At 34.1% G+C, this 72,089-nt stretch overlaps 3 protein-coding genes, 1 long non-coding RNA gene and 1 other non-coding gene across 5 annotated transcripts; all 5 read right to left on the reverse strand.

Moving 5' to 3' along the window:
* Positions 1–26,678: 26,678 nt before the first annotated feature.
* Positions 26,679–28,640, reverse strand: LOC106436687 (GDSL esterase/lipase ESM1). The gene is made up of 5 exons (XM_013877638.3): positions 28,318–28,640; positions 28,086–28,204; positions 27,669–27,869; positions 27,336–27,591; positions 26,679–27,178 (listed from the first exon to the last, which is right to left on the reverse strand). The coding sequence occupies exons 1-5, from the start codon at positions 28,577–28,579 to the stop codon at positions 26,853–26,855; spliced, it is 1,164 nt and encodes a 387-aa protein (XP_013733092.1). The 5' UTR covers positions 28,580–28,640; the 3' UTR covers positions 26,679–26,852.
* A 10,502-nt stretch (positions 28,641–39,142) lies between these two features.
* On the reverse strand, positions 39,143–47,946 carry LOC106403892. The gene is made up of 10 exons (XM_048757591.1): positions 47,840–47,946; positions 47,626–47,749; positions 47,466–47,541; positions 45,292–45,369; positions 45,082–45,162; positions 44,293–44,734; positions 43,259–44,190; positions 42,597–43,146; positions 41,455–42,110; positions 39,143–41,380 (listed from the first exon to the last, which is right to left on the reverse strand). The coding sequence occupies exons 1-10, from the start codon at positions 47,944–47,946 to the stop codon at positions 39,633–39,635; spliced, it is 4,794 nt and encodes a 1,597-aa protein (XP_048613548.1). The 3' UTR covers positions 39,143–39,632.
* Positions 47,947–55,719: 7,773 nt separating this feature from the next.
* On the reverse strand, positions 55,720–57,706 carry LOC106404363 (replication protein A 70 kDa DNA-binding subunit B-like). Its single transcript, XM_048759176.1, has 8 exons — positions 57,592–57,706; positions 57,382–57,506; positions 57,223–57,307; positions 56,958–57,093; positions 56,682–56,860; positions 56,482–56,593; positions 56,223–56,405; positions 55,720–56,143 (listed from the first exon to the last, which is right to left on the reverse strand). Exons 1-8 carry the CDS (start codon positions 57,621–57,623, stop codon positions 55,982–55,984), a joined length of 1,014 nt encoding a protein of 337 aa, XP_048615133.1. The 5' UTR covers positions 57,624–57,706; the 3' UTR covers positions 55,720–55,981.
* Positions 57,707–64,185: 6,479 nt separating this feature from the next.
* Positions 64,186–64,292, reverse strand: LOC125588038. The gene has a single exon (XR_007324434.1). It is a non-coding gene; the product is annotated as a small nucleolar RNA R71 (small nucleolar RNA).
* Positions 64,293–69,525: 5,233 nt separating this feature from the next.
* On the reverse strand, positions 69,526–70,798 carry LOC106404362. Its single transcript, XR_007323980.1, has 2 exons — positions 69,876–70,798; positions 69,526–69,798 (listed from the first exon to the last, which is right to left on the reverse strand). It is a non-coding gene; the product is annotated as an uncharacterized LOC106404362 (long non-coding RNA).
* Between the last annotated feature and the right edge of the window lie 1,291 nt (positions 70,799–72,089).

Here is a 72,089-nt window from a genome sequence, read left to right on the forward strand (position 1 = left end):
GATTTTACGACGAAAACAAGTAGGACTCTTCTTGGCTTGCTTCCACTCGCTATGTAGCGACCTGTCAGACCTTCACTCGCTACATATCGACCTGTCAGGACTCAGAAAGGTCCTCCTTTAGGTTCTCTTTTGAATCCTCATCGAAACGCTTTTCGTTTCGTCTCAATCGGAGTTTCCGTTGATATTTTACGACGAAAACAAGTAAGACTCGTCTAAACTCCTTTGCTTGCTCCTACTCGCCCTTACCTCCATCTTTGTGTTCTTCTTCAAATCTCGATCGAAACGTCTCTTGTTTCGTCTTGATTGGAGTTACCACTGAAACTTTACGATAAAAAAAAACCCCCGCAAAGAGGATTCAGATTAATCGTATAAGACGGCAACGGTTAACTTAACACCTTAGCCGCCTCAACTATACGATTACGTTGAACCTTTTTATAAAAATTGACGTCGTATCTAAGGAGAAGATAACAGCCAAGTTCGGAAGATAAATGTCAAGTTTAAAGGATAAAGACAAATATCGAAAATGGCGAACATACACGAGAAGAGGAAGGGGAAATAAGCAAGCAAAACTGAGAAGAGACAAAACTGCGTCTTCGAGAGAATTAAGGTATTTCCGACTTGAAATTTTTGAAATCAGACTTGGAATTTTCGTAGGAAATTACTAAGAAATAAAAACGCATTTGAGACTGCCATAAAACTTTAGGGAACGTAAAACCTAGGTGGATAGTCTAGCGAACTAAGTCTTAGGCGATTTTTCTTGTCTTGATATATCGTTCCATAACTGTTCAGCCAGATCTTGCAAACCGATCTAAACTCTCCGAAAATCGAGAAACGATCGCCACGCATATCAAGCTCGCTTCCTAAAGAGAGAAAAAACTGGAGACATGAACGTCGTCTTAAAACCGATTCGTTTCTAGCAATTTTCTCGGAACCGACATATTCCAAGTCGTCAAAGTGGAAACAAACCAAATCACAGTCCAAGCGTCGTTTTTAAATCGTCCAGGATTATTTATTATTCCAAACCTTAGAAGAAGAAACATACAGAACCCTTCAAAGTATCGGTTCAACTGTTTTCTTTCGTAAAATAAAAGGGGAGTAGGTACGTATACTATACTCGTATACTCCCAAACTTCAAAAACTTTTGCAAATCGTCAAGAAAACGATTTTGTCAAAGCAAATCGTCTCAAATAGGCAAACGACAATCTAAAATTCGTCTAAACGCTAGCAACATATCCAGACGATCATGAACATAATCTCAAAGACTATACATCATTTCTTGTCGCAATCATACGTACAGAAAACATATACCAATATCAAACTGAAACTCGACGATTAACCAAAGTATTGAAGCCCTTTCCAGTTTTAGAAAGCCAGTTTCGTTTAAAAATTTCTACGAGAAATCTTCAATCACCAAAGCATTTCTTTCAGTTTCCGTTGTACCAAGTGAGTCACGGAAAAGCATCGAAAACATTTGTGACGAAGAAAACTCGAGAATAGATGTAGCATTGTGCACAAAGAGACGCTTTCCTCCCGATGGTGGCTAGAACCACCTCTGGTTGACCAATTCGTTCCAGAAACGAATGTGTCATGAGAATTCTTTCATAAAACCTATGAAAAACGTTATGGGACTAGATCGTAATGAAATAAAACTTCGGTAACACTCCATGAGTAACTCCAAGCAACTTTCACCTAGGATCGAAATCACAGCAGAAACGTTTCTCGTGAAACCCACAGAAACAACGCTACTTTATCATATGTTTACATATCACCGATCTACAACCTTCGTAAAACCGGTCCCCGTTACTTACACGAAAAATCCTTCGTACAATCAGACCAAGTCTTATGAAGAAACTTTCTAAAGTTAACATAACAGGCTTTATGAAGAACCATGCTGCTCGCTGGCTTCTGCTTTTCTTTTCCCTCGGTCACATCCGATAAGGCAGTCGTCCCGCCATTGACTCCACACTGGTTATGTAGCAAACCTCTTGGGCATCGTCTTCCTCAGGCAAAAAAGATTCGATTTTCATAATACTATAGGTCACATTATACGAAATATTCGTCGTATAACTGAAACCTAGAGCGGAGAATCATTTTTTACGACTATCGGCCATATTAGCATGGATAACCCCAGCAAACTTGTCCTATCAATCTCGACAAGCGCTCTTTGGCCCCCGGTCAATTACGCCTTCCACTTAAGGTCCAAACCAATATTTGCCATCTCCTTTAAGGACGATCGTAAACTAACATGAACTTAAATGTTAAAGTACCATGGTCTAATCCTTGACCTACAACATCCTTAGCTATCTGAGTGAACACATCCCTCACGCCAAGCCAAACTATTTGAGAAACCATAGCTCCATCACTTAACGGCTAAACGACAATCTACGATTTGTCTAAAAACGTCGTGTGACTATTAAGAGAATAATTATCCTATAGCCTACAGTCAGAAGTCATATGATAAATTCTTCGTAAAGAAACTCAGTCCTAACAACCAAATGGTTAAAGGAAGATCTAAACTTTTCGAAAATTGACCGAGTTCAATACGCTCCACAATTCACTTTAAGCCCGCAACGTTTTACCCATAATACGCGGCATGTAAGGAAAAATTCGTAACAAAGCTTCTAGAGCTATACGAAACATCCTCAAAAATGCACAAAATAGATATCGGAAAGCCAACACTTCACAAAGCACTATGAAGGAAAACGCTTCTTCCTATGGAAAAATTTACGCGACACCTCAGTGCTAATTCCTTGATCGCAAATCAAATTATTAGCATCAAAACAGGAACAACAATTTTGGCTGCGAACATCCGTAGTCAAACAAGAACGTTTCTCAAACGCAGGGCTAAGACTAAACCCTTGCAACATCGCAAAACATCTTCAAGCCCGCGAACATTTCAAGCACGAAACGCGGCATACGAAAGAATAACAAATCTTCAGCCTCGCGAGACGTCGCAGACGCCTGAAGATTTGTTCTTCGACGAAATTTCCTTCCTCGATAAAAACACTTTCTTGGAAGACCAAACAGTCATACGCACTAACATCTTCTCAAAACATATCCTTCGCGAAGACTCGAAACGGTATTTTTTACCATTAAGTTTGTTGCTGATCACAACGAACTCTTAACGTCCTAAACAGACTTAGCCATCTCGTGGAGATGACTCTCGTACATCCGACACAAGGATAATAGCGCTATAAAAGAAACCCAAAATTTTTGGTCAGCACTTCCAGGAGGCTTAAAAATTATCCTTGGAGAGATGCTCGGTTCCAAACATACAAGTCGTATAAGCCGAGAACCTATCGCGGACTTTAAATCGGTATGGAATCAGGATGAAATTGAAACGGGATACGTAAGTCGAATTAATCATCGCACCCTCTAAAACCAGGAGTAAACCTAGGTCTTGCCCTAAACCCAACGCACTGGTCTCTAACATCTCTAGGCATAGTATCAAAAACCTTGATACGAGATCCCAAAATTTGCCTCTTTGCCAATATTCGAGTGTCTTCAGAAATCCCGAAAGTTTACACATTGCGGAAAACTCTCGAAACAGATCACGGATATAGCAGTTCACACAGAGTTAGATTACGAGATGACAACTCGTAGTCTTCCTACTACACCCATATAAAATGCCATCGGCAGCAACACGCCTGATAACCTCTACATAAAAAAGAGGAAAACAAGTCATAAGAACCTCAACTCCAAGACGAACTACGGAAGGCTTGATACCTTCAACAAGGGTACGTAGGCAGCCGTCATTAGGCGCAGCCCCAATTTTATCGCGTTCTACTTTTAGAAGAGCGAGAAGACCACTTACCACGGAGTTTTTCGACCATTAATTCCGCTAACTCACCTAACTTGCCTAAATTGCCAAGCCACTCGCTAGAACCTCACGCTATAAGCCCATGGTTCTAACGAGCTGGGGGGCTAACTGTTGAGGTCAAAATCGGTCACGGCAGAATCAATGTCTCAAAGTCCGTAAAAATCAGCATGAACGTTTTTACGAAAAATAAATCTTCGAAAAAGATTTATTTTTACGAAGAATCTTGCGGAGAAAACACATTCACGAAAAATCGGAGAAAGACTCGAACAAGGTTGCCACGTAGCAACCAGCGCACAAGCTGGTCGCTACGTAGCGACCGAGCACGTGCACGGCTCGGTCGCTATGTTGGGGTGGTCAAAAACGGTTACGACGAAGTTAATATCCAAATCTCCGCAAAATACGAGTATGTCTTTCCGCAACAAATCATGCTCGGTCAAGAGAACGTCGCAACGTATGTTCCCGAGATAAAGCTTCGTTCGAATTCTATTTAGATCAAACATAAGCCATCGGAAACATACCCAGACCAGTTACGGATAGGTCCGAGTATGACGATCGGAACACGGACGAACCAAGCTCGGTCATTATGCAACTACCGCACATGCACGCTGTCCGGTCGCTACGTAGCGACCGAGCATCCGTCCTGCTCGGTTGCTACGTAGCGACCGAGCTCGAGCCAAGCTCGGTCGCTACAACGTCCATCCCGCTCGGTCGCTACGTAGCGACCGAGCTCTTCCGAAACGTCGATACGACATTAGTCCATGCATTCTCGTCTACCCTTCGATGCTATCTCCCGAAGACCGTAGTGAACCCATTTCATGTTTCCCGCCATTCTAAGTCATCGATCAAACTTTACCGTAAAAACCGCGGAAAGTTCGTTCTTTATCAAAAGAAGCCGTGATCAACGCTTCGAGTCAGAAGACGGCCCAAAGGGACCTAAGACATGACTCGAGGCCCAACTTACGATTTCTTAACCAACAGCCCGTAAGCCGCCTGACGGTTTACGCTTGGTTCGCAAGGAAAGATAAATGTCAAGTTTCTGCGGATAAATACGAAATTTTGAAGATAATTACGAAGATCGGAAAAAATGGAATATCTCCATTTTTACGCTATGGCGGCTTAAGGGCAGAAGAGGAAAAGCGCAAACCAACCTAGGAGCCAGTATATAAGGAGTCCTAGGGTAGAAGCATGGGGGAGGACTTTTCTCAGAGCAAACTTAGCACTTAGGGGAATTAGGAAACTTTCCGTTTTCGTTATTCGAGCTGTGACTCAATTAGGTTTACCCGTCTTAGGGTTGTTAGAACTAGGAATATCGCCGACAGCTCTCGAGCCCAGGCTTATACCTTGTTGTAAACGCTCATACGCAAATTCGGAATAAGACTTCTCTTGACTCTCTTTTTACGATTTCATATAATTTATCGTTGTTATCTCGTGTTCTGATTGCTTAGCATGTGGTATTAGCAGATATTCGGGACCTCTGGGAAACTAGGGTTCTCCTACTTTCCTAATTTAAACGGAAATCGACAGTGCGAATTTCGGTTCCCACAGTTAGATTTAGGTTTCTCAATAGGTTGATAAATGTATTACTGACAACAACAATTGTTAGGGTGTTTCGAAATATAATTATTTCATCTTGTTATGCTTAAAGCTAAATTTAAGATTGATCACCCTTTAAATTTAGATCTTAGGATTAATTGGGATCAAGCCATTGCTTGACTCAATACCTAAAAATAACTAGCATGATCTAACTGACTAGATACAGACGAGAGTTGGTCTAGTGAGTTAGAGAATTTAGATCAAACCTGTTTGTAAAGCTCTCTGGAAGAAGTATCGATGGACGCAGTGATAGCCCTGTCGATCAATATTTCGAAAGGTCTATCGATCGATATTCATAACGAATAATCGATCGACACTTTCTTGTGATTAACATACGAGAGTTGAAATCCGAGATCTAGACTAGATAATCAGATTGATTATATCTATAGTTTGAATTCAAGAACATAAATAAATCCCTAAAAACCCAAATTAAGTTTTACTTATCACACCTGAGAATATAACTGAATCTAGCTATTTCTCCCAACTGTTAACAACCCCAAAACAAATCAATCAAGCAATACACTTGCTCACCACTCCATTTACAGCTTTAAAACTTATAAACTATTTAATCAATATTTATTCCAAAACCATAATCTATTGTGTAATCCTAGAGTCTCTGTGGATTCGATCCTTAAGTACTACATTTGAACCTCTTATTTGAGAAAGTAATTCACTTCTTAGGGTAATTTGAGTGATATCAATTCTCCATGATGATGGATATGATGCTTAGTGCTTTCTCATCAAAGGTTGGACCAAGATCGTCGTCCAAGTGATCGTCTTCCTCATCAAAGATGAGACATAGATCAGCGTCCATGGGTCTCATGGTGCCAAAAAGCGGTCCTTGATGTGGGTAGTCAAATGGATCTTCCTCAGAATCCTGTGAAGACAAAATAAAACTACTTGGATGCTCCGGTTCAAAACAGGTTAGTCCATTAGTTTCTTCATCATCAAACACAAGATCAGATTCTGAAAAAGCAAGTTCACAACTATCCTCACAAATCATCAAACTTTCAATCAGCTCTTCATCATACTCATCAAAAATTGGTAAAGAATCTGAAAAAAAAAATTTAGATCTTCAAGGTTGTTTTCAGATTTACATTTGGGTTTTTCATTGATGAATAAGGATGGCTTAGCTACAGGTGCATGTGTGGTTGTGCTCTTCTTTTGGATCTTACTGACGTCCTTGAGGGCTTTCACCATACCTTCCACAAGGTTGTCACAAAACTCCCGGACTTCAAACTGACTAAAAAGTCTTCTTTGATCAGCTTCAAACATCTTAACCAGAAAATTCTCAGCACAAAAAGTTAACAGATAAAAATAATCCTCACACTCTCAAGTGTTTATCCTCACCCACACACGTGTTTCTCTCGGATTTTAGTGGTCACACAAGAGTTTCCTCTCAAAGTTCTAAGAGAAGAAATCAAGTAACCCAATGGAATCTCCAAGCAAACAAGAGATGAACACAAGATAGGATGATAAGAGAATTGGTTTTGAAATCCGTATTAACCACTCCAAAGCTGGATTTCTCCTCAGCTAACAGGATTTCTCTTCCACCACCTAGCCAAAATCAAACTTTTTTTCACTTTTTTTGGATAGATCTTTGTTTTTTTTTTATTATAGAAGAATTACGATAGGTAAGGTAGTGGCCTGGATTTGAGATAGAAAGAAGAAGAAGAAACGTTTAGAAATGGAAGATGAGAAAAGAGGATATATAGTACCGATTGAGTGGCTCTGATACCACTTGATATGTCCTAAATTAGGGAAATGATCCCTCAATCGGACTAAGGGGATATGAACTCGCCAAAAGGGAGAACTGGTGGATTGAACGGTGACACAAGAGGTGCGGAAAGTCTTTTGATACTACCAGACTTCAGTTGTTGCTTGATATGACGCACAAATCCAACAAAAGAAGGGTTTCTACACGTTGCTTGATATGACGCAAAAGTCTAACGAAATAGAGATTTGTTTATTCGGAGATAACCTCACCAAGAAACGAAAAGTGTTCTACAAAAAACAAAGAGATAAACTCAAATAAAAGGGAAAAATGAATGCTTTATTTCGTGGCTCATAGGCTCTATTTATAGGATTACAAGTTGTAGAAATCCAAAGAAGAATGTGCTAAAAACAAGGCATTGAAAATATAAACAAAGACTTGACTAAATAAAGTCTTTGACTGAAACTTGGACTGCCTCTTGATATAGCCACGACCAGGAATTTGAAAAGTGAAGAATATGCTCCTGATCTGGGCTAAGACATGTCTCTTTAAGGCCTGGTCAAAATCCATCTTTTTCATTAGCCAATTTTTATCGGTTTCTCCATTTGGCCCAAACAAATCTGTTTTTATTCTTTTTTGTAAACCATCAGGCCCAAGACTTTCTTGGACATTTAGAACATGAATATTCACCTTTGGCATGATTGAAATGGTCGTTGGTTCATCAGAAAGAAGGTTAGCCATTTCCAGCTTCTCGGGTGGTCTGAATTCACGAGCACTGAAGATCTCCTGATTTGTAAATGGCATAACTGTCACATATAAACTCCGTTTGATCTGATTCTTCTTCGAGGAGCTCCGTAATTGAGTTGAGAACATTCTCCAAGTGATTTCATGCATATAAGCCTCGTGGTTTGGAAGATATGAGTCAAACAATGAACATATATCTTTACTGATTCCCATGACCAAGCCATGCATGTCTCTGTTTTGCCCGGTGCGCTACCCCACATTAGTACTTGTATTATTTCGATGCAAACTCCATGTAATCTTTACGAGGATTTTACAACACTGCCCATGTAAGCTCCACGTAAACCTTACGACGATGTTACGAGGATTTCGCTATAAAATCCATGTAAAGTTTACAACGAATTTACATCGTTTCTTACCATTTAATATTAAATTAAAATTAAAATATTATTTAATATTCAAAATTTTAAATATAAAATGAAATATGAAAATCAAAACATATATTCTAAAACTATTTAAAAGTCATAACATAATATTTAAATTTATAATACAAAAGGAAACAAATAAAAAAGCTACTACATATTATCGAAGTAGTCGGTGGTGGTGCTCGGTTGAGAACGGTCTGGATCGGCATCTTCGGGATTACGTATTGGCATCCCGAGAGCTACTCGCCTCTCATTTAATGCTCTCTGCATAGTCGGGTTTCCCACCGCCATTACGTCCAGCAGATCTTCAAGAGAGTCTAAACGATCCTGCTGGCTATCCATCCGAGCTCTCAAATGAGAGTTCTCTTCATCCCGTCTCGAAGCGTATGACGAAGTTGCTAAGGCAACTTCGTTAACAAAACCTTTGCCCACTATTCGTCCCTTCTATCTAGGAGCCACCTATAAAAACATATTAATATAGTTAAAATTTATTAAATAGTTAAATTTATTTAAATAAAATTATAAAGTTTTACCTCTTCGAAGATCCTGTCGACCTCTTCGGTCGTCAGTTTGACGGGTAATCCATCGGGAAACTGCTGGGTTAATTGCGTCTCCCGCTCTTCAACCCGAGAAGCCACTGCGTTGAAGAGTTTCTCGGATGCCGGATCCCCAAAAATCCCGTCTGATGTAGCGTGAGTCATCTTGAATAGATCAGACAGAGATGGTAAGACTCACGTCTTCTCATACTACAAAAAAAAAATATATATATTAAAATTAAAATTAATTAAAGAATTCAAAATAAATATGAGAAACAAACTTACAGATTCTAGACGGATTCCGGCGTGAGGCTTTTGTCCGGTTCTGTGAACCATGGGCAAATGACCATCTTTGTCCCTCATTCTTCGGGAAGTAGAGCACGAGTTCACCTTACGGATCGAAGAGGGTAGCTTCCAAAAGACGATGAGATCATCCCATACATCCTTTGTGAGCTCGGTGGGCTTTCCCTCATAATCGTAGATCTCTCACTTGTCCTTCAAATTAGAGACAGTGTTGCAAAGGCGGGTCTTTGCCTTTGCAATGAATTCCCTCTTCACCCTCTCGGTGATTCCCAAGGACCAGTGCCAACTTTGCTGAAACAAATAAAATTTTAAAGAATTAAAATAACTATTTAATTAGATATAAATATTTAACTAGATGTTTAAAAAAAAATTCCTGGAAAACATTTAAACCAAGTCGTCTTAACGTGGTCTGGAATCTTGCTCCAGTTCGGGTAGGCTCCGTCGTAGTAGCCCTTGATCGTCTCCAACACGCTCCGGCCAACACTGTTGTTGGCCATAAACCTAAAAAGAGAACCTAATTGTTAGAAAAAAAATTAAAAATTTAATGTACTCAAAAATAATAAGTTACCAATAAGTTCCCGGTGGTCTATCGGGAACCAGAACATCCAAGCCCTCACGTACAGGCTGGACGAGCAAATCCTCCACTGTATATCTCTCGTATGGAGCAGATGGAGGCCCACGCAAATCTGGATGAACTGCACCTACTGGGACAGGCTGAGGTGCAGCGGCTGGAGGAGGAGGAGGTGGAGACATATGAGGTGGAGGCATATGAGGTGCAGGAAGGAGGAGGACTCCAAGAAACTCTATGGGATGTCTAAGAGTCCGGAACTGCCTCGGAAGATGATGGACCGGAAGAAGATGTCCCGACACCATCATGAAACATCTGAGAGTAAGTAAGTGTTGCTGGCTTTCTTCTATGACTCATCTAAATTTTATAAAAAATTACAGTTAGTTTTATCAATAACGACATAATTAAAAAATATTATTCTGATACCTAACTAATCACCTAAACTAATTACATATACTAACCACTTAAACTAATTACCTATACTAACCACTTAAGCTAATTACCTATACTAACCACCTAAAACTAAACAATGTTTTTTTTAAAAAAAATTAGAGAGAGGGAGAGGTTACCTTAAGGGGAGTGGAGAGGGATTTGGGAGGAATGAACGAGCAAAGCTCGTTCTGAGGCATCGCCAATATATAAGAAAAGGCATTCCTCGTAAAGTCGTCGTAAAGTTACAACGAAGTTACCAGGCCCGCGTTTTTCATTTACGACGAAATTACCAGGCCCGTTTTTTTCATTAAAGACGAATTTACCAGGCCCGTATTTTAAAGGTTACGGTGAATTTACGTGGACCATCTTTACGACGAATTTACGTTGACATGGTTACGACAAATTTACCAGGCCCGTGTTTTTGTTTAGGACGACTTTATGAGTCTTATCCCTAAACCCCGAAACCAGAAAACCTAAACCCCAAAGTTACTTATCTTATAACATCATCTCTTCTTCTTTACATCTTCTTCCTCTTTATCCAACTTAAACCCTAAACTCCAAATTATTTTTTTTTGTTTTTTTTAAAACATATTATATAAAAAAACTTTTTGATACACATACATTAAAATGAGAAAATGAAAAAGAAAAACAACATTTGTTACATAGATTACATCATTCTGAATCGTTTTCGTTCTCATCAATATCAGTACAATGATCATCGTCGCTTCCATCGAACTCGTCTTCACGTGCTTCATATGTCACATCTTCGGGAAGATCTTCATATTGTTGGTTTTCTGGATCGATCAGAAGGATTTCATTAAGTTGTTGATCAGGTACATCAACTTGATTGATAGCGTCTTCTTCTTGCAAAAATGGTTCTTCTCCAGAAACAATTCGTCCACGAGGTGTAATTTTTATAACAGCTAACCAGTTTATCCCAGAACTGCGAAGGAAAGGGTATGGAAGGAAGCTAACTTGCTCGGCTTGAGAAGCTAGGATGAAAGGCTTGAACTTGTTGTATCTTCTCCCAGGATTGACATCCACAACACCAAATTTGTTAACCCGAACACCTCGGTTCACAACGGGGTCGAACCATTCACATTTGAAGAGGACACATTTTAGCTTCAATAACCCCAGAAATTTGACTTCAATAATCTCCTGCAAGATCCCATCAAAGTCTGTTTCGCCTTTCACACATATTCTGTAGTTACTTGTTGCCCGATGTCTCCCATACTCGTATGTGTGAAAGGTAAAACCTCGTGTGAAATACATAGGTGATGTGGTGACCTTTGCTACTGGACCTTGGACCAAATCGTGAAACCATACGGGGTAATATGGATCGTCATACTTAACTTACAAAAAGCATCACCGTTAAAATTATCTCATAGCATCAATGCTAAATGAGATATATATATACCTGTGATTTTAACCACTTGACAAAGTGCTTATCTTTCCGTGCGTCAACCTCAGTTGAGGATTTTCCTGGTATTGCTTATTCAACTTGAGATACAAACATGCTGCAAATAAAATGAATGCATTAGAGCATATATAATTAACATTTTTCATATAATTAACATTCACAGGAATATTTACCTCTCAAAGGAACGGATTATTGCATCCTCGCAGTTGAGCAAAATATAAGTGTGGGCACTATGTTTATCTTCTTCACATGACCACCATACTTCTTTCAGTTTACCACCAAACCGTCCAATTTGACAGAAAATATCAGGAACACCATCAACTGCATATGATGTCGGTACTCCTCCATCATCATATCTTCTAGGAACTCTTTTTCTCATATGAACAGTTGGAGCAAAGTAGTATGATGTGAAGTTAGATGTTTCTGCTGTCAAACTCCAGCAACTATTGAACCTTCGACCTTTACAAGATTTCTTGCTTTTCCCTTCAAATGTTTCACGGAACGCTCAAACGGATACATCCATCCGTTGTGAACAGGTCCACGAAGCAATACTTCATACGGGAGGTGGACAACTAGATGCTCCATGACGTCGAAAAATGATGGTGAAAATATCTTCTCCAGATTGCACAATATGATCGAAATGTTCTCATGAAGTTGTTTGATGACTTCTTCCTTGAACGTACGTGTGCTAAGATCTCTGAAGAATGTTCAGATGGCTGTATATTGCAAAAGTAACCCAATTAATAACATTTCATAACATATGTACATATATTATAAATAAATTACCTGCAGTTGCTTCATGTACATTTGTTGGAAGGAGCTCGGCAAAAGAAAATGGAAGTAGTCGTTGCATAAACACATGACAATCATGACTCTTCATTCCTGAGAACTTTTGGCCTCGTTCAACACATCTTGACATATTAGAAACATAACCATCAGGGAACTTAACTTCTGATGCAACCCAGTCAAGCAAAGTTGTTTTGGCTTCTAATTACAACCGAAAGATAGGAACAGGAACGTTGTCATTGCTCTTGATATGTAACTCACTTCTTGAGCAAGTATCCGGTAAGTCCATCCTTGACTTCTTGTTATCTTTTGTCTTCCCAGGGACGTTCAGTATTGTATTTATGATGTTGTCAAAAAAGTTCTTCTCTATATGCATCACATCCAGATTGTGATGTAAAAGAAAATCCTTCTAGTAAGGCAGCTCCCAAAATATACTCTTCTTATGTCAATTGTGCGCCACACCATACCCATCAGGCATACTTCCAGGAACATGCCAGTTTCTTCCACACCTAACTGTTTCCTGAGCTCCGTAATAATCAATGTCTTCTTCGATCTGTTGGCCGGTAAGATATGGAGGAGGACTGTCTCTGAAAACTCTTTTATACCTAAACAATGTCTTATTTCTTCTGTACGGATGAGGAATGGGGAAAAGCGACGATGACAATCAAACCAACAAATCTTCCTACCATTCTTCAGTTGAAAAGCATCCGTCGATCCAACACAATATGGACAAGATAATCTTCCATGTGTTGTCCAACCAGACAACATCCCATAAGCAGGAAAGTCACTTATCGTCCACAGCAGAACTGCTCGCATCGTAAAAAAAAAATTCAATGAACAATCATATGCCCTCACCCCGTCTGACCACAACTCCTTTAGCTCTTGTATCAATGGTTGAAGAAAAACATCTAACCACCATTTTGGATGCTTCGGCCCAGGGATTAATATGGTTAAGAATAGAACTTCTTGTTCCATGCACATTTCCGGCGGCAGATTGTACGGCGTAAGAATGACTGGCCACAAAGAATATTGTCTCCCAGACATTCCGAATGGACTAAATCCATCGGTGCATAACCAAAGATAGACATTCCGAATATTTCTACTGAAATATGGGTGTACCTTGTTGAAATGTTTCCATGCTCTTGCATCTGATGGATGAGCGACCTCGCCATCCCTCTGGACATGTTCGGCATGCCACCTCATCGATGCAGCAGTCCTCCCAGATTGATATAACCTTTTCAACATGTCTGTAATTGGTAGGTACCACATCCTTTGGTACAATACCCTATTCCTCCCACGTCCTTGCGGTTTGAATCGTAGTTTCTTGAAGAATCGACACTCTTCTAGCTTCTCATCATCTTTCCAGTAGATCATGCAGTTGTCGATGCAAACATCTATCATCTCCGAAGGCAACCCAAGACTATAAACCAATTTCTGAATCTCATAATAAGATTCAGCAGACACGTTGTCTTCTGGCAAATACTCTTTAAACAACTCCGCCCATGCATCCATGCAATTTTCAGGTAAATTATGATCCGTTTTAATATTCATCATCCTAGCTGCTAGAGACAATTTAGAGAGACTTTCTCTACAACCAATGTAGATTGGTTGATTTGCAGCATCTAGCATTTCATAAAACCTTTTTGCATCCAAATTAGGTTCTTCTACATTTCTAGTTCCATCAGTTATTGTTGTAGTAGTTTCTAAAAATGCATCAGTAATTATGTCTTGAACCCTATCATGATCTACCATCAGCTCCTCTTGATGGTAATTATATTCATTATGCAAATGATTTGGTTCTTCATTATTACGAGCATCCCCAAAATTATTATTACTACTACTAACTTCATTTCCACCATAACTCTCTCCGTGTTGATACCAAATATAATATTGTGGTGTAAATCCCCGGTTTACTAAATGCTTCCATACAGTTTCACTACATGCAAATTTTGAATTCTTGCATTTTCGACAAGGGCAGAACATCATACCGCTTTCCTGCGTGAGCGGTGTAGAGCCCGCCTGGTATTACCGCTCAGAAATGCATTCGTCACTCTCCCTTCCGAATCTTTATGGGAATACATCTAACTCCGTAACTCGTAAATATTACCGCCATCCGCCATTTTTTTAAAAAAAAATTGGGAATTTTTAGGGGAAATTTTTTTTGTAGAATTTTTTTGGAAATTGTTTTTGGAAATTTTTTTTTCCTGAGATTTTTTTTCTTTGTTTTCGTTTGTGAGTTGTGAGAGAGTGAGTTGTGAGAAATGACATATATGTAGAAAACTTTTTGAGTTTGGTAGGTGAAGTATAACAAAGATTTTACTAGGAATATTTTACTAGGGTTTTAATCTCTCTTACATCTGTTTTACAACGAGTTTACAAAGAAATTATGCAATTCAAAGCGCATTCAATACACGTTTTCACCAATAAATAACGGTAACATGTGTCGTCGTAATATCCTCGTAAATTTACGACGAATATTGTTTGCCACATACTTTTGTCGTATCGTCTTAAATTTATAAGATATTTACGACGAAACGTTTTAATTGTAATTTTACGTCGTCGTTACGACGAATTTCAGTTTCGTTGTAACATCCTCGTAAACTACTTGTAAGTTTACGAGGAAAGATTTTCCTCGTAATGTTTCGTCGTTATTCTTGTAGTGTAACTTTTAAGTTACTTTAGGTTTTACTAAAATATGACCAATGAAACATAGTGTTCTTATGTTTATTTTAATTACTGTTTTAATTGAGAAAAATACACTTATTTTTACTCTTTTGCTAGAATACCTCCATTTACTCTATTTTTCTTTTCTTTTCTTCTTTTCTATTATTTTCTTTTCATCTACTTTTCTTTAACAAAACTAATCACACTTATACTATTGTACAATTTCTCAAGTAGTGTTGCATATAAGGTAATGAATGGTGAAATTTTTCTGTGCGGTTCTGTGAAAAACGCAGTCAAAGCACCAATCATAATTTTTTTGTTATATTTCGCGTTTTTCAGAAAGAGAGAAAATCACTGTTGGCGTTTTTCTAAGATAGTGTATTTGCTTAGTGGACCGCACACTTTTATTCAAGAAGAAAAACCCAGCGGTTTTAGGCTAAATCCGCAACAGTACAATATTTAAAATTTTAAAAATACTCTAACAACAACACGCATCTAATGCAAATGCAGAAAGTAATGTGCATAGTCAATTATATAACGAGTATAATTTAAGACAAGCTTGGATAAACTGCTTTACGTGTAATAAGAACTAGAGAATGATCCGCCCGGGTGTATTTTTCAAAAATATGTTTCTATTTATTTTTCATGTCAATAATATAAAAGCTAGGCAAAATACTTGAATCTGAAGAACCGAACCGATCCTGATCCAAAAAAAGTAGTACCAAACCCAAACCAAAATTGATTAAATATCTGAATTATTCATAATTTTAGTTTTTGGAAAACCGAAACTAAATCCGATCCAAACCGAAGTATTTTGGGTACCAGAATGTATCCGAAATAGATTTATATTCTTATATATATATTAATTATTTTATATATATATATATATTAAATCTAGAATATATATGGTATTTTTAACCTGGTTTAAATACTTGAAAATATATACAAAATAATAAATAGTAAATATATAAAATAGTAAAGGTATACTTAAAATACCAAAAATACTTAAAATAATTATTGATTCCCTATCCAAATATTTGAATTAAACTAATTTATATGTTAAATTTAGGTATTCTGGCATATGTTATTCAAATTTATATTTAATATACTATTTTGTTTATAGTTTTTGAGAAATTTAAAATATATAATCAGGGTCGGCTCAACACTGTTAGGCGTCATAGGGCAAAAAACACATTTTTACCCTATAAATTTTATATGCAGATAATGTTTAAAATATTTTTAAAATTTAATTAGTTAATATGTTGTATATAGTGTAATGAAAATAAAACTATATACATATCAAATAATTTTGGGCTCTTTTCAATATGATTTATTATATTTATAATTTATATAAATATAGATTTATAAAAAAAATTGGGCTCATTAATTATTATTATACAGGGGGACACGGGTTTGGGCCCATGGCGGCCGCACCGCTTGTCCCCCCTAGTGAGCCGGCCCTTTATATAATGAATTTTAAAATTCTAAAAGTAATTTATATGGGTTATCCGAACTCGAACCGAACCCGAATTGAAATTTAGAAATATTAGAATGAGGCTGAAATCTTTGACTCCGAAAACCCGAAACCCAAACAGACCTGAACCGAACCCGATTAGGTACCAGATAGATAGTATCTCATAATATAATGAACTTCCATTTTTTCTTAAAAATATAGGTGGTTATTGGTTCGACTGTAGCTGTGAAAATTTAGCTGTAGGAGTTTAGTTGTAGGTAAGTCGATTGTAGCTGTAAAGTTGTTACTATAGATTTTTGTGCAGAGACTTTGATGTAGTTAAATTTGTTGTAGCTGTAAGATATAGACTGTAGATATTTTAAAATAAAATATTTGAACCATGTGATTTATATATGAAAAAATTATTTTTATCATTTAAATAATTTATATTAATATTATTTTTCTAATTTATCAATGTTTACTATTATTTAAAATGTGATATGCAAATAATATTTCTGTTATTTAAAATATTATAAAATTTTAAAAACACCCAGAGTTAAATTAAAATAGTTATATATGTTTTTATTTATAATTATCTAATTTATTTGATATTATAGATAGTTTTTCATTTTTCAGATTCTACGGCCTATAAAAATATGATGTAGGTTTTTTGCTTAAAATACATTAAAAAAAATAATTCTTTATTTTTTTTTGCTGTAGATTTAAAAATAAACTTAAAGCATGATTGGTAAAAATTAATAGAAATTTGATGTAAGGTTTAACTTTTAAAAATAAAGGTACAACATGATTGATAAAGTTTAGGGATTAAAAAGGAAATAAAACTAAAATATAGAGATAAAACCCAATCAATCATCCCAATAAGCCCATTACTTTTTTTTTCTTAATATACCGTATTCATGTTTCCAAACAAACCTCTTTTTTAAAACTCTAATCCATATTTTCAAACAAACTTTTTTTTAAACTACAGTCTATGTTTCCAAACAAACTTATAAAAAAAATTACTATACATGTTTCCAAACAAACCTAATTTGTACTTGAGTTTTAATAAGATAGATAACAAGTGTTAATGCTTTTATAATTTCGAATATTGTTAAATTTATAATTTAAAATTATTTTAATAATAAGTAGTATTACGTAACATTTATTTTCACAAATGAAATATTATTCTATATTATTAATATTATTTAAATAATATGTACTTTGTAACATTTGTTATGACTTAACTATTTTTGTTATTTAATGGTTTAATATAATTTTATTATTTTATTTTCAAAAAAGCTAGTTAGTTTCATTTAAAAATTAAAATAAAACTATACTATAGGTATTCGGTTCTCGGTTCGGTTCAGCTTTTTCGGTTCTTCGGTTTTATAGTTCTAGAAGTTTAGGATCCATTCGGTATTTAGAAAGTTCGGTTCTGTTTTTGGTTTGGTTCGGATAACAAAGTTGGGAACCGGCTTATTTTCAAAGTAATTTTGGATCTCATGCGGTTCTGGTTTTTTGGTTTATTCAGGTTAAAAAGTAAAAAAAAAATCGGGTTTTCGGGTTATTATCATATTTTGTGGATTTTCAGATAGAATTCAGATAATTAATTTTAAATATTTTGAATAAAAAATATTTTAATAATTCAGTTTTATTATGTTAATAAATTATTTGGATTATTTTAATATATTATATATTTCATATTTTGTATTATTGTTATTTTATTTATTAAATAATCATTCAATACCTCAAATATATATTGTTACCAATCAAACAATATTCCACATTTCTTTTTAGTTAAAACCGCAGTTGCACCGTCCCGCACTTCAATTCTGTAGTTGCACCGTCTCGCACTTTAATTCCGCACGAACCGCAGTTGCACCTTCTCGCATTTTAATTTTGTACCGCTTTTATTACTAATCCGCCGTTACCATTCGGAGCCTAAGTATATAGTCTGTCCTATCTCTGCGTGTACTGATTATTTTACACCAACTTTATTTGTTCTGTACCAGACACCACTCCATGCGAAAGGCATAGCTATCAAATAAAAGATGCACGAGTTTCAATAGTGTCGCACTCGTGATTCACGCTACTTCTAGAAATATCAGTAAATTATTGAAGGTCCCATTGTCCATAATCTACTTAATTTTCCCAAGAAATCAAGCGATCCTTTTTTTCTTTTTTTTTTGATAAACTCTATCGGCTAATCCAATCGGTATCGGAAAGAACACACTTAGTGCTACAAAGTAGATTGGTTACCACACTGCCTGATCCGAGTTTGAAATACCTTCCGACTAATGTCAAGAGGTGAACCGATCATCTGTTACGATCCACCATGTAAACCACTTGGGCCAAAACCCAGACCCAAACTGGCCAAGTGATGATAAGGGGAATCAAACCTATGACTGATATAGATACACACCGAACCCCAAGATATTGCCACTAGAATATATTGATAGTTTTATTGTATATGTAAGTTTGTAACAAATCTTCATATACGGTATATATGGTGTCATATTGAGGTGCAAGATTGTTTCGATCAATAGAATATTCGATTCATAAAGTCTGTTAACTCTTGATGGAACAACAAGAGGTTAACTATCTACTGGCGTATGCGATTAATGAGTAAAACTACATTTTCTTGATATTTTTCAGCGTTATTGTACCGTTGTAGGAAGTTCTATAGGTTTTACGACGGAATATGTGTAGACTAGGCCGGTCCTGGATAAAACCAAATGAAATATTAGTTTTAAGTATCTACAATTTTTAAAAAGAAATTACATTGACATAGAATTTCAAAAAAAATAATAATAATTTAGGCTTCAAAATTTGTAAAAAATTTTTTTTTGTTAAAATGTTTAATAAATCATCTATGTCTTCCTATATCTTTGGTCCTACTTGTAGAGTAGTATTTTAAACATAGATGTTAGTTTTATCATGTTCCTAGTTAAAATCTCGGTAGAATAAGTATTTATGTCATGTTTCTAGTACTCGTGAATAGGGCTAGGCATTTTTTCTATTAAATTTTATTTGATCCGTTATTTGCTTCGATTCGATCCAAAAAATCCGGATATCCGTAAATTATTGGAGCAAAACAAATACTAAAAATCAATATTCGTTAAAAACAAAGCAAATCACAAATACTAAAATTTTAAAAAGCGGATATCCACTCCGCTCCGACAGATATATATATTGATTAGAGTTTTAAATATATGAGTTTATATAATTGTTATTTTAACAGATGATTTAATAAATTTTATTTACATTATTACTTATAAAACTATTAAATCAAAAAGAGAAAAAAAAATTTATGATATCTATACATTTTTCTTAAGCTTGTCTTTCATATAACTAATTTTAAAATTTACAAACATATAGTTTCACTGCTTCTTTTTTTTTATATATATATCATGTAAAAATATTTTAATGAACAAATCCGCAAATATCTACATATCTTCCGGATATCCGTATGTTTTGAAGCAAAACAGATAATTTTTTTTGATATCCGTAACATACGAAGCAAATTACAAGTACATCCAAAAATCCAGATATCACCAACATTAACAATCTAATCTTCTTCAAAATAAGGTACACTCTCTTCGTCCTCCATCACCGGCATTTTGTTTTTTTTTTTACTTTCTCGCCTTTGCGGAAGCGTGAAAAAACCATCAAGCTACTTAAACTTATTCAAACTTGAATTTGTTTTTCTTGATTTGTGTATATTTTCTTCACGAGAAGGCCATGTTATTTTTTTTTCTGTAATTCCTGTCTTATCAGATTCTTTCAAAAATATAAATTTATTTACTGTCTCAAAAATGGTCCAAATTTTAAAGTCCTAGGAAAGAATAAAAATTTGATTGGATAAAAAATTATGATTTTTTTAACGGGTCCATTGACATTGAGTCGGTTATGAAGATAAACGCTATTCAAGCTAAAAAAAGAATTTTGTTGATAGTTTTGTTGTATATGTAAGTTTGTAACGAATTTTCATATACGGTATATATGGTGTCATACTCAGGTGCAAGATTGTTTGGATCAATAGAATATTCGATTCATAAAGTCTATTGACTCTTGATGCAACAACAAGAGGTTAACTATCTACTATGCGACTAATGAGTAAAACTACGTTTTCTTGATATTTTTCAGCGTCACTATACTATCGTAGGAAGTTCTAATAGGTTTTATGACAGAATACATGTGTAGACAGAATATATGTGTAGACTAGGCCGGTCGTGGACAAAACCAAATGAAACATTAAGTTTAAATACCCAAAAAAATTGAAAAAAATTACATTGACATAGAATTTCAAAAAAAAAAAAAAGTTTAGGCCTCAAAACTTGTAAAAAAAAAAATTCGCTAAAATGTTTAATAAATCATCTACATCTTCCTATATCTCCGGTCCTACTTGAAGTGTAGTATTTTAAACATAGATGTTAGTTTTATCATGTTCCTATTTACAATCTCGGTAGAATAAGTATTTTATGTCATATTTCTGGTACTTGTGAACAGGGCTAGGCATTTTTCCGTTAAATTTGATTGGATCCGTAAAATTTGCTTTGCTTCGATCCAAAAAATCCGGATATCCGTATCCGTAAATTATCGGAGCAAATCAAATACTAAATCAATATCCGTTAAAGACAAAGCAAATCACAAATACTAAAATTTTAAAAAGCGGATATCCACTCCGCTCCGACAGATATATAAATATATATATATTATATTGATTAGAGTTTTAAATATATGAGTTTATATATTTGTTATTTTAACAGTTGATTTAATAAATTCTATTTACATTATTACTTATAAAACTATTAAATCAAAAAAAAATTATGATATCTATACATTTTTCTTGGGTTTGTATTTTTTATAACTAATTTTAAAATTTACAAACATAAATTTTCACTGCTTCTTTTATTTTTTGTTATTTTATATATCATGTAAAATTATTTTAAAAAAACAAAATTATCAAATATCCGCAAATATCTACATATCTTCTGGATATCTGGTTTTCCGGATACCCATATTTTTTGAAGCAAAGCTGATAATATTTTTTATATCCGTAACGTACGAAGCAAATTACAAATACATCCAAAAATCTAGATATCCGATACGCGCCAGCCTTACTCGTAAAGATAGATTTTGAACGAAAAATAAGTTAATTAAGATATAAAGGCCTAAATCCTAATTAAAATATTAATAAATTACTAGAAATTGTTTTAGGTTATGTTCTATTCCTTAAATTAATATTAATTATTTTTCTTTTATAGCTAGAAAACTCTGGTAACCTATTAAAACTCCCAACACCAATAGCTGTATTTACGATCTTGTCCAATCAATTCTGGCCTCTGGAGCAGAAGGGCCAAACCACAAAGCTACTTAATTAATTAGGGGCATGTTGCTTTAATTTTATCTAGACCACATATCTATTGTTCGTTCTCTAGAGATATATTTTCTTTTTTTTTTTTCTTTTTTTTTTAAACAGCTTACTTAGATTAAAATAAAGACCTAAAATGTTTTACAAATCTGTTGGCTATAGTTACAAAGCTCATCTTTTTTTTTGTCAACCAAACAATTATATTAAAATGAAAAGGTCTAAGCGATTACATCCAGAATTATGCTCAACAGTAATCAGATAATAGCCAGAGGGATCCTCTACTGTTTGATAAACAGCATAATACAGAAACAAAACAGCATAACTAGAGATAACAAGCTACAAAGCCAATCTTGAATCACATAAATAGCCTGATTGAGCAGTAAATAATCAAAAGACCCAGAAGGCTCATTGTTGTTTAGGGCATCTCCAACCCATACCTATTTTTTTCTCTATAATTCCCACAAAAATAGAGTAACTCTATTATAAAGTAAGTTTTGTTCCAATGGTTTACTCTATAATAGAGTTACTCTATTTTCTCCTTTATAATAAAGTAACTCTATTATAAAGTAAACCATTGGAGCAAAACTTACCCTATGATAGAGTTATTCTATTTTTGTGGAAATTATAGGGGAAAAAATAGGTATGGGTTGGAGATGGTCTTAGTAGAGGAGATTAGGAGACGTAGAATACGAAGGAGAAGAAGCGACCAAGTGAGGGAATCAGACAAGTCAGCTAGGCATGGACGTTCGGTGGACCGTTCGGTTTCGGTCCGGATCATGGACGTTCGGTGGACCGTTCGGTTTCGGTCCGGATGATTTGGATTTTCGGATTTTCGGTGTTATGCTCATAAGTACTATTCGGGTTTTACTAATTATCGGATCAGTTTCGGTTCGGTTCCTTCCGGATTCGATTCGAATCGAATATAACCAATGTTTAAAATCGTCCAAAAATATATTTTTTAAACCTCAAAAATTGACAAAAAAAAATTTCAAAATATATAATTTTTTTACAAATCTAATTAAAATTAATTAAACTATCTAAATTAACTAAAAAGTATTCAAAATAACAATTAAAACAAACTAAAAAAATATTTTGAATATTCTAAAATATCTAAATCATCTGAAAATATATAAAAATATTAACATATTTAACTAATTTCATATATCTTCGAATCTTAGTTCGGATTTCGGTTCGGGTTATAACCAAACACCAAAGTACTAAGCTTCAGCCTCAAGGTATATGTCGGAACCGTACACCTCCTTGTGAGTAGCCTTCTCCCAAACGCCGCCGTTAAAGTTCTGTCGCCCTTCAGATCAGTTGTCCCTCTGGAAAGTTCCACGGTGTTCTTAACACCACCGCCATGGGACTAACAAATTTGGTCTGGTTGTTGAAGCGAAGGGAAACTGGTGAGTGGGTGAATTTGAAGTGGTCGTTACTTCGTGTGAAGTTGAATATGCTTAGTTACAGATGGCACCTTCCTTCAGCAGGTGCTTTGAAGTTTTTAATCAATGAGCCCCTGTAGAATCTTGGACCAAGGTGGACTGTAAAAATTAGGAAAATTCCTTGAAGAACTTACTTTAGCGCCCTCGCAGCTGTGGCTGGAATACATAATGAATCCAAACAGGTAGAAACTTGGTTCACCCTGTCGAACACAAAAAAAAAAAGAAGAAGAGATACAAGGGTCGAGTCAATGCAGAAACAAAAGCCTTGAGTGAAATCAAATAAATCCAGGAGTATAACTAACTCGGTACACATGCAAGAAAAATTGCTCTTATAGGTAAAAGTATTGCACAATATATAATGTTAATATTTGCGAAGTGGTTTAGGTAAAGTACGGAACTTCATAGAACTCATTGTGATGAGAACAGCTCCAAAGGTTTTCAAAGGTAAAATGCAAGTATCTGTACATATGACTGAAATCTGCAAGACTCAATCTTCTTTCTATTGATCAAACCAAATCAATTCTATTGAATCTCATCAAAAACAAAAACTCTAACTCTATTTTGTTAAAATTCTATGTCTCTAATTCACCTATTTTGCCAAATACAAATTTTTGTATACTGGAAACATATAAGAAAACATTGTTCTTCACGATTGGATGGTCATACCTGGGATTTTAACGACAATCAAAGATCTGGATTTTGCCACCGTATGTGGAAGAAGACGACGCCGGTGATGCTCTCCGACTCCTCTATTTCCCTTGAGATGAATTTCTCCATTCAAAAAAGCTATGTAACTTCTCTTGAGAACCTTGACGCCATATATATACAGTAGCTTCGGTTAATGGGGGAGGCGGGAAATCTTCATTGATGAGGAGAAAGTTGATGAATTGATTGCATACCATCACTCGGACCGTTTCAGCTAGCGAGATGAAGCGCATAGGTCATCAAGTCGCCGTCGCACGCAGAGGAGAGACGAACTTCGTTTCTTCGATTATGCCGTTCCATTGGGCCGGATGCAGAGTCAAAAATTTCAGCCCACACACGTTAAACGATCAAGCCCATAATTCTAAGATTAAATGATACGGTGCGTTGAAGATGTCGGACACGTGTCAATCCCTCATGCAACGAATTTCTTAGGTGGAATCCCATGTGGCGTAAAGAAGAGTGAAAGAACCCTCTTTTATATATAAAGAAGACTAGATGGGTGTCCGCGCTTCCCGCGGAATATTGTTTTATTGTTGTTAAAAGTATGATTTTTTGGATAATCTAATTAGATGATCACTTTTATTTGTTAAGAACGTTATTTGGTGTTTTTATTGTGTTATGTAGTAGTAATAGTGATATGTTAATATATTTTGTCTTTGTTTTTTCAATAATGTGTTTTTTCTGTATAGTAGTGAAGTGAGTCTCTAATATAAAAATATATTGAATTTCAATAACTTAAATTTGCATTTATGCATTTGTTGATTCTAAGATTAACAGTTTCAGCGTCAAAATTATCTTTTATTTTTTTCATATTTTTGAACATTATAACTTTCAAGATGTTTTTGTCTTTTTCCCATATTTTGAAATTGAGCCTTCAACATCTATGTATTTTGTTTACCTTTCTGATATGCAGTGTTTCTCATCATCACCGAAAAGACTTACCTCATGCTCTTGTTCTTTATCGCCTTCTTCACTTTGAGATTTCTGGTATTTGTTGTAAATCGGGTTTAGGAGTTCCCAGTTGTGCAGTTCTTTCTAGCGTCGTTTTAGGCTGCTCCATTCAATATTGGATGCTCCTCTTCTTCCTTAGATTTTAGCTGATGTTATGAACTGCATCTCTTTGGGTTGGGTCAGAGTTTAGTCGTCTTTAAAGTTATTTCCCTCGTCGTTGGCTTACCATTGATACTCCCTTCTCGTCTTGGTTTTCAAGATATGGTTTTTGGTGATTTGACTTCTATAGCTCGAGGACGGCTCCACGATTTGATGATTTCGTTTTGTCTACCCTTCCATTTATGTTCCCTCATCTCGTTGCAGCTTTCATCGCTGCTTGTGTCTCTGTGACTTTCTCTTTCGCCATGTTTGTCACTCCAGGTTTGGATAATGTTCTCCTCCGAGTATGCTCTGTAGATTTGGAAGATTGTTTCTGGTCTCAAGTCTGGGCTCATGTTTCTCGGGGGTTGGCTTATGTTCTCCCTCACTCATGTTGTTCTCTTCTTCCTTTGCTCCCCTTAGTATAAGTGTGCAGTATTAGTCTCTTGGAGATTTGGTCCCTTCTATCCCGAGCTTTGTGGTTCTTCACCGGCATAGGCGTCTTGTTTGTGCTTGTTTAGTTTGTGAGGTGCTTCTTACCTCTTAGCTGGTAGTTGTACTTATCGTTCGTTATGTATGTCTCTTCCTGCTTTGTGGTGATTTTGGCCTTCTGTTGATTATTCTTCCTCTAACCCGCTTTCTTGATTCTTTGCATTGGTCTTTGATCACGCTCATTTGTGTTTGAGGGATTGTTTTATCTCAAGATTATATTTCTACATTTTACTGACTTTTGATTGTTCTGGCCAAGACACTTTATGATAAAGTGGGGTAAGTTAGTTTTCGTTCTTGATCGCCTTTGAGTTCTGGACCTTTATTGAGTTAGTATTACTTTGACATTTTTTTTCTCTGTGATTATGGAAGTTTTATATTTAGATTATGTGTTATATTAAGATAAATATATAGTTGTAAATGAAATAATAGAAAATAGTAAAAAATAATAAAATCGCGAAAGTTTATGCTATTTTTAGCTGTGAATAAATTAAATATTTAAAATACATTTATATTTTTTTACTTATTTCGTTATTCTTTTTGTAATTTTTTGAACAATAAAATAGATTAAAATAGATTATCAAACTTCAAATGATGATGGTTAGTGTGAGAAGGATTATATAGTGTATAATTAGAAAATAGTGAACCAAATTGCAATAATCTAAAAGAAGAAGGATCTAAAATGTAAAAAGACAAAAAAGTGGACACATGTCAACAAACCCCTCTTCCACATGTCATAAGAAGAGAGAAAAGTCTATTTTATATATAAAGATATAAAGATTGTAGTATTGTGTGTTGTATAATGTATTAAATATATGTTTATATGTATTTGTGAATTTTTTTCAAAATGATATTATTAAGTAGTTGTATGGAGAGAACTTCAGTTTACTAATACAAATGTTAAAAATGCAAGAACTAAAAATGAGCTGATTAAAAAAAATTAGTATGAACACATTAAATTATATGCGGTAGAATTAAGAAAAAAAAATAGCATGTGAACGCATTAATTGTTAAATGATTGTGAAACCGACACTTTAGCATACTCAAATTGAAATCAATGTGAGACTGCCACGTATCCAATGTAGCTTGAAAGCATGACAATGTTTTTATTTTAATATATAGCGGATTCAATACCCTTCCATTATAATTTGAACGTTCTTATAATTTCCATAGATTACGAAACATAATATGGACCACGCAATTTATTCGACAACACAAACATAACTACTACGCGATACAGGATACAATAGTTGTAGGCGCACACATAAGATTGATTGGTTCAGCTCAATGTCATCCAGCTAATAATAAGCTGATAAATCGAGGTAATCACGAGATGACCGTCGACGACGAATAGACGGCTTGTTGGGTTCCCACAACTCACGCATGTTCTCCTTAGCCGGAAAAACGATTAGCTCACGTACGGTCATCGGGTGGATCACGTTTGTATTGGCTCCATAGAGAAGATGAGCTATTTCCTCCTGAGCTTTCTCAGTGTTGTGACGTCCGTCAAAGAAGAAGTAAGATCTTTGGTACTCACATAGCTTCGAGTGCACGTTAGCCATTCCACAACCATACGCATTGTGAGTCCCTACCCCGCAGCAAGATGAGTTGGCCACATAAAACCCTATAGAGAATCATTGAAGTTCATTATATCTTCACGTACGGTTTATGTATAGTTTGCTATCTCTTATCGTTTCTTTTAATAATAACAAAATACCTGCAATTTTCTCAAATGTATTAAACAATGTCTACAACAATTACTATTAGTGGTGTTGACTTACGGTAGTTATAACTCCTTGTTGTCCGACGGATAACAGCATTGTAGAAATCTAAGACGGTGAACTGAAAACCGCCGTTGGGTTTTTTAGCATACTCGTTCAATATCGGACCGATCTTCTCGTTGTGTTGTTTGGCCAAATCGTTGAGTGGCTCGTAACAGTCGTTGCCGGTTTTGTATTCTTGTCTCACGATCGGTAAGCAACCCAATGGTGCTAGCATTGGAACTGCGAATTTACTAGCTCCCAAGGAGTATAACAACTGTAAAATAAATTAACGTATACTATATAGTGAGATATATAGCACCGCATATAAATTTGTTTGTATAGACAACTTACGCCGATATCGGTTTTTAGTTTGTTCGTGACGGAGGTGACAAAAGCTTGTTGAGCAGAAGCAGTAGCAGTGGGATTGGTCTTGGTGAAGTTCAAATAATCTTCCGTACCGATGTATATCATGAACAATGATTTCTCGATGTAGTCGTCGGACCATGTTGATATCATACTTCTGAACTTGTTCACTTGTTGATTCAGTGTCATCTGGATATAATTAACAATATATAAATCGAATGCAACTTTTCTTTTCAATTAGCTCTTAACAAATACAACATATATTTTCGACATTATTAAAAACTAAAGCTGCATACTTCAGATGTTATATAAAAACAAAAAAAGACAAAACCTAAAAGGTATATTATATATCTCTTATATATAAATAAATCCAAATTAGTGTATTTTTAGTGAAAGCGAACTTACAGATTCCGCCGGAGCCCCAAGAATAGAAGCGTCGGCGACGGCAAAGCTAGCTCCACGTGAAAGATTAGCACCAGGTTTAAGCGCCGGCGGGATTCCGTTTGGAATGGACATGAATTCAGCTATATAATCACCATGATTTTAAAAATAAAATAAAACAAATTTAGCATGTTTATATCGTTATATACGCGGATATTAAAACAAATCATCTTAAGAGTATTAATAAAGAACGTACCGATAAAGTCGGGGACAATGTAGCCGTCTGAAAACTTGCCGTTGGGGTCGTCGCGGGACTTGCCGTAAGGCCACAGGGTCTGTGGAGGGTTTTTGTTTTTGCTTAGAAACGCCTTGTTTCCAGCGTCGTAGTAAGAGTCTCCAAAAGTGAACAATGCTACCTCCGGAACACCTTGGCCGGCGTCGACGATGATCGGATCATGGAATATGGTTAACACCAATAGTGCTCCCATGACACTCACAAAACTAAACTTGCCTGCCATCTCCAATATATTAGGTATTCGAGCTAGAGAGGGAAGTGGTGGTGGTGAACTTCATAGTCCGTGGGTCTATTTATATTGCCAAAATATTATCTGTGAGATAACAAACTAAGTTACACATTGGACAATTAGACAAAGAGTGTCTAATATATAAAAAAATGTTCAACTCTAATAGTACGAGACCTTTTGGGAAGAAAACCAAAAGTAAATCCATGCGGGCTTGCCAATTAGGTCCAAAGTGGACAATATCGTACTAATCGGATAATATAGAGTTGGACATAGCTTTAACAATCCCAACAATGGGTATCAGAGCGGTTGACGAGAAATCTGCAAAAAACCAATATACCCTTCGAGAGATGAATGGTATCCTATGAATTAGGAATGAGAGGTGTGTAGCAGAGATCAAGTCAAAAGATTCTGGAAGCCAGTTGTGGAACACGAGATGAATGTGATCCTTAGTTTGAGGGAGAGAATGTGAGATAACAAACTAAGTCTCACATTGGAGAATTAGACAAAGAGTATCTAATATATAAAGAAATGTTCAACTCTAATAGTACGAGACTTTTTGGAAATGAAAACAAAAGTAAATTCATGCGGGCTTGCCAATTAGACCCAAAATGGACAATATGTACTAATCGGATAATATAGAATTGGACATGGAATTTGACAATCCCAATATTATTAAAATATATAATTTGCAAGAAATAAATAATAATATATCTTATCTTATCTTATCTTTTCTAGTTTGGCCAGAAGTGAAAAATAAATAAAATGTTTACTAATCTACAAAATTTTAAAATAAAATAGTAAAACTACATTGCATGCTAATGTTAGGATCAGAAATGGTCGAAATTTTTTATTTGTATAAAATTCTTATCATCATCATTCTTTTCTTTTTTTTTTTAACATTTCTTATCATTCTTGAACCAGGCAAATGTACATTTATAAGGGCCCATACCAATTCCTTTTCCTCTTGTGATTTTGAGATTTTTGTAAGCGCTCAAACCTTTTAGGATATCTAATTTTCATCGAACATCTCATCTCGTTGGATTATAGATCCCATTAGTTTTGTGATTCGGACCTTCCAACTGCAACACCCATATAATTGCCATGAATTCCCATAACAACGGAGATTAATGCACAAGAAAACATAAAATTGAGACCTAAAATCAAAATACTTTTTGGTAAAATAAAACCAAAGTATACTTGTGGACACACTTTTACCAAAATCTCTCGATTTATAATATTTGTTATAACATTCCAAAAATAAAAATAATCTTATCTTGTAAGATTTTATTTTATGGGAAAAGTCAAAATAAATTATCTAATCTACAAAATAAAAAAGAAAAGATTAAATTATTCACTGAATGTTAATGTTTGGATCAGAAATATTGAATGCTCGAGATTTTGTATTGTATAAAATTCTTATCATCATTCTTGAACCGGACAATATATATTACTAGAGTTCAACCAAGTCCTCTTCCTCTTGTGATTTGAGATTTTCCTAGCATTGAAACATTTTATAGGGTTAAAACTGTGGGCAAATTCTTTAATAGCAAAAGTATTATCGCAAAATAGCATACAAGATTAAAAAAAAGTCATAAAACATTCACTAAACAATAAAATTAATTAAATCATTAAAATAATATATTTAGTATAAATAAATATTTTTAGAAAAGAATATTTATGTTTAAACCTGAACTTTTTAAACTCTAAAGTTCTTTTGACAAAAAAAACTCTAAATTTCTGAATAATAAATACTAATCGCTACGCTAAAACCTAACCCTAATTGTTCTTTCCGTTGTTTTGGGAATTCATAAGTGTACTAGGTTAAGATTCGCGCCTTGCGCGGGATCAACATTATATATATAAATTATTTTATGTATTAAATATTTTTACATATTATGAAATAATAAATATATATTAAATAATTAAAAGTTAGTAACTATTAAAAATATAATTAAATTGGTGCAAACATATAAATCAATTTTATTAATCCAAAAAATATTTTTTTTTATTTGATAGGATATGTTATTAAATTTAAATGATACTAACATAGATAATATATTTTAATATATTTTTAATATTAATGTCTATTAAATGATGATTTCTACTCATATAGTTTATTTGATCATTTGTAACTTTTATAGAAAAAAATTTAAATTACTAATAACAAAATTTTGATTGTGGGATTAATATTTTTAATAATTTATAATTTAAAAAAAATAAGTTGTCAATGATCGTTCAAAACTTTTATCAAAAAAATTGTTCAAAGTAAATTTTGAAACTAAAATATTGTATTTTATATGGTTTATAGTTTAATTTAAAATGATATATATATATATATTAATCTTAATAATTAATTAAATTAGACTTTTTACTTATATAATTTTTGTAATCATTTGTATTTTGTCATAACAAAAATTTTAAACCATGAATCATAAAATTTGAATGTGAGACTTTTAACAGTTTTAGTAATTTATAGCCGTTTGTAAAAATTCAAAATATAACATATACATAAAAATCTAAATTTTTTATTATATGGTTATTGTGGTTGTTTAATTTATTTAATAACTTAAAATTAAACAAATATGATAGAAGATGCACTATTTTTTATCAAATTTTTATTATTCAAAATCATTAATTGCCATATATACTTTAATCACATTAGGCAATTCCGTAAATTTTATTTAAGGAAATAATAAATTACATTAATGATGAATTTATTGTTAGTTTAATAAAAATCTTATTATATAATTAGATGGACCTACATATTTCTCTAATGATTCTAAGAATCATTCTAGTGATGACATGTGGCTACAAAAAGAAGTTGTAATGCTTCTCAAATAATATATAGGGGATAACATCCCAAAATCAAAGCACCTAAAAACATATATGCTTAGCAAAAACTATGGGTATGACCGGTGACCATCCGAAAAACAAGAGGAACGAATAGAAAATGAATGTACGGGAATAAAATAGAGGGAATGAAATGGGATGATTGTTCATTCTCAAATTTAACAAGGAATAATTTTGTTCTTTAATTCTCTACAAAAAAAAATGAGAAGGAACGAGAAATTATTATTCTTTATGAATGGTAATTTTTAATATGAACGTCAGGGAATGCATTATTTCTCGTCGTTCATTGGTCACCATTCATACCTATAGTGTTTCCTTTTTCTAGTAGTCCAAACAGGACCCTTCGATTAACTTAAGAGGGTGCCAGTCTTTACGAACTTAATAAAAAGACATTAAATCTGTTTAATCTGGATATTGGTTCGGTTTTAAGTTTTTTTTTTTGGTTTTTAATCTTGTAAAATATAACTATTATTTTAAATTAATACTCATTTTAGTTTATTCGGTTAAAATGTTTGATTTTTTGGTTTTTTCTGGTAAAAACCAAAAATTAATATTATTTATTTATTTTGATGTTATGAATTTTAGATAGTTATCTTGTCGAACCAATAGTTTAATATTATAGTTTCTATATAGATAATAGTTTAAGAAAAAGAAAAAAAAATTAGTATTTCACTACAATTTGGTCGGGTAGTGAAAGAAGCATTAAGAAAAAATATTTCAACTTTCAAAAAAATTAGATACTTCAGTTTTGGTGAATACTTAGTTACAAGGTGCTCACATCAAGGTGCACATGTATGTGTATGCAAAAAGTATATAAAAATAGTTGACAAATATATAAATATATTGTTAATTAATATTAAATAACATTTTGGTTCAAAATAATACATGAAAGATAAAATTAAAATTAATTTAAAATAAAAAAGACCTTGACATTAGTCATTTTTTACACATAAAGAAAATAAAATTGTATCCATAAATAGGGGTGGACACAGATCGAATATCTGGATATTTGGAAGCATTCGTGTCGATTCGATCTTTAGCCACCTAGATATTCGGTGACTTAGATATCCGAAATGTTTTAGAATCTTACATAATATCCGATTTGATCCGTAAATAGAATAAAATTTTAAAAATAATTGAAAATTTTAATAATAACATTTTATTACAAAAATAAAACATTATTTAACCTTTTAATTTCTAGTACCTAATATAATAAACTTAATTCATAAAAATATTGTAAAACTGATATAAAGTATAATATATATAACATATATATATATAATTCTTTACATATATGTATATATATATGTGCATATAGCAGATCGAATTAGATATATGTTCCTAAAAATATTGGTATTTGTTATTTGCTTCTTTTTTGGATATTGTATTTTAGTATTTGGTTTGTTTCGTAGAGTTACGGATATCCAGATTTTTTGGTTCAAATCAAAATGGATAACGAATCGAATCAAAATTTATGAATATTTTGCTCAACTTTATCCGTAAACAATAAAAATAATATATATATATAGTTTGGCTTTTGATTCGTTATCTATTTTTATTTGAACCGAAAAATCCAGAGTTTTATTGGAACCATGTATGTGAGTTTATATTAAAAAAATACAAAGTACATAGTGTAAACACATTTATGAATATAGTGTGAACACATTAGCATATTTACTGTCAAATCATTATGAGGCTGTCACGTGTATGTTATATTGTGAATGCATTTATTACGATGCTTCTCTTTTAATATATAAGGGATGTCATGTTTTTGTAAGAGTCAAGCATTTCAACCAAAATTTTGTGGTGTTTTAGAGAATTGTAAGTTAACATTTTAGTTTATAGAACCAAGCATATTCCTAACAACAAAAGCTTTATGTTTAGAAAGACTTCAAAATTGATGCAAAATGTTATCAAATTATCATCACTTGTTAACTGCAGTTTCTTTTAGAAAAAAAAATAAAGAGAAAATTGTTTCTGCTTTCAAAATTGTTCAAAATATCTTGAGAAAATGACTATGATAGCAATAAAAAAGTTTTTGTCACAAATATAGTCTCTAAGAATAAAAATGACCAAAATAGCACTTAATGTTTTATCAAAAGAGATAAATATACACTTATACCCCAATGGTAAATTAATTTAGACATTAGGATTTAGAGTTAAGGGGTGGGGTTTAGGATTTAGGGTTTAGAGGTGGAGTTTAGGGTTTAGGGTTTAGAGTTAAGGGGTGGAGTTTAGGATTTAGGGTTTAGAGTTTAGAATTTAGGGTTTAGAGTTTAGGGGTGGGATTTAGAGTTTAGGGTTTAGAGTTAAGGGGTGGAGTTTAGGATTTAGGGTTTAGGGTTTAGGATTTAGGGTTTAGAGTTTAGGGTTTAGAGTTTAGGTTTTAGAGTTTACGTTTTAGGATTTAGAATTGGGAAGTGGGGTTTTGGGATAAGATTTCAAATTTTGAAAAATAAAAAAATTTAAATTTTTCAAAAGATAAAATGCTATTTTGGTCATTTTAGTTCATGAAAACTATTTTTGTGACATAAATTTAGAAATGTGTTATTTCGGAGATTTGTCCAAATATCTTTCACACACAGTTTCGATCAGTGTGAAATTCTAAAGTTTCTTCTGGATAATAATTGATTAACATTTTTCATCAGCCTTCTGTGACTATTCGTCAATAAAACTGTTCATTTTTATTTTTTTATGAGAAGTATAAACATGTTTGTTTTTTTTTTTTTTTTTTTTTTTTGTCATCAGCATTACAGACTCATGTTGACTCTGTGAACCAAACCGGGTGAGCCGAATCCATGTGAACGACAAAAGACGATTGCTTCCTAGCACTGCGTGCCAGACTATCCGCCTTTGAATTTTGTGTCCGTGGTACATAGATAATGTCTGCTCTTATGAAGCTCTCCTTCAGGATCGTGATGTCTTCTAAATAATTTGCAAAAGCTGGCCATTCTTCTGGTTCCGAAACCATCTTCACCAATTGAGAACAATCCGTTGCAAACGTAACCTGAAATTGACGTAAATTCCTCATGCATTCCATTGCCCAGAGTAACGCTTCTATTTCCGCATGAAGAGGCGAAAGACTAGCCCTGACATTTCTCGCCCCCAACAAACCATCAAACCCTTCCAAAGTACTAAGCCAACCTTGTCCTGAGAAACTAACACCCTCTTTCCATGAGCCATCTGTAAAACACCATCTACCTGGTATCGACGGTAATATCGGATCTATTATTGATGTTATCATCCTCTGATCGATTGCTATTTGTGCTTCCGCCCACAGTATCGATTCTGTTTCAGCCAGTTTAAGCGTATCCATAGGGTCCATATCCAAATTACTAAAAACTTTATTATTCCTAGCTTTCCAAATGTACCAAAGTATCCATGCAAACTGATGATCTTCCATCGACGGGAGAATTCTCCAGAATAGATAATCCATGTTTGTAAAGAGGGAATTTGTTGGAAAAATAGTTGGATTTGATGGTATCTTCGAAAGAGCCCAAACCTGAAGAGCTGGCGGACATTCAAAAAAAACATGATTTATCGATTCCTCCACAGCTCCACATCTTACACAACATATATCTCCTTTAATCCCCCTTGCTTGTAAATTCTTCCGCACTGCAATGCATCCTGTCATTAATTGCCATAGAAAATGTTTTAATTTCGGTGGGCACCGTATTTTCCAGCAGTGAGCCTTTAAAACATCCACTGTAGGACCAATCAGTAACGGTGGTCTATCTCTATCTGGGTAGATACGTTCTACCTGATATCCTGATTTAACCGAAAATTTTCCATTTTTTGTAAAGTGCCATCCATCTCTATCTACCCGTTGAGTCCTGCCCAGTGGTATACTTTCTATAAGTTTTGCATCCTGAGGATCCACCAACGCACGAATTACCTCTAAATTCCAAGTACGCGATGTAGAATCAATGAGGGATTCTACAGTAAGTTCCGGATATAAATTGTGTTGATTTTTATTAGCTGGTCTCGGGCGAGTGGTTGGGGGCAAATGGGAAGACAACTTATTAAATGTTGCTTTAAATTTTATTGGACCACATAATTTGGTGGCCAATTGTACTCCACGCATAATTTTCTTGGCTACTCTTTTCTTTTCTCTTTTTCTCCACAAATAATGGAAAAACAAAAGTTGCTTCATCAGTCAACGTAAAAGTTGCTTCATCAGGCAACTTATAAAAGTTTTATTTTAAAAACATAAGAGCATGATTCACGGAGATTCTTATGGTGGAGTTATTAGCGGAATATAAAAAATTGTCTCTTAGTTTTTAACTAAAAAAATAAAGAATTAATTCTTAAATAGAGACTCGTTCATAGATAGTTCTCAATATCAAGGAAACTTAAAATAGTTATCAAAAATAAATAGTTCTCAACATCAAAGCAGCTACACTCACGTAGCGAAACTTTATGATCAATATATAGAAGTACGATATGTAAGATGTCATAATTATGCACATGCAAGAATGACTCATCTTATATATTAAAACAAAAGTCACAATTTCGATTCATGCGTGATTTTTTTTAAAAAAAAGGACCTAATGGACATATTCTTAGAAAGTCATGTTACGTTTAATCTCTAATCTTATCATTTAAATTTTGGACTTGCCATAAATTTTTATTGGGCTATCAATAATTAAATTTAAACAATAGATGATTCATTGGATTTATATATAGTATAAATTAAATATATCTAATTTAATGTTGTAATACTATACCTCCATATGTTAATTATTTAAATACTAGGTAGTGACCCGTGCTCTGCACGGGATGAGATGGTTATTAAAATGTGTAAATTACATGATTTAGATTATGTATATCATAATGCATTTGGATGTATTACCATATTTCAGAATAATTAAGAGGTTGATTGTTCACCGTTTTTTAAATAGTTTATGGTTTTTTATTTTATAAAAGCTATTTTTTTTACCAATAGAGATTTTTTTCAAAATAGATTCTCCCGAATTTAGAGAATCCCATTTAAAATAACAATCTACTTCTTAACAAAAACTAAAAACTATGTTTTCTTGGTTTTCTTTGGCAATAGTACGCAGACTTTTCTTTGATAAAAAAAGTACGTGACTTTTCTAAAATTTATGAAAGAACAAAACTCGATATCTATTAGAGACAACTACATTTTCTGGTTCTTCTAAACATTGCTATTGCCAGAACACTCATTTTCAATTAATTCAACACCCCTTACGCTAACCAAAACTACATAGACATCTTACCCAAATTACCAAAACATTTCAACATCAGTAGATTAATAAAACATAATAACACATTTTCACTGAATCATGTTCGTATTTCGCTTTATGTATAGAAACATAAAACACTCCCTTAACATACCAGTTGGCCCGATCGGTTTTCTTAGTGATGTGATTTTAGGATGTTGGTTCTTTTTTGCTTGAGATAGTTGTGATTTCTGTCGTATATATATAGTACTAAGCGGACAAAGATTTGCGTTATATTAGCCAATATACGCAATTTTAATTTAGGAGGGTTTTCGGTAATCATTTGATAATTAGACATAACAAATTAGGAAACTATATGGGGTTTGTTTTCAATACATTGCCAAAATTTTGTTTGCAACTAATAATATCCCGTTTATTAAGAGAATCGATGCTATATTTCTCTTATAATTTGAATCAATTTGAAATCTCAGTCAATATACCATGTAATTACATATTACCTTCTGATTGTCCATATTCACGCAATTGAAGTTATGGAAACTCGACGCTAATGTCGTATTTCTTGGTGCGTACACTACGTTGAAGGCAATTATTAAGAAAATTGGCATTTTAGGAAATCATTAGTGGGTTTCATTTTTTATATTGCATTGTGTCTTTTTATTCTTTTAAACAATCCTTTATGTAGCATCGTTTAGAATAATCTTGAAATGTGAACAATGTGTTCATATATTTGAAAATGGTTCGTTCGAATGCAAAGCACCATTTTAATAAAAATGTGTTAATTTTTCCTCTAATATGCAAAATCATAAATATGAATATAATAAGTGTATGTTTCCAAACCATTTGAAACTGGATGTGTCTTTTGTATCAATAAAAGAGAAGTCTAGATTTTTCTAACACAATAGTACGACAACCTCACTTTAATATTCTTTTTATTGTATTTGACAGGTTATAAATGACGTATTCTATAATAGGCATCCGAATGCAAATCATATTTATATGAATATGAATGCTTTAAATATAGGTTGTACCAATGTCACTAATTGTAATTATTCTAGTTATGAAAGGATAGTTAGGCAGCTAGGTTGAGGTTGCTTGAGAGAGTTACACATCAGCATAATGGCAGTGGTGTAAATAAAGTATCAAATTAAGGTTAGTTTTTCAAATTGCTTCCCTATTAATAAGTAAGGAATTGTCGATGTTAATTTTTAAATTATAAAGATTTTTGTTTAAATAACAAAAATCATATTATCTAACAATGATTAATCTTTGCTACCTTAAACAAATGAAATTTTTTTTTAAACTATATATTTTTTTTTAAAAATCAAACAAAACTAAATGTTTAATTATTTACTCGATAATAGAAATCTATGAAGCGAAAAGTTTAATTTTTAAAAAAAATTTTAAATTTGTAAAATGTTACAATATTTTTGAATATGACAATAAAACAATATTTTACTAATCTTTATATATATAGTTACGATTTTAATAATGAAAAAATAATCCAAAAATATATATATATAGAAGAAGATACAAATACATGTAAAAGTTTGAAGCAATCTATTCAATGAAGAAAATATACCGTAAACTTATTATGTTTTAAAAATTGATAGACACATATATATTATAATATATACCAATTTAGAATTGAAAACAAAATGTTTATATAAAAATAAATGAAAACAAAAACTCGCGGCTGCGCGGATCGAGATCTAGTTTGCATTAAAAAGAAAAGGAAAACAGAAGGAATAGTGAGTTCCTGGTATAATTATTTTTAGCCGCACAATTTAAGTACTTAGAGCATTTTAATCCATACCAAAATTTCTATAATTTCCAAACGAAGAATAATAATATTTTGATATAAATTAAATATATAATTAAACTTTACTTTTGACATAAGAATCGAACTAATAGAAATTGTCAATTGTTTTATGGTGTCATGTGAGTTTTTAAGATTAAGTTCTCACCAAAGAATTTCCTCTCACTCTTTTTTTGTTTTTTTTTTTCCTTTTTAGTGTTGAACAACTCTTTGAAGATCCTTTAAAATAAATGTTAATACAATTTATAAAAGAACAATATAATTTATTCATATATGTAGATTTTACATAATTTGATCATTTAATGGAAGAAGGAAGGAAAATTGCCAAAAATACTATTTTCAAAGTACCAATTTTTATATTTACACTAATCAATTTTACTTTCATCTTTAATGAAAGACTAGGTGACCAGTCCGCACCCTGTGCGGGCATAAGAAAATTCAAAATATGGACTAAATCTTATATGATTTTATAAGTAACGGATTTTATACTATGTTAACAACCGTCTTTGGGAGAATTCATCAGGCGTGGAAAAAAGATCGCACACCAATTTGAGATGGACGAGAGGAAACAAAGTAACTTCAATATGAAGAGGCAGATATTGTGTGTACCGTGTACGTATAATTGCAACGTCCATATTTTCTTTGTATGTTTACGAAGAAACTTTCATTCAAAATATGGAATAAATATTGCATAGTTTTAGAAAATTCAGATTTTATATTATCATTAATTAGAAATGTATTGTATATCTGTCGTTAAAATCTATGATGGAGAATAAAATATTTTGTTTCCATTAATAATAAAATAAAATTTTGTGTAGACATAGTAAAAGAAAATATATTAAAAAAATCGAAAAATTATCCATAAAAATATAAATTATGAAGTACAATTGTCGAAAAATAATGCAAAATAATTTAGAAACCTGCAAAAAAATAAATAACTATTGTAAGTAATTTGTCGGATGAACATTATTTTACAGATTTATAAGTAAGAAAATAAAAGTTAACATGAAATAATATTAAAGTAGACATACTTTCATCGAAATAGTCAGAAAACGGGATGCTCCTGAATACAATTAGTTCCTAACCCATCACTACCCATATGGAAAATACAAAAAGTAAATAATTGTAACAGACTATATACTTTAAATTTCGTATTTGAAAAGAAAGTAGATTAAAATTACATACCGTGACTATGGAATATTCTGAAAACTTGTTTGTAGACAACATTCAACGTTTTTGTCTGCGTTTTCCCTTCTTTACCAGTTATTACGATTTTCAATCCAGATCTCGACTTAACTCTTGAAAGTACAACGTAGAGCTGACCATGAGAGAACACTGGCCTAGGCAGAAACAACCCAACACTTTCCATTGTTTGACCTTGACTTTTGTTGATGGTCATCGCGAAAGCCAAAGTAATTGGAAACTGTCTTCGACGCATTCTGAAGGGGAACTTGGTGTCAGGTGGTGTGACAAACATTCTAGGGATCCAAACCGGATGTCCAGCAATTTTGTTTCCGGTTATAATTCTACCTTCTATCACATGGGGCAGTAACTGAGTAACAATTAGCCTAGTACCATTACATAAACCATCTGCAACATCCATGTTACGAAGACACATGATAGGAGCACCAACCTTGAGCTTCAAGCAATGTCTAGGCAGTCCAGCCACTTTAACACTGTTCAAAAACTCTGCAGGATATACGACATTTTCTTCTATGTCAACATCGGATGGGATAATACTGTCAGAGCTAAGGTAAACCTTCTCTTCTCCTGAAAGCATATGTAAATCCGTTTGTTTAGTGATATGTACAAAGTTAGTTGAACATAAGAATAAATGATAAAACATGTTACCTGGCAACTGCGAAAGCATGTAGTCATTTATTTTATCCACTTCATCATTTGTGGGAGTAAGAATGGCTCGATGTCTATACAAATCCTTATCTGTTGAAGTTTGAAAAGCTTGTCCATAAACCTCTTTTGCCATAGTCTCAATAGGGTCTTCTCCACTATTTTGTATCAGCAAATCAGAAGGGATGTCAATCTCAACTTGACCGTCGTTAGGCAAATTTATTTTTCCATCTCCTATATCCAAAATCCAGTTTGAGAAGGATTCAAGCTCTTTTGCTGCATCATCAGTAAGACCAGCCAGCAATCTCATGTTTTTTGTTAGCTTCAGAACTTTGCAGTGCTCCCAAAGATATGACGAATTCAGAGCCGCCAAAACAGTCTCTGCTCTACCACCTCCAGGTATAACCGGTAAAATCTGTCTGAAATCTCCACCGAAAACAACAACTTTACCCCCAAAAGGTTTATCTTCACAAGATCTTATAATATCACGCATAGTGCGATCCAACGTCTCGAAACAGTGTCTGCTCATCATAGGCGCCTCATCCCATACAATTAACTTTGCCGCTTTAACTAATTCTGCACGATCTGATCCTGGCTCCATTTTCTTGCAAGTGCTGAATTCGTCTGCATCTATCGGAATACCAAATCTGGAATGTGCGGTTCTACCTCCTTCCAACAACAATGCTGCAATTCCACTTGATGCGGTATTTAGAACAATCATACCTTTAGATCGGATAGCTGACGAGAGTGCTCTGTATACGAAGGTTTTTCCTGTGCCTCCATAACCATAAAGAAAGAACACTCCACCGCTATCATTTAAAACTGCATCCAGAATCTGTTCGTATACCCCTCTTTGCTCATCTGTTATCATCGCCATAAGTCTTTCATTTTCCTTTAGCTGATCTTCCACAACATAATTAAGCTCATCATCTATAAGGCGATTGCCGTTGTAATCTCCAAAATTTTCTGGCTTTGGCATGTGGGGCCATTTCTTGAGGCTACGACCATTGCTGAGCAAATGATTTTCGATCTCAGTAAGAGCAATATTTTTGATCTGCTCTATGGTCAAGTTCATATCTGCAAGTTTGATAATTCTATTAAATTAACATAGACATTCTTACAATAAGAAAATTTAATTGGACAAAACTCACCAGGTCGTCCAGTTTCTCGCCGCTTCTTGTAAAGAATATCGTCGGTAAGATACTCCCAAGTAGCTTCCCACACTACATGAGGCTGAGACAACGATTTGGAAACCAACATTCTCGCAAAAAGCTTCCTTGCATACGTCGCAGAACTACAGTCACTGGCATCTTTGATAGCTTCTATGAATTCCTTGTCATCATCCATCAATCCCAACGCATAGCAAGCATCTTCGTATGTATGATATAAAACACCATCAACTGTTCTTATATCCTCGTATGATGTCGGCCCTCTTACCCAGTTTAGCAATACTCTTAAGAAATATAGCTCATCACCTGATGGCTGAATATGCGCAATCCTCCCTATCGCAAAGCCTCGTTTCCGTGGTACCCATTCTCTCGTACCTGATTTCCAAACGAATTTTGTTGGAAATTCCGCATATGTCAACTCTCTTGCCTCTGCATATTTTCTGTTTGCTATGAACCAGGCCAAAAACATGGATTGGTTGACAGTCTTTTTGTTGAGAATACTCTCAATAGGTTCGTCTTCATCAAAAAATACCAGTTCCTGATCCGGAAGATGAAAGCCAAGTTTCTCTACAGAAGTAGTACGAAAATGTGTAGGAAAAGCAAGAATCCGCCAAGACGACTCGCATGCAGTAATATATCTAATTAAGAAACACGAAAACATAAATGAGTAAAGATGAACCTTGGCCAGAAAATGTAAAAGATAGATAAACTCTATTTGTTAATAATGTATTTATTTTATTTATAACAAATGAGTTATATAAATTTCATCTATGATATTTGATATTTTTTAAAGTTTATACATATATATTTGTACTAATAGTAATAGATTATTGATGTAATTTCGTTTCCTTTGCAAAGACATAGAGTAGAATACAAATTTTGTATTATCTTAGTATTTTTTTCGTATTATATTTTTTTAATAGCGGATTACTTGCGCAAACTTGGATTGGAGAAATTAAGTTAATGTATAAAGTTCAATATTCTAATTAGTATTAATTTATTGATCTTCTATAATTAATGAATAGCTTATAGAGTTTCTACTGAATTTTTAATATATTGTTATAAATTTATAGAATATAGTACTTTCTAAATAGTAACACGAATTGGTATAAATATAATAATACCTGCAGTCGTAATATGTTTTGATTTCGTCAATGACGCCATCTTCATCTTCTTTATCCATTGCAGCTGAGGCATAATCAGGTCCCTTATGAATATATTTGAAAAGATACTTAACAGCTCGTGTTTGGACGCACCACTCTACATTCATATGGGCGCGATATCGAAGCATGAGGTCTCTGTTGTATGGTACAACAAATCCATTGTCTAATCTGATTCCATTTTTCTCAATGAACCTACCATCAATCCGACGCATGTAAGCTGGAAATCCATTTGCGTCAATCGATGTCCTGATGTTGAGAGGTTTCGGAAACATCTTAGAACATTTACCGTTAACCATACATACATTATCCTTCTTTGCTGCACCGCAAGGACCATGCATCATACAATCCCCAACGATCACATACAGGTCTGGATCTACTGTCTTGTCTGGTATTTCAGCGGAAATAATCTTATCTATATCATCGGCTGTTGGAAATTTTGATCCTTTTTCCATGAAGACAAGAATATGAGCGTGTGGCATTCCTCTTTTTTGAAACTCAATCGTGTACATTACTGACAAAATAAAAAAATAAAATAGTTAGTCAATTTTAACAAACAAAACAGCTATCTACATTAGTTGTTTTGATTAAACAATTAATATAAGTAACATGTAAAGGAGATTTACCTGCAGCAACAGGACCGAATAAGGAGCCGTTCTTTTTAGTCAACTCGCCGATAAGATTATCGAGTTTCATCTTGAAAACTCTACACAATATTTCTGGCCTGTCTTCGGTGGTCAGGTTATATTTTTTCAGATACCTTGTAACTTCAGGCCATTTTGGATTACACGTAAAAGTGATGAAAATATCGGGAAATCCATGGTATTTGCACAGAGCCATGGCATCATAGTAGTGCTGCTTCATATACCTTTTTCCCCCGGTGAAAGTTGCTGGAATGAAAATTCGGCTCCCTTGTTCCGCCATCTTAGCTCCAGCTCTTGTAGCTGCTTTCTGGATTGCAGCGTAACTACTTGACCGGAGCTTTTTCTGATTCAGCCACAAGTAACGTAGTCTACTCGATTCTATCATTGTGTAAGCGTCCACAAGGAACTGATGAAACAATCTGCCTGATCTTGTAATTGTAGGTGCTTCCCACCTCCTCTCTAAAATCCGAAATGCAAAGTACTCACGCATAGTTACATTCTTGCGTTTTCTCGCAGTGCTGTCTTCAAAACCAATAGGAATATTTAATCGAAAGCCATCCTCTCCATATGGAAACAATAGTGGATATTGCAGAGGCAAATACGCCGGATGTAATTCACTTATCCTTTGCAACTTTCCACTTGTACTCTCTAGAACAATATCTCGTGTCTCCATATTTAAAACAAAATCTCCAGGTATCAAAGCAGCAACTTCATTTGCAGTCGGCAGATTATGGGTCCGTCCATCAGATTGTCGACTTTCAATCAATCTCATCCTATAACCTGTTGATCCTTCCACGTCGAATCTGTCTCTTGCAGACCTAAAAGCCTTGACATGAGGGTTACACTGATCTAACATATTCTTCAGAAGAAGAACAAGTGGTTCTCTTAGTTTCTTAGCAGCAGCTCTGTCAGACCTGCAAAGTTTTAAAAAATCCTAATATAAGTTAACAAAACGTCGACCATACTACAAAGCGAACAATATAATCATAGTAACTTCATATAATGAAGTAAATTACCCGGCATAAGCGTCAAGTCTATTTTTGATCTCATTTAAAGTGTCAATGATATAGAGCTGGGAAAATTTTGGAGCTTGTCCAGGCTCGGGAACTATATCACCAATACGATGATAGTTCTCACCGGACATTCGGAAAACAAATGGTCCACGACCATTGTTAATAGAATGATCTATCTTCCCCCCAAGAGATGTGAAAGAGAACATCATATTGTAAGCTCGTATGAACTCTCGATAATGTTTGCTTAACTCGTCTCCTTTGCATAACAAAGTCATTAACTCCATTGGAGGATTCGCGAGCCGAGGAAGTACAACTTTACCATGTTTACAACACATTGTGAATACAGGATTGACACTACGCCGGCGTTTTCCAATTCTTTCACCATACCACATATATGCTTGACAAAACTTACAATTCCAACCTGGATCTCCGTCGTCGTAGTAACCTGTGTTTCGTCAAATATCTTCATTAAAAAAAACTAATATCGAGGCTATTTATTTGTAAGAAACATTGTAGTAATTTTCAGGTCATCACCGTTTTTTTGTATCCCAATGACAATAGGCGAAGTAACTGTATTATTAGTTTCTTGTGGGATATGTTGTGTGATGTGTTTATCAAAGTCTCTCCAGCTGGATATGTAGTGTAAGTCTGATTCCTCATTTTCATTTTCAGACTCACTTTCCATTGCATATCGATTATTGTAAGCTGCGTGAAAAAGTGTACTACAAAGTCAAAATATATGATCCATAAATATAACGTTTTGTATATGTATAGATGGAATAGACATTTTACCTTCAGGATGATCCTCGACGATGAACCTTGGTGGAGGAATGAATTCATTGGTTTTGGTTTGTTGGAATGGACTTTGAGTAGCTGAAAAAGATTTATTTAAACATATAAACAAAGGTCTAGCGCAAATAAATTCATGAAATAGGTATAATATTAATTTTTACCTTTCAGTATACATCATATTAGTACGATTACAAATATCTAAAAAATTACCTTCACGAGGTGCATCTTCTACAGACACTGCTGGACCAGTCGGGATACTATGGCGTGTCATGTTGGGACCTTGTCTTGCTGTATAAATTTGTTTAAGTTTAGTCGCACTTTTGAAATAGTAGCATAGAACTTATAATAACGACAAAACATTATTTAAAACCCGTTGTTACCTTCCTTATGTCTTGTCTTTGAATTCACCGATGGAGGTGATCCAATTGTCTTTCGTTTCCTCAAGGTACTCCGGGATATAGTTTCTTGATAACCAATAGTACCTTAAGGAATGATAATTTTTAATTATACGTAACTTGTGCTAAACTATTAATTTATTACTATTTTATTAACTATTTGTATACGATCATACTATATAAGCACTACTTATATAATAAGCAGTAATTAATAAACAATGCTATTACTCGATGGGTGCATGTTGATTCCAGAAACACTCAAATTTGCAAGAGTAGGTGAACTTTGCGTTGAATTATAGGGACCTACAGACATAAATAGAATTCATAAGCTAATTTTCAGAAAGGGTTCCATCATTACTCATTCTTTAAAAAGTCTTCTAACTCTTCCTTTGAACAGAAACTTATACCTAGAGGTGGTACAACGGATGTCTTGGTTGGCTTGAAAATCCTGGTAACTGTACAATGTAATGAAAATGAATTTTTCAGAAATGTTTTTAATCAATACAGTAATAAGAATAAACGTGGGGATAATGAAAGCGTTAGGAGACTAACCTCTATTTGAGGTAGTAAGCCCTATTGTTCTTTTGTTATTCAGTATTTCCTTTCGCGCAGCTCTAGCTTGATGTGTTAGTCCATCTTTAAAACTTTGAAAAACACAACTTAATGGGACAGTATGTGTCGATGTATTTTCAACGTTTTTTGACGGATTTGACTCTGGTGGAATTGGAATAATGGGTCGAAATACTTGATTCGTAACATTCTGCAAGGGCGTCCTAAAAGGATTTATACTGGGCAGAGGTGAAACGTTAGTGATAGATGAGTTTTGTGTTATATTCCCCATTGGAGTATTCTCTTTGTCATTGGTACCTGCGTCAACAAACTAAGTCTGTGAATAAACTACAGAAGAAAAAAAAAACAGTGTATGTTCTACAAAAACGTTAGTGATAACGTATCATTCTTTGTATTCAGTAGTAGGAAAATTCAACATTTATAAATGTTTTTATTTATTTTATGTAGAACATACACTGTTTTTTTTTCTTCTGTGGTTTATTCCCCGTGTCTGTAGACAGTGGATTACTTCTCTTCATGCTTCCCACTCAAAATCGAATGCTTGTTTTTCAGTAACACCAAAACACTACGTATAGATTGAATCGTATGCAATTAGAATACAGGCTTGAATAAACTTATATAATTTGAAAGAAAGTCAAAGATATAAAGTTCAGAAGCCGACCTCTTCAGCAAAATATAATTGAAATCGATACATGACCATTAGGTTATATCATCTTCAAAATATACGTATAATCCTTTGTTGCCAAATAAAGTTACCTTATCAAATTCTTACCATGTATGTATTCCTTGCGCAAGTGAATATGATATTTATTGGTAAACTATTTATGACAATTTAATTCAATATATTACCTTCTTTTACTTTATTCGTTTATTAATTATGCTTTTTGGAACTTTAACATATATATAACAACCTTATGTTTGAAATGTCGAATATATAGTTCTATACTATCTTCTAGTGATAAGTTCCGCACTTTTAAAGTTTAAAACAATAATTTTGCTGTAATGTGGAAAAATAAATAGATTAAAGGAGTTGTTATATATAACGAACCTAATAACACCTCATAATTAATTCTCATAAATATAAAACCCAAAAGAGAGACAACGGAAAACATTATGAAATTTGATGAACAGAAAAACAAATTAATTCTTAAACTCTTGCACTTTGACGGGCATATTGGACTTCAACTTAGTTCCTTAAGAAAGGATTAGCATCAGTCCTCGTCCGACTCATAATCATTAAAAATCACAAAATGTGGCTGCAAAAAAAATAAAAATTCGTTAGAACTTATACTGGTCACAATTAATTTTGATTTATCACTATTATGATTGTTACATGTGGATCGAAGTGTTGAATTATTTCTGCATTGTCAATCACTAAATCAACAACATATGCTGCATTATGTTCTTGTTGACCATTACTTGCGATAGTAATCTTAAATAGAAGTTTTCTCCCAATCAAATCAGTTAGAGACTGAGGTAGAAAATGTGGATTTTCCTGTAAAACAATAATACATCTTTCAAAGAATATATATAAATGCAATTTCCTTAGTTCCCCTAATCTTAAAAACGAAGAAAATACCTGACCAGCCTCTTGGACTAACTCAAACGCAGGTCTCCTAATGAGCCTCTCCGCAATATTGTTGAAAAGCAAAAACTTGACTTCTCCCTTTGAGTCATCAGAGACACGTACAACCAAGTAGTAACTAAAAAATACACTATTTAAATTAGTATACAAACATATAATACTGATTTATTACAAAGGCAGCAAGATAAATCTTTATAAACGGCCATACCAGTGAATAGCATGTTCAAAATCCTTGTTGCATGTTTTGCAGTTGTATATAGGATTATGTTGAAGATGTTGCACGTTTCCCTCAAAACCATCTCCTTGTCTGGCCATTTTTCTTTTGCAAAAATTGCAGGCAGTGTAGTACCATGGTTTATCCAAATCAATGGCCTCAATTTTTGCAACAACCATATAAGTTCCAGCCTAATTTGAAGCATTTAAATGACAATAAATTTGTAGTTAAATCATATTTGTCTTCCTCTTTCAGAAAAAAAAAACGCTTTCATATGATAATTCCCAAAATATTTACCGTTGGTGCTTCAATAATTTCAGAAATTGTTCTCTTCATGGTTAACATTTCTTCAAGAATACTATGTTTTGACAAAGATCTATATAAAAACTACTTAGATCGATTTGTATAACATACTAAAAACATAATAACAAAGAAGATATAGAGTGGAGATTGTAACCTCTTTGTACTCAATACGATATAGCATGTCGAGTAAAGGTTAGTTTTATTTATAGGAGCATATGAAAAACCTAGTGTCAAATTAGAAAATCTAACCACTTAAGTAAAACTGATTTTATTATTCTTGTTTGAGCAACAAAATATTCTTATTCGTATGAATAAGGACATGAGTACTGGTCAAGTAAACTTCTAACTTTTATTATCTTTTAAGAATGAAGAAATCTCGGATGAACTTATTCAATTGATTTAATACATTTCCTAAACTAATACATATCAGATATATTATTACCATAAGTTTAAGTGGTCTATTGTACTAATAAGGAAATGAAAGTTGGTCAAGTTATAGTTTTACTTTTATAAGTTTTTGTTGAGAAAGCTTAAAAAATCCAGTCTATATAGTTGTTTAATTGTCACTTCGATTGGTAATATCAATAAGCATGCAAATAAAGCAACGACCAACTTTTCTGAATACGTGACAACTCTTCATGAACCACAGCCTTTTATCAATGCATGTGTTGTCTCTTGACCTCTTTAGCACATACTTCTAGCACTTGCACAGCATTTTCATCATGTACAATCACATCATTTTCCCACCACCATCTTTATAAGTATCGTCCTACAACATCGAACATTACCTATCCGCATTCTCAGCATCGACTGAGAGTAGAAACAACTTTCACAAAACTTAAAATATCAAACAAAATACAGACAGTTAAGTGAATATGGGAGAAGAAAAATCGGTGAACAATTATGACATTGTTTACATCGGTGATTCCTCTAATTCAAACGACGACCACTCCAACTCCGATCCCACCATCTATTTCAGAAACATTTCCTTGTCATATTTTGCTGCCGAACCTTTCGAAATGCTCACCAAGCACAACAGATTCACGGAACTATGCTTGGAGAACGATAACCCTGAGGCACACTATATTGAGGGCATACTTCAATATTTCGTCCACAAAGAAAAACGCAAAGGCCTCTATCATCTACGCCAAGCATCCATTGGTGAGTATACAAACGGTACTTATCTTTACGGTTTGTTATTGCTTGCATTAGAACACTATCCAAAAGGTAAGAAGTATCTGGATAAACTCCAATGGAAAGAAAATCTATCAACCTCCGATTATTGCTGGAAAAGAGTCAAGAAAACTCTAAGTACAATCCCTGCAATTATGGAGACCCGCTACTATACAGCTATGGTGAACCTTGAGCCACGGACTGAGTGCCATCCCGATAACATGGCTGAAGTATGCAAGCATTGTTACTACTCCAAAAGGCTTACTCAATTTGTTCAGTTTGCTATGAATCAAGACTAAAACAAGCAGAGTTGTGGAGATGTATTATCTAAGCACGCATGTAAAATAACTTATGTTTTTTACATATGTGATTTATCTATTTCGTTCAGTTTCGTACGTTGCTATTTTGTATGTTTTGCTTGTATTTTTATATAATATCAATTCCAAATAACCTCAGTCTCATTATCGTTATTTTAATCTTATATAAACGTTTTTTAATAAATGGTGTGTCCGTCTAGGAACATCCACTTTCAAAGATCTACAAAATTATTACGCGTATATCCTCTACTCATATTTACTGGGAATCTTAAATTTGTTACCAAATCTAATTAAGAAAGTTACCGACCAAATATCTACAATGATCGACATCTGATGTAATATAAACACATTTAATTATTAATTCGGCAAGTGTGTGATATACAGTTTTAAGAAAGATATCAATATGAATTACGTATTGGTCAAGTTAAATCAGTTCCTAGGTTATACTTTATAAATTTAATATTAGGATGGCTTCATGCATGTTACCTATAATATTTCTGATATTAAGGTAACTGATTTTTTCTTTCTTTTAAAAGTTGGTTTTACTAATTTTGATATTTAGCCGCCTAATCACTTGAATATTTAAGATATTATTATGCTTCAAATTAATGTATATAATATAAGCATAATATTACGACGGCTGCATTCATAGTAACAGTAATGGATAAATATATCAGAGAAACTTATATACGACAAATGAAGATTTTTAATATTAAAATTAAAAAAAACCCAACGAAGTAATAAATAAAACCAAATCCAATAATTAAGAGTTAAATACGAAAAAAAACATATAGTAACTTCAAATCTCAAATTTAGATGACCATGTTTTAGTCAATGGATCCCAAACAAAGTTACGAACAGCACAACACTTTCTAATCAAAGACTTTAGATTTACTCCTTTACGTATTTGTTTGTTAGTCTCCATCCAATCCATAAACTTGGATTTATCTGGTTCATCGTGGATATTGGCTGAATGTTGGTTTCCGTGTGTAAAGCGCATCATAATGTGAAACTGATGCCTCTTAATGACTTTATTGTCTGTATGATTGTCAACTTTTTCGTAACACTGTCACATAACAAACATCAAATTATGACTTGTAAGTACTCCAAACGTATAATAGAAACAAAATATTTTATGTGTAAAAAAACTTACATAGCCATAGGAATCCAATGGAGATTTTTCAGGATCAAAAGTGCATAATTCCTATAGGATCATAAAAATTATCTTTTATGCTGAACAAATTTGTATTGCAAAAAAATTTAGTTTAGTAGCTCGCTAATACCTGGGTAGGAATTGACCAATTATATTTGAGCGGCTTCATTGAAAGGGGAGAATGTTCGGACGCTATGATTGTAATTTTTGGTAGCAGATTTATAGAAACCTACTAAACACGTCGCTCAATTTAGGGTTTCGAGTTTTGAAATCCGTCTTCTTTATATTTGGGCTTAACTATGTTTTCAGATCGACTTTTAAAATGGGCTTTGACTGTATTAATGCATATAAAAGCCTAATAACGGGGGATCAGTTCCATTATGGTTTTCTACATGTTTAAATTCATAAAACAAGGTTGGTTTCATTTGGATAATAGTGGGTTCTGGGTTTATTTATAATCAGGACTCAATGTCATATTGTATAATAACATGTATAAATCAATGGTATTTTTATTATCGGTTTTGCACATTTGATGTTTGTGCTCTCTTGGTGATACGAAATAGTTAATTAGTATTTCTTATGTTCATGCCATCATTATTTCACAGAAAAATGATGGAACGAAATAAATGTCATATATTTCTCAACTCTAACTGAAGAAACTCTTTAACCCAAAAATGAAGTCCTATACCCTAAATCCAAACCGTAAAATTAAAATCCTAAATATATATCCCTGGACCCTGTACTGTACACCTGAAATTCAAACCCTAAACCCTAAACCAAAGTCCTATACCTTAACTCCTAACCGCATACTTTCTATTCAAATTCTAGACCATAAACCGAAACCGTTAATTTGAAATAAGATTTCCCTATATACTTGTCTAAATCCTTGACCTTAATCACAAATCATATGCAATAAACCCGCATCTTAGACTTAAAACCGAAGCCGCAAACACTAAACCCAAACCGAAGTATTTAACAAAATTAGCATGAAGGACATATTTGACAATTTTTAGGTTAAATATAGGGCAATTTTACATATAGGCTGCGTAAAAATTTAAAAATCAGTTAAACCCAATATCTGTAAAACGATATATGCAAATCCCCCCTTTCAAGTAATATTTAGTATGTGTCGTTCTATAACTACGAAAATCTAAATCTAATAGTAATGGCTACAAAAAAATATTTAAATATTTAAAAGATTTGTTTAGTCAGTGAACTGGTTTTATATTTAAAAGGGTTCTTTTCATAATCGCGTGTCAAGTTAAGGCCAAATGATGAACAAAATCATAAAAAAATTTCACGATTTCAACCAAATTCATATCACAAAATACTCTTTAAGTAGATCGAAACTACACTGACTGAACACACAAGATCAGCAAAGATTGTGTATAAATCATTTAAACGCATTGTTCAACAATCAATCCCCCTATAATGCAATGATCCAGGCTAGTATAAAAGCAGTTCATCAATTCAGTACAATACGTTGAAACTATTGAAAATAACATGTTATTAAACTGGTTTACAAAACCAGAAGATAGATTCCGATATTGGTAGCCGAAACAACACAAAAACTAAAACATTGCAAACTTGGAGATTGTTAAAACAGAGACGTCAGTCAAACATTTGTGGCTCACCCATCTTGAACCAATCAACGTAAGGAATCTTAACCCCATCCATCTTCTCCTTTGCGAGCACCAGTTCAGTCTTTAGTTTATTCTTCTCCTTCCTCCTTGCGTCTTTCTTGAAGAGTTCCTTGAGTAACTCTAATTTACCTTGCACGCGATAGACTTCACGCTCTTCATCATGCTTGGCTGTGATGGCTTCCAATTGGTTCTGATACATAAAGAGCATGGCTCGGTAACGGTCCCTAGTCTCATTCTTTCCCTTGTTGAAAGCCTCTTCGAGAGAATAACTGTAATCTTCAACGATCGGTTTTTTGAGCTTTAGATCTCTGTTGAATGCCATCGCGAGATCTTGCCTTGCATGTGGAGCAAAGAAATATTGATTAACATATACGTCGTTTATGTAAGCAACACAATTAAAAACAAAATTATACTATTGCTAATTCAGATCAAACATAGAGACAAAGCGACTAACAGTACTGAAATATATCTATTTATTTTGATCCTCAAAATAAATCAACTAAAGATTATATAAGCAACACAAATTATAACATAATTTAACTATTTACAATTCAGATCAAACATAGAGACAAAGCGATCCACAGTGAAATATATATATTTAGTTAGATTCTCAAAATTAAACAATACATGATACTATAGAGATCTTACAAAACCTTTTTAACTATTCCGATGACACCTTATATTTCCCTAGAAAGATGATCCACATGTATTGAAAACTCCCCAGATTATATTACGTCAAATTGAAGTAACAAACCGTGATTCGATAATCAAATAACTGAGTAATGATATACATGTGTTGCTAAGAAATAAAGAAAATGAAAGCTTACAAAGGATTTCTTTTGAGATTATGAAAGAATTGTAGAGACAATGTCGGCGAAGATGACTGAAATTAGGTTTGATAAAATAGGCGTCAGTCAACAGTTTATATAGAAAGATGGGTTCTAGAAAAATGCCTTTCCGATTGCCCTATAAATGATAAACCCTTTAGATTCGTTTCCAAATATTTATTAAACATTTATATCATTGAAACTATAAAGGTTTCCAATATATATATATTACCTTATAAAAATATATAGTCCGAAAAAAAACAGAAAGCAATAGATTTTGAACTAATATATGGATCGCAATGTAGATCGTCATTTAAAATATTGCCTTCCTTTCCGAAAAGTAGATTCTATCATGTTTAAATATATGTCGAATAATTAGATATTTATAAAATATATTTATAATCTTGCACGCATGTCAATAAATTAAATTATAAAGATTTCAAAAAATATCATCATTTCCATACCTCGATCAAATATATTTAACTTCACAAATCCGATACGAAAAGACCTGTAGTTAAATTAAAGATATAAACTCTTATTACGTAATTATTTTGTCAGTACATTTCCTTCTTAAATTTTATTAAATCAGTTTCCATTGGTATTCTAAGATCTCAAGAATCCAAACATGATGCGATATTGTCTTTGACATACTCACGCTACCTTGACTAATGTGATTTAGAGAAATCTATGAACAACTTACCCCACCACTATAGGTATAACATACTTCCTCTTCCAGTTCAAAAAACCTACTTCCTCTTCGAAAGTCTCATATACAGAAATTTATATTTTGTAACTAAAGCAACTAAATCAAACGAATGTGTAATTGGAACATGAAAGCCAATTATAACAATAAGAAATAAATTGAGATAGGCTAATATAAAGGCAGATTATAATATAACAAACTTAAAATAGTTTAATAACCTACCAAATTTTGCTGGAAAACAAGAAAATATGTTCCATATTACAACACCAAAATATAAAAAAGATTAAACGTTTTAACTTGAAGCAAACAAGAAATTGACAAGGTTAATCAAACATCTGTGGCTCATTCAACTTGTACCAATCGATGTAAGGAACCTTCACATCAGCCGCCCTTGCCTCTGCAAGCATGAGTTCCGACTCTATCCTCTCTTTCTCTTCGCTCAATGCAGACATGTTGAAGAGTTCGTCAAAGAGTTCCAGTTTACCTTGTACGCGAGCGACTTCAAGTTCTTCAGCATGCTTCTTGATGAGCGCATCATGTAGTTGCTTGTACATAAAGAGAATGGCTTGGTAATGCGCAGTCGTCCCCTCCATTCCATTTTTGAATGCCTCTTCAAGAGAAGTACCGTAATCATCAGTCATTGGAGACTTGCGTTTAAGGTCCTTCTTGAATGCCATCGCGAGATGTTGGTCGATCTGCTTATTATAAACAGTATTAGTTATAAACGTTATATTATGCCAGCGGAAAAAATAGTTACAACGATCAATAATAAGCAGTTGTACACATAAGATCTCCTAAATACTCATTGATTTTTACAGAAAACAAGCCAACCAAGATCCTAGACAGGTTTTTGAACAAAAAGACGCATGACGGATACAAAACCTAAAAAGTCTTGATTCAATTGGTAACCGCTTATACAGAAAACTGATGGATCTACATGCAATATATTTGAAAGAAAAAACTAAAGAGAAAGAAAATAAACTTACCGAAAGTTGGAGAGACTCAATCGGAGAAGAAGTGAGATGAAAGATTTTGTTCACAATTATTCACTGCTGTCTTTATAATGTCTAGGGGACTCTCGATGAGTCGTGTCTTTTCACATTACTTATCGAAAACATAAATTATAAATATGTTAACTGTATTTACCTTTCCAATTAATTGTTTTATATACCGACTTAATCATATTATCCGTGTATGTTTTTATTATAAATATGATAATTATTTTCTTCCAAAATAATCTCGATAACCTTTATCTGAAAAAGGTTATGCATTAAACTCCTGTTTTTTTAATAATTTTCGATTTTCACTTCTTGTACAAAGAACCCATTGTTTGCACTACCTTGGGTTTATATCTATGATCTATTTGCATGATTTTTTTAGATAAATGTTTAGTTAAAGAATCTACAAATTAATATACAAAGATGTTTTCATATTAAAAAATATAGTCTAATGCTGTCTATAAAAAAAAGTCAAAAAGTATTTAATAGTATAGCAGCTACAAAATTATGGGCTTAAATACTATTCGGGCAATAAATTGGTTTTTAGTTGGGTATTACAAATGGGCTGAGATTGTATTACTACCAATAAAATTCGAATAAGGGGGATCAGTTTGATAATAATGTTACGATTAGTAAAATTTCGGTTACATTTTTTTGTTATTCAGTATTTCAAATGGGCTAACTTTGTATTTAGGCCAATTTGAGCTTAATACAAAATCTATTGTCAGAACCAACCAAAGAACTCTCTGAATAAGGAATTTTACCAATGTAATGATTCTAATACGTTACCGATTGGCATAAATACTAAATCAAAATTCAGAGCCAACCAAAGAAAAGGTTGTCTGGTTTAGATTGGAACTTGATAAAATTTTATTCCAATTAAAAGCAAAAAACAAAGATGGTCGGACCAAATCTTAAACAAAACCAAAGACAAAGATACTCAGACAAAGTTTTAAAAAATGAAGCAAAAACAAAGCCATAACACTATAAAGGACAGCAACTCATCAAAAAGAGACAGCTCACTCGCCCTTGAGTTTCTTTTGAGAGAGTTTCTTGTTAACAGAGTGTTGATCCTCAAGGCAACTGTCGTCATCTTGTTCGCTTTTTCTTTTGGACAAAGGAGTTGCTGTAAAACCACCAGAACCAGAGGAAATATCATCTGCGGACTCCAACATTAGTACCTGCAAGAAAAGATTTAATCGTATCACTATTATGCTCCTATAACAATCAAATTAATCGCAGGTATAAGCGGAAAATTACCGGGTTAGATTTAGGAGGCAAATCAGCAAATTCCTCAACCATTTCACGGTCATCAGTAGCCAATCGAACAACATACTGAGAACTCTTTCCTTTGATGTTATCAGCGTCAACTGAAATCTCAAAAAGGACTCTCTTACCAAAGAGATCGCTCACTGCTTCAGGTAAGAAGTCTTCATCTTCATTCTACAATTACATAGATAGCGGTCGGCTAATATAATTTACTGTGTTAATTGATGTACAATGGAATTTATAAATGTACCTCGTCATAGAGTTCAGCAGCAGAATGACGCACAATTGCTTGAGCATTAGCATCAAACAACAGAAAATTAGCCTCACCGCTATCGTCCTTGACATTGGCAATTAATTTGAACCTGAACAAATCCAAAGACAAAACGTCACAGACTATTTCAATGACGATCTACCTAACTGATATTTTTGTATATCTAACCCGATCAATACCTGGAAATAACATCACTGTGTTCTTTGTCACACGTATTGCAGAAGAACAAGGGCCGGTCATCAGCATCAACATTGGTTGTAGGCATCACTTTTTTGTTGTGGTATTTGCAACTTAGATATTGCCAGCCACGTTCAGTATCAATTGTTTCAATGGTCCCCAGAGTAACAAAAGTGCCAACCTATTATTACTCAATGAGTATTTTTTAAAAGCACTGATAACACATGGAGTATACAAATGTGTAAAAAATTCAAAAGCGAAGAGTGTAGTCTATATACCACAGAGCTATCAATGATCTCTCCGATGGTTAGCCTCTCATTAAGAACAAAAAACCTGGCACGAATAGAAGTAGCAGTACCAACAGACCATTGGCTACTATCGTTGTTCGTAAGAGCAAGTGAATCATCAGGGAGACTGCCAAATAAAATAATCACACTTTATGTTAAAACGTTTCAGTGAAAACGATGTTCAAAAATCAAAACAAACATCTATATGTAGTGAACTTCTCCATAGGTTTCCATCCGGTGAACATCGGATACGTACCTTGCTTTGAACTCCTCAATAAAATCAAGTGTTGGGTTGAGCAGGATATGGGTTGAATTATACCCGCTAGATATGGAGTAAGCACCTACAAAGTATATTAAGCTTATTAATATGTTATGCTCAGTAACATTTTACACAAACCGGAAGAATATTATTTACCTTTCCACTCTTTAACAGAACAGAATCTGATCACACAAATAATCATGGTGGACATGTTACTCCTACTGTAATCGTATACTTGTTTAGCATAACTACCCCACAGAGTACACATCATCTTCACATTACTGTATAATATAAACTTAAGTTAAATACAGTTAATAGATGTTTTCTTAGCAAAGTATAAATAAGATTAAAAATCTTTCACTTTACTTTGGGTCACGCAACTCAACCAAGAGCCTCATGTTGTCTTTTCCTTTTATTATTTTGTTTTCCAGAGACCCGAAGTTAACTATTTGGCCAACCACATGTACATACCAAAAATAAGACTCAAATCAGAAACAGGTAGTAGTAAAGTGAAAGACTCTTTAACTAAGTAAGAAACTAACTCACCAACCAAACAGCTATGGTCCAGATTTCCACCAAGAATATCAGAGAAGTCCGTGAAATACTTTTCGGGAACTGCACTTGGAAAATCATCAGCTATTCCAACAAATGTTGTGTGAAAGAAGCCAATTTTGTAAGGATGTGGCGTCGTACAGTATTCACCAGTAGCATCGTACACTTTGAACAACTGGAGGACAATCGCATCTCCCTCGCGTAGCTTGTCATCGAATTTTTTGATGAGTTGTTCACCAACTGAAGCATGAATTCTTGTCCCCTAGACAAGAAATATGAAGTCTTTATACACGCAGAATAATTATATAAACGATGCTTCCAAAAAAAAAGCATATTTAAAGTTACTTACTTCTTTATCAACAACCACCATTTCAATGGTGTTTCCTGATTCTTTGTTATAGTTTCTCCACAAGCGAAGAATCATAACTTCAATACGGGACGTATCTTTACGTGGTTTTAATTCTCTCACTAAAGAAACAATATTTTTTTTTGCTCGCACCATTGCCATTGTTCTTGTTAGAGCTGAATGTTTGTATTTTAACCATTCGGGTATGCCATATATATATTAAGCCGATTTATTTATCATATTAATGACCCCTAATAAAGATTGAAATCGTTTAAAGAAAGATTTTAATTGTGTATTGTCATAAATTGATTTGCATATGATATGATTTTAACTTGCGCAAGTAATATAATAAATACGAAAACAACTACCGCAAGTAATTGATTAGAATAATAAGGAAAGTTAGTAATATGCAAATCTTGCGCAAGTAATCTAATTATATGGGCTTAATATCTATCTAGTTATCTAATTATATGGGCTTAATATCTCATAATTAAGAAAACCAAAATTGAAAATCAGAAAACCAAAGGACCGGATACAGAAAGGAATGAAACCGACTGAACAAACGGATTTGCATATGCTTTCAGGAGAAGAGAAGGTTTACCTTATCTCTGACAGTATTATCTCATTAAGATCTTAATCGTTCTGCAATTAGCAATGCAACAGACCATTGGAATTGTTTTGTAAAGCTCTAAATCGTGCTAATGAAACAAAAAAATAAACTTTAAAATCACAAGATAGTACTGTCCAAATATCTGTTGAATTATTAAGGAGAAGGTAATCTTACAGTCCTTCTTCAATTACTGGAGTCGAATGCAAGTTTGTTGTGATAATACTACTGTGGTCGTGGCAATGGTCTTGTTTAAGAGAAACAAGACCTGAACAGCAAGAAGGTTAATCAATCAATTAGATACAAAAAGATTCGAAATGTAAATAAGCAAAATGTAATCAATCAAGAAACATATGTCGATTGGAATCAGTGTTATCCACCAATCTTTGTATCATAGCTTAAAAGTCGAATCCAATCAGAGGTATCAAAAAACCTTCGCATCATATCTTAAAAGTCGAATCCAATCAGAGAAGCAAAAAAAAACCTAAAATTCCGAGAGACTCGATAAACTTCACCTCGTCTGGCTGTCGATGCTGTTAGCGATGGATAGGATTGAGTCTTTATGTTATGAAGAACAAAACTCATCTGGTCGGACTGTCTTCATCAGATTGAAACCATTTTCCCCTTCAATTGACACGCGATTGGAAAAAAAAAAGAAGAAAAAACTTCAACATAAACGACTGCGTTTTTAATTACGCGGAAGGAAGTGAAAAAATAAATCAAAAAGAAAAATTCCAAAAATTCAACCAATAGAATTATAACGTTTTTCCTGAGAAACTCTATATGAGTGCCACCTCAGCAGAAATCACTAAAGTGACTTCTCTTTTAATGTATAGGGGGATAAAAGACATTTATAACCTTTTGATTAACTTTGATAAAAAAAGACATATGGTTAACTAATCTAAACCTAAAACATCAACTATAAACCCTAAATCATCAACTCTGAACCCTAAACCCCGAAACATCAACTCTAAACCCTAAACCCCGAAACATCAACTCTAAACCCTAAACCCTAAACCATAAACCTTCAAATCTAAACCCTAAAACATCAACTCTAAACCCTAAACCCTAAATCTAATCTTAAAACATCAACTTTAAACCCTAAATCATCAACTCTAAACCCTAAACCAGGAAACATCAACTCCAAACCCTAAACCCCAAAACATCAACTCTAAACCCTAAACCATGAAACATCAGCTCTAAACCTTAAACCCCAAAACATCAACTCTAAACCCTAAACCCTAAACCTTCAAATCTAAACCCTAAAACATCAACTCTAAACCCTAAACGTAAACCCTAAACCATAAACCCTATATTTTTCTAAAAGTCGAACCCTAAACCCTAAAACCCTAAACCTTCAAATCTAAACACTAAAACATCAACTTTAAACCCTAAACGTAAACTCTAAACCCTAAAACCCTAAACCTTCAAATCTAAACCCTAAAACATCAACTCTAGGGTTTTAGAGTTTAGGGTTTAGAGTTGAAGGTTTAGGGTTTAGGGTTTAGAGTTGATGTTTTAGGGTTTAGGGTTAATTTTTTAGGGTTTAGGGTTTAGAGTTTACTTTTAAAGGTTTAGGGTTTAGTGTTGATAGTTTAATGTTTAGTGTTGATGGTTTAGAGTTGAAGTTTAGGGTTTAGGGTTTAGAGTTGATGTTTTAGGGTTTAGAGTTGAAGGTTTAGGGTTTAGAGTTGATGTTTCAGGGTTTAGGATTCGTATTTCAAAAAAAAAAGGGTTTAGGATTGATGGTTTAGGGTTCGTATTTCAAAAAAATAGGGTTTAGGATTGATGGTTTAGGGTTTAGAGTTGAGTTTATGGTTTAGGGTTTGAATTTCGAAATAGTATAATTTTAAAAAAAAATTAAAAAAATTATTTTGTTATTTTTTTAGGATTTTTATTTATTTAAATATTTATTTATTATAAACGTAAAGAATAAAGGCATAAGAGTATTTTGCCACTTAATGAAAAGTATTTTTGAAAATGTCTTTTTAGTGGTGGTAAAAATGAAAAGTAGTAGCATGAAAATGGTAAACATGTAATTTTTCTAAGAAAGAACTAAGTAATCAAAAAAATTATAAATGGTCCCAACATAGAATTTGTTATAGAAAACTTATAAAAAAATGGAGAGGATAAGTTTTGAACAACAAGTTATTATATATATTATTGCTAATATTTGGTTAAATATTAATGAATTAGAGACAAAAGAACTCACAACCTAAAAGTACTAATAATGAATAACCACATTTACGTATATAATAAAATATTTAATTAAATGAAATTTTTATTTAGATAAAATTTGTAAGTTTTATAAATAACAAAAAAATATTAAAATTAGTAATAAATATTAATGATAGAATGTATTCGGAAGAAAAAATGAGGAAAACTATTAGAGCAAAACACGAACCTATTTTAAATTTACTTCATTTTCAAAGAATAAAATGAAGGTAACAATTGGAAATTCCAAAAGTTTAGCAAAAAAAACAATTGAAAATACCGTGTGTTATAATTCAGATTTTAAACTCTTATATTTTCATGTTAGTTAACCTATAAATTGTTGTGCCTTGGTCAACATTTTCTCCTCGCCAAGTCCAGTCCCGGCGTCCCGTAGTGATATCAATCCGGTTTCTCGGTCAAGACAGACCCATTCAGCTTTAGATCCATGAGAACTCACATATTTTTAGGTTTGTCCACTCCGATTGTCTAGGCATATATTTCCAAGTAGATCAGTCCGGTCCGGACTCCGGACTACGTGGTTAGCTCAGGAGTAGTATCTTTTTTTTTCTTTTTTTTGGCTAAAGATATAAATATCATTAAACATAATGAAAGTCTGAATACAAGGATCTTGTAATCTGATCAGCTCGAAAGCATTTCGGATTCAAAGAGTCGCAAAAAAGATATAAAAAAAACTCATTGAATCACAAAGCTTCTAAGATTAATATGATTCATCGGTTAATATGAGTAGTATCTTTTAAAGATTCATCAATTAATATGATTAATTGTTGTACAAATCTAAGTTGTTACAAAAAAAAAAGTTGTACAAATCTAAGTTTTCAAAGTGAAACTTGGTAACAAACTAATTGAAGAGTTGTATCGTGAGTCTCACATATGACGTAAGAAATATATAAAGAATATACGTAGGCTCCCTTGACTCGAGTGTCGAGAGAGTATATCTACACTTACGGGAGATCTCAAGAGTTTTTAGTCCTCTATCAGATCAGTTAAAGACCCTTTGATCAATACAACTATATATTTCATCGCTCGGACATGAGCTGCTTCTGCGGGTCGGATTGCCTATATTAACATGCAGACATGATCAGTCGTGACTGATATCTTGCATATTTCCATTATCTTATTCATTCGTCCATGTGCATTTTGATCATATAGACTAGGATTTAGCCATGTTTAGGTTACATTTTGCATACATGAGTCTTTATCAGGTGTTGGAGTGCCACATGGAGTTCTTGGGGACATTTGGATGCATTTGGAGCTCAAAGGAGGTGAAATAGGTGATCATTGGACGAGCAGAGGATGGGAGCGAGGTTCCGCAGGGACGTCATGAGATCGCTCAAAAGCACCTCTCAGAGCGACCTAGCTGGAGCGACCCCGTGAAGTCGCTCGCCATATTCATCCCGTTGGAAGCCCAGAGCGACTTGCCCAGAGCGACGCACCGAGGTCGCTCGCATCTCACACCCCTCTTGGAGCGACCTCCCAAAGCGACACCCGAGGTCGCTCGCGTCTCTATGCGAGACGACACGAAGCGAAGCCCGTAGCGACCTCTCAGAGCGACCCACTGAGGTCGCTCCCGAAGGCCGGAGCGACTTGTCGGAGCGACATGCCGAGGTCGCTCCGCGTCTATTGTTGGGTCGATTTCTAAATTACTTAAGGCCCTTTTGGTCATTTCATTATGCACGTTTTACATTTCTAAAACCTATGTTTTAAACATCTTTGGTAGCCACCAGGCAGATTATCTTTGGATCTATTGAGAAATACACAAAAACTCTCTTGAGAAGTTCATCTCTTGGATTTTGATTGTTATGTTCTTGTGTTATTGTTGATTTCTTATCTATTTCTCTACATGATTAATCTGAAATCCAATATGGGTTTAAGAGGAATCATGGAGATTAGTGAGTAATCACCTTTTGAATTCATGGGTTAGGGAGATCAAGGGTGATTAGGTTAGTTCTAAGATGTTTTAGTGTAGATCATTCTTGTTCCTTGCTAGTAGAGTATTCATAATGCATCTTCTGAGTTGGCCACTCAAAAGTTGATCAATAGGCATTTCCCACCCAAAAGGTGTTTGATGAAATGCCTGAGACAACTCTCCTAGGCTTTTAGTATACTTTGCCAAAGACATTTGTTGTTAAAGGTGCTAAAATAGCTAATAGACTTGTTAGTAATGATTGCTTTCATATTATTCAACCAAAGACATTTGATGTTTGAGATATGTTAGCAAATGAGCATTGATCTAGACATAGAGCTTGCTTAGAATTGTGTCTAGGCTTAAGGTCGATAGTTTGATTGATCATTTGCCATTCTTAGTTCGATACTTGATCACCCAAGGTCTAATCCCTATGCCCATGAGTTCTATTTTCCCTTAGTCAAGAAAGTATCATTTTGTTATTGCTTTCTAGTATTAGTAGTAGTTTAAAACTCATCTAAATCATTGGTTGCACTTAGATTAAGTGAGTACTTGCATTCTCGGTGCTTTGATATCCCTCAGAACTGGTTTGACAATCACTATACCACAACATTTGTCTTAGGAGCTTCAAAACTCTTAACATCAAATTGGCGCCGTTGCCAAATTCTGAGTAGATTTAAACATTGAGATTTAGTCACTTGCTTGAGACTAAGTCATTTTTATTTTCTTTTGTTACTGATTCTCCTTCTTCACCTCCCTTTACTTTACAAGTGTATAAACTTGAGGAGCAAGGGTCCATCAAACCTAGTTCCAAGAGCCGCAGACATCAGAGCTTTAGAGAGAGAGTGTGCTAGAAAGAGACGAGAAGAAGAGCAACAGTCTCACTTGCAGAGATTGGATACTGATATGGCAGACGTACCTCAAAATGATGCCAACAACGTTCCACACAACCAACAGGGAGCAGCTCGACCCATTGGCACTTACGACCGCCCCAACACACACGGTCATAGATTCGGAATCCGAGCACCAGCTGTGGCAGCCAACAACTTTGAGGTCAAGTCAGGACTCCTCAACGTGATCGAGAACAACAAGTATCATGGCTTGGCTCTAGAGGACCCATTTGATCACTTGGATAGGTTCGACAGCTACTGTGGGTTGTCAAAAACCAATGGTGTGTCTGAGGACGCATTGAAGCTGAAGTTATTCCCTTTCTCTTTAGGGGATAAGGCACGTCAGTGGGAGAAATCTTTACCCAGCGACTCTATCACTACTTGGGATGAGTGCAAGAGAGCATTCTTCTCATCCTCAAGAACTGCTAAGCTGAGAAATGAGATCTCCAGTTTCCAACAGAAGAACTTGGAATGATTCAGTGAAGCCTGGGAGAGATTCAAGGGCTACCAAGCTTAATGCCCACACCATGGTTTCTCTAAGGAGAGCTTGCTGAGCACATTCTACCGTGGTGCTCTTCCTAAGTACAGGGCCAGACTGGATACAGCTAGCAATGGGTTCTTCTTGGGGAGAACTGAGGAAGATGCAGAGGAGCTGGTTGACAACATGGTAAAGAGTGATGCAGTCTACAGTGGAGACCACGACAGAAGCAGTCGAACAGATGATAAGCAGACGAGGAAGGAGTTGAAAGCTCTACAGGATAAGATAGACATCCTCCTTGCTGATAAAGCCACACAAGAGCAGCTGCACTTTGTTGGTAACCCAAGCCAAGAGACACCACCAGTTGTCCATGAGGTTGAGGGTTTGGAAAGTCAGGAAGAGCTGTGTTTCATCAACAACAATGGTAGCTGGTACAAAAAAGAGCCCAACTTTCAGTACAACAACTACCAACATAAATCATATCCCAACAACCAACAGAGTGGTTATCCGCCTCGAAACAACCAGCAAGGCAGCTATCAACCTCAGCAAAACCCCTCATCTGGTTCCTCTGCTCCTCAAGAGAGCAGCCCTGACACCCTGCTGAAACAAATCTTGGAGTCTCAGACTAGAAGTGAGAAGCATGTTGGTTATGAGCTGAAGAACCTTCATTCCAAGATTGATGGGAGCTACAATGAGCTCAACAACAAGTTCTCACATCTTGCTTCTACAGTCAAGAATTTAGAGAATCAGTTTGCTTCCATGAACACTCACCAGACTCGCCAGCAAGGATCTCTACCTGGAAAATCTGACCAAAACTCCAAGGAGGCCAAAGCTATCACCCTTAGGAGTGGTAAGCAGTTACCTCCTACAACCCTCACCAGGGATGCTGAGAAACTAGGTGAGGAGGTGGCCATCGACTTAGATGATGAAGTGGTGATTGTTGATGAGAAAATCAATGATGAAATCGTGGAGAAGATTGTAGAAGCCAAAGGTAAAGGAAAGGTGGGGGAAGAGAAGAAAACAGTGAAAGATGGTGAAGTTCTTGCTCCAGCAAGTGAGAATTCTTTTGTTCCTCCTCCCTATGAAACCAAACTACCATTCCCTGGTAGATTCAAGAGGCAGCTGCTAGAGAAGTACAAGGCTTTGTTTGAAAAGCAAATGAGTGAAGCTCAGGTTGCAATGCCCATCATCGATGCTTTCATGTTGATTCCTCAATACAACAAGTTCCTGAAAGATGTTGTAGCTGCAAAGAAGAAGGAAATGGAAAGCATGATGATTCTTACCCATGAGTGCAGTGCCATCATCCAGAGGCTTGATGTTCCAGAGAAGTTAGAGGATCCAGGATGCTTCACACTACCCTGTGCTCTTGAACCTATGGTATTTGAGAAATGTCTCTGCGATTTGGGAGCTAGTGTCAGCGTGATGCCCTTGTCTGTTGCAAAGAAGCTTGGATTCACTCAGTACAAGAAGTGTAGACTCTCTCTGGTGTTAGCTGATCGTTCAGTGAAGTACCCTGTGGGCATCTTAGAGGACCTACCTGTGAAGATTGGAAGGTATGAGATACCTACAGATTTTGTGGTGCTTGAGATGGATGAGGAGGCTCAGGACCCACTGATTCTTGGAAGGCCATTCTGAGCTACAGCAGGAGCAATTGTTAAGGTGAAAGAGGGCACGATTGATCTCCATTTGGGTAAAGGGCATGTTCTCCACTTTGACATCAAGGAGAAAATGAAGAAATCAACTGTGTTCGGGCAAGCCTTCTACATTGAAGAGTTACCACCTGAGGACGACGAGGAGGGAGCATCTCCCTCTACTCATTCTCCATAGAAGGTAACCCACTACTTTCCCTCATTCTCTTTTTGGGTATCTCTCTCATTTAAGTTTGGGGGAGGTACCAAGTATTTGATCACGTTTGCTTTGATGATTTTGAGTCTCATGCATTGCATTATACATATATATTTGCATTAAAAAAAAAAAAAAAAAAAAAAAAAAAAAAAAAAATCATTTAGTTTGCATCATTGGCATTTCTAGGAGAGTCTAGAGCATATAGGTTGCATTTACTTGCATTGGGAGCAATGATTTGAAATGCCTTGTAAAGAACATTACTTTGCACCTGAATAGCTTATGCACCTCTCAAAAACACTTGTATGCTTCGAGCCTTGAAGACTCTTCCTGAAACTTTTTGATTGCTGAAACTCAGTCTTTGAAGCCAACTACAACCTTATTTGAACTGAACGAACTTAATGCTTCTTGCTCATGGTCCCTTGTGTACTAAGTCATGGCTATACACACTTGAGTTGTCACATCCTTTATGCCAATCTTATTTTGACAAACTCTAGTGGTAGACCACTCCCAAAACCTTTCCCTTCTTTTAAGCTTTCATTGTTTGATGAGTGAGGCCTTCTTCGGAAAGTCTTACATATGCATAATGTTGAAAGTATCGGGAACGACAATGCTTTATCTTCATTCTTGCTAGATTGGGCACTCTATTGTCTAGCTATAGGTGCGGCGTGAGAGTTGTGATTATGATTTGGGAGCAATGAAAAAGGAAAAGAAATGACTCTTTGTGTTTAAGTGAATTGTCTTATTGGGATAAGTAGAAAAACTTCTAGCTCAAGTTATGAAAAGTCTTAGCCCTCATCTAAACAAAAAATATATATATATATATAAAAAGAAAAGAAAAAGAAAGAAAAAGGGGGCTAGCAAAGTTGTTAGGAGCTAAGTAATGTTTTGAGGTTGTGGAAAATCCCTTGTAGATTTCAAAGAGAAGGAGTTAAAGTTCTTAGGATTTTTTGGTGAGAGATGTGAGTTGGGTTTGACATTTGGGAATGATTGTGTAATTGTATGATTGGGAAAAGGGTAGAACAATGGAGATTGAGCATTGTATGCATGAGTTGATCCATTTCTTAGATATATTATGTGCAATGTCAAGGCTACTTGTTTTGAGAGTAAATCACTTTAAAAGATCATGGATTTTGAACCTCTTGACCCACTTGAATAAAAGCTTTCCCTTACTCAACCAAATGATTTGGACCAATTGACCATTTGCAAGAATTCACTTGATGCTATGCTTAATGAACTTGAGAGTTGGCTGATTTGCATGTGTGAATGCATGATGATGAGTGTAGGGATGAAAAGAGTTGAATAGGCCTAGAGAAGCTAGAGTATAATAAGAGAGGGTGTACTAATGCTGAATTTAGATGTTGATTTGAGTGCTTTGTGTGTTTCTTTTGGCTATGAGCTCTCACCTTCAAATCTCTCTCCCTATGAGTTCTAGAAAGTTCACTTGTGGACAAGTAAAAGAACAAGTTTGGGGGAGTTGATATCTTGCATATTTCCATTATCTTATCCATTCGTCCATGTGCATTTTGATCATATAGACTAGGATTTAGCCTTGTTTAGGTTACATTTTGCATACATGAGTCTTTATCAGGTGTTGGAGTGCCACATGGAGTTCTTGGGGACATTTGGATGCATTTGGAGCTCAAAGGAGGTGAAATAGGTGATCATTGGACGAGCAGAGGATGGGAGCGAGGTTCCGCAGCGACGTCATGAGGTCGCTCAAAAGCACCTCTCAGAGCGACCTAGCTGGAGCGACCCCGTGAAGTCGCTCGCCATATTTATCCCGTTGGAAGCCCAGAGCGACTTGCCCAGAGCGACGCACCGAGGTCGCTCGCATCTCACACCCCTCTCGGAGCGACCTCCCAAAGCGACACCCCGAGGTCGCTCGCGTCTCTATGGCGAGACGACACGAAGCGAAGCCCGGAGCGACCTCTCAGAGAGACCCACTGAGGTCGCTCCCGAAGGCCGGAGTGACTTGTCGGAGCGACATGCCGAGGTCGCTCCGCGTCTGTTGTTGGGTCGATTTCTATATTACTTAAGGCCCTTTTGGTCATTTCATTATGCACGTTTTACATTTCTAAAACCTATGTTTTAAACATCTTTGGTAGCCACCAGGCAGATTATCTTTGGATCGATTGAGAAATACACAAAAACTCTCTTGAGAAGTTCATCTCTTGGATTTTGATTGTTATGTTCTTGTGTTATTGTTGATTTCTTATCTATTTATCTACATGATTAATCTAAAATCCAATATGGGTTTAAGAGGAATCATGGAGATTAGTGAGTAATCACCTTTTGAATTCATGGGTTAGGGAGATCAAGGGTGATTAGGTTAGTTCTAGGATGTTTTAGTAGAGTATTCATAATGCATCTTCTGAGTTGACCACTCAAAAGTTGATCAATAGGCATTTCCCACCCAAAAGGTGTTTGATGAAATGCCTGAGACAACTCTCCTAGGCTTTTAGTATACTTTGCCAAAGACATTTGTTGTTAAAGGTGCTAAAATAGCTAATAGACTTGTTAGTAATGATTGCTTTCATATTATTCAACCAAATACATTTGATGTTTGAGATATGTTAGCAAATGAGCATTCATCTAGACATAGAGCTTGCTTAGAATTGTGTCTAGGCTTAAGGTCGATAGTTTGATTGATCATTTGCCATTCTTAGTTCGATACTTGATCACCCAAGGTCTAATCCCTATGCCTATAAGTTCTCTTTTCCCTTAGTCAAGAAAGTATCATTTTGTTATTGCTTTCTAGTATTAGTAGTAGTTTAAAACTCATCTAAATCATTGGTTGCACTTAGATTAAGTGAGTACTTGCATTTTCGGTGCTTTGATATCCCTCAGAACTGGTTCGACAATCACTATACTACAACGTTTGTCTTACAAGCTTCAAAACTCTTAACATCAGTGACCACCGGACGTGGTAGACTAGTGATTAGAGCTCAAGGTCCAACTCCCCACTTAGTTTTTTCTTATTTTTTTAAGCATGACTAATTGTGCATGCAGCTAACCACGTATACGTGCCAACGTGGCATAGTACGTATACGTACTTCATCTCTTCAATGGTAATCATTTTGACACAAGAAGCGAACGTGCAGCCTTGCTGGTTTCAAATTTGACGTGAAATGCAGACTCTCGATCGAGTCAATGGAACAAACAATCTACGTGAGCTTCTTGCCTTCTCCTACATACTCTCGACGTAGCTGCCATTGGATCAAAGGCAGATATATATAATGTCAAAGGGTTTACCAAGTTAGGAAAGCTAACTCCTTTGTGATATACCATGTTAAGATCGGGTTACTGGTTACTACGTACTGCTGATGGGAACGTGACGTGAACAATGAAGAACTTGTTGACGATGTTTTCATAAAATAACAAAACTAAAAAGGCTCTTTGTGAATTTACATTTTACAGTCAGTTTGAACTCCAAAGAATACGATAGACACAAGATCCGTTACAACTTAAAACAAAATGGGCCCTTTGTAAGTGGTAAGCCTACATCCCATATATATTAATTGAAGATATTTTAAATAGTTATAATTTTAATTTTGTAAAAATTAAAAAAACTTCATAGTATGCTGTAGTTGTGTACGTGTTCTAAATGTTATTTAGAAGAGTTCTAAAGCACCTTATATAAACTATAGTTTAAGATAGATACAGTTGATAAGAAAGAAGGAAACTGTCTCTGGAAAGTGTCCTCCTCTTTCTCAGTTCCTGCATCAAGAAGATAGACAAGTATTAGCAAAAGGAGAAGCAATTTGAGCAGACATGTTTCTGGAATCTGAAACTACCAGGCAAATCAGAATCGGCAATCACTGTCTTAAGCCTCCAACCATGTCTGTAACTCACAAGAGAAGCACCATCACCGAAACTGATAGGCTCTTCACCTTCCTTTGCCGCTTCGATGTAAAGTGCTTTGGATTTGGAGGAACCAGGTTTCCGATTGATGACGGAGACAGCAAACTCGGCCTTGATCCCAGCCGTGAATCGGTAGTCTTTGCCGGATATTTCACAAAACACCTCCACAAACTAATATATATATTTACACAATCAGCAATTGACTTTTGGAATCTAAGAGAAAGGGCACTTCGGGCGGTGGCGAGGGGGTATCTTTCGCCATTGACATATCCAGAAGAGGCCAAATCTGATCGGGGAATAGATTTACGAGAAGGTGAAGAGAGCTAGGAGTTGCAAGATCTCGGGCTGGGAAATTCTCTGTGTGTGTTTGTGTTGGTAGAGTCAACTTAGATAACCGAATTTATTTAACACCAGATAACCGAATTTCTTTTTTTTTGGTTCAAAATATAACCGAATTTCTATTTCACCCTTTTTCTATTTTACTTGACATCGAACCAAAGCCAAAGCCAAATCCCTTTCCGGTCAAGATCCGCGTCTCGAACGGAATAAACTTTATATATAAAAATTATTTAATGTACTATATGTTTTTATATATTATTAAATAATAAATATTGTATAACTAAAAATCAATAATTATTACATATATAATTAAATTAGTGTGAACATATAAATCAATTTTATTAATCCAAACAACAATTTTTGGGAAATTCTTCTAAATAGACTATTTTTAGGTTTTGGTCACAAAAATAGATTACAAAGAAGAAAATGAACAAAATGTTTCATTTAATAGGTAAAATGACCCTAATACCCTAGATATAAAAAAAAATAAAAAAAATAATAGTTTTAGATTATATGTTTTCAAATTCTAACTTTTTTATTAAAAACATTTTTTGAAATTTTTTTTCGAAATTTTTTTTTATTGTTTTTTCAAATTTTCTTTTTGAAACTATTTTTAAAATTTTTATTTTCAAATTTTTCATATTTATTTTTTATTTTATAAAATTTCAAACCTCAATCTCAAATCTCCACCCCTTAACTCTAAACCCTAAGGTTTGGATTAGTTAACCATAGAGATATGAATGTATATTTACCTTTTTAATGAAATATTTTGGTCATTTTGATCCTTAGAGTCTATATTTGTGTCAAAAACTTTTTTATTGCTATCATAGGGTATTTCCCATTTTTTTTCTATTTGATAGGATACATAATTAAATTTAAATGATATTAACATACATAGTATATTTTTAATATTAATATCTATTAAATGATGATTTCTAATCATATAGTTTTTTTTATCATTTGAATCTTTTATAGCAAAAACTTTAAATTATTGATAACAAAATTTTCATCGTGGAATTAATAGTTTCAGTATATTTTTAAAAAATTAAGTTGTCAATGTTCGTTCAAAGTTTTTATAAAACAAATTGTTAAAGTAAATTTGAAACTAAAATATTTATGTATTTTATATGGTTTATTGTTTAATTTAAAATGATATATATATATATATATAGTAATCTTAATAATTAATTAAATTAGACTTTTTACTTATATGATTTTGTAATCATTTGTATTTTGTCATAAAAAAAATTTTAAAACCAGGGATCGCAAAATTTGAATGTGGGATTTTTAACAGTTTTAGTAATTTATAGTCGTTTTACAAAATTCAAAATATAACATATACAGAAAAATCTAAATTTGTATTATATGGTTATTGTGGTTGTTTAATTTAATTTAATAGTTTAAAATTAAACAAATATGATAGAAGATACACTAATTTTTATCAAATCTTCATTATTCAAAATCATTAATTGCTATATATAGTTTAGCCACATTAGGCAATTCTGTAACTTTTATTTAAGGAAATAATAAAAAACATTAATAATGAATTTATGGTTAGTTTAATAAAAAGATTATTATATAATTAGATGGACCAACATATTTCTCTAATGATTCCATCCTAGTAAAGACACGTAGCTACCAAGGACATTACGTAACAGTTGCATATATATATGTAATCCTGTTAGGATCGTATAAAACACAACAGTCGCATATATATGTATAAAATTGGCATATACATATTCCTTATATTTTACTACAAACAGAATATTTGAATCATTGTAGGTTTAACAAATGTGACAATAATCCTA

The sequence above is a fragment of the Brassica napus genome, chromosome C5 (genome assembly GCF_020379485.1).
Source record: "Brassica napus cultivar Da-Ae chromosome C5, Da-Ae, whole genome shotgun sequence".
NCBI classification, from domain to species: domain Eukaryota; kingdom Viridiplantae; phylum Streptophyta; class Magnoliopsida; order Brassicales; family Brassicaceae; genus Brassica; species Brassica napus.

Coding starts and splice junctions, on each gene's coding strand:
- LOC106403892 (XM_048757591.1), bottom strand. CDS start 47,946: ATGGCCAGACAAGGAGATGGTTTTGAGGGAAACGTGCAACATCTTCAA. Junction 47,542..47,625: donor TAGTCCAAGAGGCTGGTCAG/GTATTTTCTTCG, acceptor ATTGTTTTACAG/GAAAATCCACATTTTCTACC. Junction 41,381..41,454: donor GCGAGAAACTGGACGACCTG/GTGAGTTTTGTC, acceptor TCAAACTTGCAG/ATATGAACTTGACCATAGAG.
- LOC106404363 (XM_048759176.1), bottom strand. CDS start 57,623: ATGAGGCTCTTGGTTGAGTTGCGTGACCCAAA. Junction 57,507..57,591: donor GTTGAGTTGCGTGACCCAAA/GTAAAGTGAAAG, acceptor TATATTATACAG/TAATGTGAAGATGATGTGTA. Junction 57,094..57,222: donor ATTGAGGAGTTCAAAGCAAG/GTACGTATCCGA, acceptor TTTATTTGGCAG/TCTCCCTGATGATTCACTTG.
- LOC106436687 (XM_013877638.3), bottom strand. CDS start 28,579: ATGGCAGGCAAGTTTAGTTTTGTGAGTGTCATGGGAGCACTATTGGTG. Junction 28,205..28,317: donor CATTGTCCCCGACTTTATCG/GTACGTTCTTTA, acceptor GTGATTATATAG/CTGAATTCATGTCCATTCCA. Junction 27,592..27,668: donor AACTAAAAACCGATATCGGC/GTAAGTTGTCTA, acceptor TTTATTTTACAG/TTGTTATACTCCTTGGGAGC.